General features: G+C 37.5%; 1 protein-coding gene across 1 annotated transcript; it reads right to left on the bottom strand.

Moving 5' to 3' along the window:
* Nucleotides 1-20,868: 20,868 nt before the first annotated feature.
* Nucleotides 20,869-69,313, bottom strand: LOC139730041 (partner of bursicon-like). The gene is made up of 3 exons (XM_071640954.1): nucleotides 69,182-69,313; nucleotides 31,708-31,980; nucleotides 20,869-21,024 (listed from the first exon to the last, which is right to left on the bottom strand). The coding sequence occupies exons 1-3, from the start codon at nucleotides 69,185-69,187 to the stop codon at nucleotides 20,869-20,871; spliced, it is 435 nt and encodes a 144-aa protein (XP_071497055.1). The 5' UTR covers nucleotides 69,188-69,313.
* Between the last annotated feature and the right edge of the window lie 2,776 nt (nucleotides 69,314-72,089).

Genomic DNA, 72,089 nt, shown 5'->3' with positions numbered 1-72,089 from the left:
CTAGAATTTTATTTCTGTGAGTGTTTTCAGGCAATTACTTTTAGTGTCATAGGAGTAGGCCGGTGCCTACATACCCCACAGTGGGATAAAGAAAATGTGCCTCGGAAAAAAAAAAAAAACGAGTCTTCACTGAATTCAAAGAATTTACAGTTTTAGGGATTTTGAAGATTTAGTAGCACCTTTGAATCCAAAACTTTCCGCACGATGATGTTAAACATGAATATTATGTTTAAGTTACACATTTCATGGCTTTGTGTATTTTTTTTTTTTTTGGGGGGGGGGATGATTTGGTATCTCTACATAATTATGCTCCTCATGTTCTCTTCATATATCTCCAAGGAAATTATATCCTTAGGAAATTAGATACTCTTACATCAGCTAACAATCACGTGACATACATGCAGGTCTGGGGTCAAAGTGCAGTCAAGCATGCACACTGATTTCTGATTGGCTCCCTCTGACTTGGGCATCTTTTAAAACAAAACAGAAATGGATTCAGCACCTTTTGAAACAAAATTCACTGTCATTGCCTGATTTCAACAGTTTCTCACAAGAAATTGAATATTTTGAAGACTTTACGCTGTGGGATTACTAAAAATTAAAACATTTTCTGTAAAAAGTCCAGTTTGATGAAAAATGAATTTAGCAAACTTTGGGAAGGAACTCTATAAAGACGAATTTGAGGTAGTGATATGAAAAGGGTCAATCTTCAGTCCAGTTTTCCTAACAGAAAAACACTATTTCGCATTTCCGTGTTTTTCCGTAAGTGAGCGTTATAATCATCATTATGTTACACTCAACGTATTAGAAGGGAAATGAAGACTATTCTACGGAGGAACACTCCTTCCTCATCTTTTTACAGAGGATATATCATTATGGATGTACTCATAGTATCACTGTTCTACTCTATCACATTTATTCGGGCAGGATGGAGCTTGGAGCTTGGAGCTTGGAGCTTCAAACTGTTCTCAAAGGGAGGTTGCGGAGTTCAAGGTCAATGTGTACCAATATTTACTGTCCTTGCAATGCGTAGGGTCATTACCGACACGTGCAAGACAGGTGTTTTAACATTTCTTCTTCACCAACACCGTATGCAGGTATGATAATGAACATTTTGCTAAGTGCGCTAGAAAGTTAGAGGATTCAAAAGATTAAAGGTCTTCAGATGCACAAGCCTTTGACATCTTTACGTGGTTTGTGTGAGCATTCATTAATCGATTTTTGACCACATGGCGTTTAAGATGGCGTAAAACTTTCTGAAGTTCTGAATACCCTAAGAAATCGATTGTTTTGAATAGACATTTCCTCAATGTTTTATCAGAAATATAAAAAAAAAATATTGTATTAACGTTGTATTAAACATTGAATCCTCCCGAGCGGTGAAGCTTCATTTTACATCAAACTGACGTTGACTCTGCATCGTCATCTGCAATGTTTTATGAACCTAACGAAAGACCTGATAGTTTTCATTTAAATTTTGTATCAATGCCATCTCCTTGCCGACGGATGCGCAAGGATATTGCTTCGCAGGAAACCGAACATGCAGGAGAGGGAATAGTATGTGGACCGGCGGGCCATTCAAAAGCAACTTCCATTCAAGTAGGCATCTGCGGGTCAAACACAACTCGACGTTTGACATCCAAGGGAACGGAAGTGAATTCTCAAAGCGCCCCCAGTCTCCTTGTACATTGTATTACAACCCGTGTAAGCCCGATAACAGCAAGTAGGCGGCGCAAAAACAAGCACCTTAGCCCCAATAGCGCCGGGGGACGTGCACCTTTTCTGCAAGTCGCGCTGCATAAATTGAACAAATAGTGATGACGTAGGGTGGATGGTGGGGGAAGGTAATAGGCGATGACATTAGGAATGGGGTGGATTCGCACATGTGTTTTTTTTTTCTCTCCGGCCTGGCCGTGTCATCAGCGCAAAAGACCCAATATGCCGCCATCTCCATGGCTTTCAAGACCACCCCCTATATCTCTTCTCGACCCCACCCCCTTCTCCCTCCCCCCCCCCCTTCTCCGCCTCTCTTCCAGAAAGCTCAACGCATCCTTCAACTCGACGTTGTCAAAAAGGCAGAGGAAGAGTTCATGGAAAGAAGGTGAAGGAACCCCGGTTTTTCGTGGTCCCGACATGGACAAGGGATGTCTGCTAGAGCCATCAGGAATTGACATTCACATTCCCATTATTGTCCTTCACCGCTGCCAGGCAGCTCTACTCCTATCTGTTTCTCATAATGATCGACTTCTTTCTTCTTCTTTTTTTCCAAACCTGTCTGAGCTTTCTTCTAGTCTTATCGATGAGGGAATTTGCTACCCGAGAGAGGACATTATGAGAGTATACAACAGTTTGATTACAAATGAATTGAACTTTATTGAATTGAATTGAATTGAATTGAACTGAATTGAATTGAACTGAATTGGAATGAAATGAATTGAATTAAGATGAATTGATTTGGTATATTTATTAGCAGCCCGGTGGCTGAATTGTGTCTGATTTACATGCAATGATTAAAATGCATAGAGAGAATATACTACACAAAAGGAACGAATCAGCAACTGCATAATCATGTACGGATAAAAACAAAATCATATATACTTCTAATCAAAAAGATAATTGCATTATGTGAAGAAAAAAATAGACACAAAATAATAACAACCTGATTATACAACCGGATGCGTAACATTAGTTGTAATATTACAGTTCTCTCAGTTGATTGTAAGATGCGTAAAAGATGAAGAAAAGGGAGAGAAGCATTGAAAAAAAAAAATCAAGAGAGTGAAAATGGAGGCGGAGAGCTAGGGGAGGGTAAAAAGATGGAGAGATTGGTGAGGAGAGAGAAAGTAGAAGTAGAATTGATCAAGGAGTGAAGAAACAAAAACATAAGAATTCAAAAGATTATGAGGTGAAGTAAAAGACAACGAAAAAGTGTAATATAGCATAAGAGCTTCATCATAATATTGGTTGTAATGGCCAGTCCTTTTCTTCTCGAACAACCTCCTCCCATGACTTTGAAAAATCACTTCTCACTTTAGAATGGTCGGTAGTGGATGCCATCACTCGTGTAAATCAATGCCAGTATCCATGGACGGAGCTACTAAACAGTAATTCCAATGTCAGTCCATCCCCTCCCGTATCCATGCAGTATCATCTCGTAAGTTCGCCACGACGGACAACGAAAAACATCAGAAAATTGATCGCTGGTATGGGAAAGAACAACCAGGTGCTTAGGTAGAGTTCATGTCACCAAGTAGGTCCCTAATAAAGAGTTTTGCATGAGCCAACTTGCTGGTGTGAAATAGAGAGAGCGCATGAATTATATACCACCATCATTTTCTTCGTTTCTTTGAAATGAAGCGGGGTTTAACCGACAAGTCCCTGTCCTTTTGGTCCTTTTGATACAAATGATTTGCCGAGAACGAATGAGTGTGGCGGTGCTAATATACGATGATCAGGAATATATTGAGTATCGTTATAACGTCACCTCTTCAAAAATTTGACACCATTTACCCCTTACTGCATCGCAGCGATCGTTATCATGATCATAATCATGAATAACACAAATGCATGGATTAGTTATAAGTCGATTGTCGATTGTACATGCTGTACGGTCATTGATCTCGTGTAGACTTGATTACGGCGTTGGATATCTTCCTTCCTAAATTAAGTCTTTTGTATTATAGCTTGGGCGGGGGAAATCAGATTATCATTTATAAGCGGTATAACTATAGTAAGCATGGTAAGGCAACCCTGCTGGAAAGAAGACAATATCCCACAGTGTGTTCACAGTGTGTCCACCTAGCCGTCTATGTGAAAACGCTCGAATTTAACAGTGTGAACACAATTTCACAATGTGGTGTGTTTTTTTTTACAGAGTATTCCCATAGTTATGTTCTGTTTCACACTGTGAATGATGGTTCACAATGTGTTCACAGTGTTAAAACGCTCGAATTCAACAATGTGAAGAGATTTTACACTGTATTCACACTGTGTTTCATAGTGTTTCACACTGTGTTTCATAGTGTTTCACACTGTGTTTCATATAGTGTTTCACACTGTGTTCTTTCCAGCAAGGAAAGACGTTAACATGGGAAGTGTTTGTTTCAGTTGTAAATATGTATGGCTTTAATGTTTTACTATTGATAGTGTACGTTGTACACTTGTCTTTCTGTGTACTTGAGTGTAATTTCATGTAGGCCTACTTTTGTTGTAATATCAAATTTACATTTTTTTCAATTGCATTTGAATTACCGAATCTAAATTGTGGACAACCAAGTAAATCAATCAGTCAATCATCAGTCAATAGAAACTGTCTTAAGCGCTTACAAGACTGGGCTGTGTGTCTCATCATGTTTGAGGAATTGAGTTGCCTGGCTCACTTTCTTCATATCATTTTTCTTGACTTTTCATATAAAATTCTTTAACAATTTAGGAGGTCCACATTTGATGATTTTGTGCATCAAAGAGCATAATTACATTAGGTATGAGGGGTGAATTTTGAGAATATTACTTTCTAAAAATAAGGCAGGTCACCGTGACTACCTCTCATGGATATTAATCAGCTCTTGAGTTATTGGTGTCTGATCAAGATAGATTCTGGCTATACTTCTCTATACAAGTATTTCGTAACTTTTCGTCGATTCAGTACCAATATTATTTTTCAATCTATCTGTTTTATTTTGTACATAAGCCTTGCAAGTTTATTCAAATTAATAAGGTTGGTGTTTCAATTAAGCAATCATCAATAATAAGCCCTTAGAATTCCGTTGTGTGTGAGATTGACTAGATACTATTTGACTAGCAAGGTGTCTAAATGAATACAAAGTAGCAGAACTTTTTTCTTCTTTTTATTCTATATTTACGGATGGCTTATAAGCTTGAATCCAGTTATTCAAAGGAATTAGTGCGGAAACGAAAGTTTCAAGTTTCACCTCGTCACGTACAGTATATGCATATTAAACAGAAATCCTTGCCACCAAATTAACAAATTCTAATCCCGTATAAATTAAAGAGCTGCTGCAGTCACGAAGAGGTTTATCTTCTCTTGCCCTTTAATAGAAAATCCTCATATTCAAGCTTTATTAATTAGCAGCTTTAATCAAAATATCTCAAATTAACAAAGATGAAGTCAACTCGTTTTGTGATCACACTCTTCAGATGTCATTGTTATAAAGCTATTATAAAATGGCGATGTGGATCATAATCAATTAAGTATCTGATAGTTTTCACTTGTCACGATATCTTCTTTACATATATTTCGCCCAAATGCTCAAATGTACTTCTCATCAGGCGTGTTAGGGCGTTAGGATACAGTACCAACGAGCGGCACAGCAATCGCTTGTTTGCGCTCGGCAGCATCGCCTGTATGTGTATCATAATTGTTTGCGTTCAGTTACCTTGGAGCTTGTGCTGACCTGGGAATCATTGTGATAATTGCTACCGGGGAATTTGAAACATTTCAACATTGCATAAAACAAATAATGCACATAAGTTGGTCGGGAGTTAACAAAATTTTCCACCCTGAGTTACTATGATTAATCCAAAAGATAAGGCACAACAGTACTGAAGTAAAGTCCTTGATTAGTTTACAATTCGTGGAAAAAATATATGAGTTTTCTTATCGTAATTGCGCGAAAGTTATAAAATCGTAACATTATTTTTTACCCAATCAACAAGAAGATGGCAATAATGAGACACCTTTTCTTTCCTAATGTTATTTGCAAAGGCAAATAAAATCATCTTGAGAAACTCGAGAACGCCAAACGTCTAAGCGCGTCTTGTAATGTGTCTCGATTGTTCTTCCTTATTCTCTGATGTTGCGCAACTTGCACTCATTAAAATGTGATAATCACCACCACCACTATCACCACCCTCAAGGTTGGCGGGAAATTTCATCAATGGCTCCACAATCACTACACTAGCATCACTACCATCATTATATCATTTTTCATTCATTTCATTCATTGTATTCATTTTTTCATTTTATTTTATTTAAATTCTGACGAAAGTATACAATATGAACATTGCATATAAGCAAAGTAAAGTACAATGCAACTTTTACATAATCAAATGAGATTTAAATGCACGTCATTTGTTTACAATGAGACAATAAACATATTTTAGATGAAGAAATACATGGACAAAATGTGACTGAATCATAACAAAGAAAAAGTCGGAAATGGGGGGGGGGGGATTGCTAAAAAGCCAACCTCGTATAGAATGCAGTCCCTTCGTGAGTAGAAAATTATAGTAATAATGAAACGAACAATTAGACATATTCCTCGGGAAGCAGAACATACAACAAGTACGAACACAAACGCACACACAGACAGAAAAAAAACACCTCTCTTACGCGTGGAAAGAATAAACAGGAGGTCAAAGGCCAGAAAGGGACAGGAGGAGGACAGAGGAAGGAGCAAAGGAGGAAGAGTTCAAGGGTCGATTCCAAGGCACATGAGACTCTGGTCTTACCGAGAAGTGGACTATACATAAATAATATATTATGACGGTAATGAAATAAATGAAACAAAGTTAAAGACGTTAGCAGCATCAGCTTTTAAATGCAAATCCCCGGTGAAATAAGAATTAATAAAAGTTTCCTTTAATTTAAGAGTAAAGGTTTTGTAACTTAGAGATTCTTTTATGATGCTGTCCAGGGAATTCCAGAAATTAGGTCCAGCGAAAGAGAATAATAGATTTTGCAAAAATCGTCCTAAACAGTGTGGTAAATGAAATTCATTAGTTTGTCTAATGAGGTATGAATGTGCAGTTTTATTTTGAATAAACATGGAGTCAAACACAAAAGGAAGGGAATGACTTATTAATTTGTACATAAACTGTCCTAAATTCAAGCAATACAAATCCTTCATTTTTTTAAATATTATTTTTATGAAACAAGTCGTTAGTATGACATCTCCACGATTCTCTACAAATAATACGAAGAGCTTTTTTCTGCAATAATGATATTCTTTCTAGATATGAGGAATAAGTAGCACCCCAGACGAAAGTGCCATAATTCAGATAGGGTAAAAGTAAAGATGAATATAACATTAATAAAACATTTTTGGGAAAACAGAATTTAACCTTATTGATTACACCAATATTTCGAGAGATTATACGGCAAATTAAATCGATATGCACATTCCAGGTGAGTTTATTATCAAGAATCAAACCTAAAAATCTAATTGAGGAAACTTCCTCCGCGGCTATATTATCCCCCCCCAAAAAAAAAAAAGTTCTGAGGTAATTTTTCCAAAGAATAACTGAAAAGCATACATTTATCTTTTTAAAGATTAATTGACAATTTGTTAGCTCTTATCCAGTAAAATAACTTTTTAAACTCAATATTCAAAGTTTCAATCAAAAACTCAGGATCAGAACGAGAAAAAAACACACATTTGAATCATCAGCAAATAAGAAAAAGGAAAGAATTTTCAATATCATTGATATAGAGAACAAATAAAAGTGGACCAAGTATATTTGCTTGCGGTACACCACAAGTGACATCATGCATAACAGATGTATGACCATTAACATAAACAAATTGTTTGCGATTAGTAACGTAATTTCTGAACCACTCCAAGGCCGTGCCTCGAATACCATAATGGGATAATTTGTAAAGAAGTATTTTCATTTTTGTGGTCGATCGTATCGAAGGTCTTGGAAAAGTCCAGGAATACACCTATAGTATGATGAAATTTATCAATGGATTTAGAGACTTTATCAAGAAAAGTAAGGACTGCATGAGATGTGTTGTGTTCTTGCCGAAAACCAAACTGATTATCACAAATGATATTATGCTTATTAAGAAAATCTAAAAGTCTAAAGTAAACATCTTTTTCAAAATTAGAGATAGGGGATAACAAAGATATTGGTCTATGATTACAGACGTCTTCCCTATCCCCTTATTTAAAAATTGGAATAACCTTAGATACTTTCATAGCCTTGGAGACAATACCATTACTTAGAGACAAATTGTGACCGTGCACCACAAAACGAACAAAAAGTCGCCCCCCCCCTTGATTTTAAGTGAGGACTCAAAAAAGGTCAAACGGGTCAACCAAGTCAATATTAAGTTTTTCATATTTTCTGGAAGACCTACCATTATTCTTTATTATTCTTAAGTTTGGGATCACAAATGGATTTGGAAAGTGCATTTTCAGCAGTTTTTGTACAACCCTTTTTTGTAGAGTAGTGAGATAAGGGATGTCTTTATTTAGAGGTCCCTTTTCATTTCTTGATAATCATTTGCATAGTCTTCACTTTCAAGTCTGATAACTTTTGAAGGGATACCGCTACTGCTTTGATAGTTAGCATTAATCATGGACAGAATTTGTTAATAGAGCATGCTCAATTTCAACTTAATCTGATAATCCCTTCATTGTTGTTGCTCCAGTGGTTTACATCTTATTTTTTGTCCCATTCATCGCACAGCTAGCACCGTTTGTTAAAGATTAAGCGCTTGAATAGACAGATAGACCCTGTACTTCAGAGTCTTTTTTCTCGGTTCAAACTTTTCCAGAGTGTTTGCTTACTTTCCAATATTTAGATAGGTTAGGAGAGTCCATTTCAACTGAGCTATACACCATTGTAAAGCTTAATATATATATATATATATATATATATATATATATATATATATATGTTTATATTTTGAAACAAGGAAGGAAAAACTGACCAGAAACAATTGTTTCTGGTCAGTTTTTCCTTCCTTGTTTCAAAATATATTACAAAAAGCTGCATCGCTTCGGCGATCCCTCACATTTATTCCAAAGTTGATTTACATCATTTGGGTTTATGTCAGGTTAATGTGTGTGTGTGTGGCACACATACACACACTATAGCTTCTGACCACACGAGCAAAGATAGTTAAGGGTTTGGGACGAACACCGATCTAGGGCTTTCAATAGCTCAGTCGGTAGAGCACCGGTCTAGTAATCCGGAGGTCTCGGGTGCGAATCCCGATGAAAACCCATTTTCTTTGCTCAAAGTTTTCGCTATATATATATATATATATATATATATATATATATATATATAAATATATATATATATATCAACCTAGCTACATTATCAGGTGTAATTTTTCGAAAATACACTGCAGAAGAACTCAAATTACGTTTGCGATTAAAAAGAATATGGGTAAATATGGGATGATGGTCGGACAAATCCGATGAACAATTCAACAAAAAAGTGAAGGGTTAACATTGCAGAACATATTGTCGATAAGAGTTGCTGAATGATTAGTTACTCGAGGTGGCTTGGTTATAAGGGGTAGAAAAAAGATGAGGACATCATAATATCTAATAAATTCTGAGCGGTATTTAATGTCTGAAACTTAGATAAATCTACATTAAAATCCCCCATAATGCAACAATCTTTATTGTTGAAAATAGGATTTTACAATAACGATTGCAAAATAAAATCAGAAAAATCCGAATTTGGAGGTTGGTAGATGACTAATACAAGTATATTCCTATCACCAATAGAACCATCATGATCATGCAATATCTGCATCCTAATACAGCTGCCATCTTCACAATAATCAGCAGCACAATGTGATCATATAATATTATGATCACAGCACACCACATTATGTCTATGCCTATGAATATTCTCAGCATCCAGGTAAAGTAATTTAGATCACGTAGGCTATGTCTTCCGTTTTGATTGACAACCGTCCCGTGTAGATGGCAGTGGATAATAAGCTGATAAGTTTTAACATATCTACAGATGTAATGAGCGTTTCCCCCGTAAAGAATGTCTTGGCGACACAAAGAAACAAGTAGAAGTGCTAACATCATGAACATGTTTGTTTGTTTTTTATGCCACATTTACGATAATGACTAATTTTTTGTTTTTCTTTGCTTTTCCGTGACCTGAATGAGAAGACAATGAATACAATCTGCCATAGCTGTGCTGTGTTGTTAGTACAACGCCATCGAATGCGTACTGGCGTATGGCGATACAAATTTTGTTTCATCAGTCATCAGATATAAGCCCTGTCAACACTAATGATTCAACTCTTCATCGCTAAAAGACAGTCGATGCCACGAAAATAACGAGTGCACTTCGATTATACTGTCCAGGATTCGTTTGGGGATATTCTTTTGCTTGAGAGGGAAACCCAGTGACGACATGGTCATATACGACATGGTCATAACGACATAAAGTACTAAACCAGTTGAATCATATAACCATGATAACATACCACACGAGAATGTCCGTAAAGGCAGGAATTATTATGATATAATATTTCTCGGAATCCACAAGCACACAGTCTCTCAAGCTTTTAAATGCAGACGGTCTTCCTTTTTCTTTTTCTTTTTATTACGTTCTTGTTCTGGCGACCAACTCCGCCTCCTCGGTTTTTTCTTTTCTCTCTCTTTCCCCTGAAAGACGTGCTTGACAGCATGCGTTCCTGTGGACATCGTTGTGTGGGCAACTTCAGGTCGCTGCTCCGCGGTTACGTTATGTTTCCCTTCCTTGCCCACGCTACTCCTTAGGGCCGATGTCAGTTATCACTGTTGATAACGACACCATTATTTCGGAAGTGTCTGTCAAAAGGAGAACATTAATTCAAAAATCTAAATCGTAACACATACAACTGTCGCCTTTGGGAAAGAAATACGGGTTTTCTGCATTTCCCCATTAGATTTTGCATATTCTTTCCAATAAACTGCCTGCTTTCATCATGTCATGTGGATTATGCGTCATACAAAAATATGATAAACATTCTTGGAATAACTACAGCTTTAATTTGGGTGCCCAAAGCCGAACCGCAACTGATTTTTTTTTTGTTTTGTTTTTGTGTTTGTTACAACATCGCAACTTAAAGGGGACTCTCAGGTTAGGAAAGAATTGTGTTTATTTGTTTTTGTTTCAAAAACACATGTCATGGAAATATTTAGCTTTATTTCATGGCTATGATATTGCTGTGATGCAAAAAAAAAAGGAGAAATTAGTGGCTTTTATGGAAGAAAAAATTCCTCAAGTTTCGTATGTTTGTGCACTTTAATAATACGCAAACGTCAATTGCGTATTGCCTCTGAATCATCAGGGCACTGCATCGATAACACTATAACCTCGGCGGCACGCACACGCACGCACGTACATCATGCACACAGATGAGAGTTTTGCGATTGGGTGCAGGTGGGGACCAGCGATACATGGCTCTATGTTACTTTGATCACGGAGTTAATAAAGCATGTCGCTCCATTCTTTGATCGCATCGATTGATATATCGTTACAGAGCGTCAACCTAGCAAACGATCTCATTATTATCGTTTCCAAAAGAGAGCAACACGAATCATAGCATCAAATTTTGATTATCAAACCTTTCAGTATGGGAATGACCAAATAAAATATCTTCTTTTTACAAGCATTTGAGAATAGTTAAGGAAATAATTTTTTGTAGACGTCTGCATGCAGCCATGTGCTTAATGCCCCCACCCGAATGTGCAATAATATCGAAATAACTCTTGACAGGCATGGTTTCGATACAAGAGTAGCTAATTCTGATTCTTTGAATGTAGTACCACCTAAACCAAGTGTTGAATAGCTGCTCTTTAGATATGCATGAGGAGAGGTATGGAACTTGTGTAAGGAAATGTACTTTTACTGATTTCACTCAAAGGGATCGTACAGTTTTGGTTGAGACCTAATTTCAGGTTTCTAACATTTTTTGGTGAGATAATGAGAAACCTCTTATGAAATATAAAAGAGTATGTAATTTTATGAGGAATTCAACGTTTATTTGATGAAAATTGGTTTTGAAATGGCTCAGATATCCAAGAAAGAGCGACTCTAATAAAGTGTGGGACCCACACTTTATTACGATCGCTTTGTTTTTACTTTGTTTTTGGATGTTTCAGTCATTCCAAACCCAATTTTCATCAAAAACAAAAACTTTGAATTCCTCTTAAAATGGTATGCTCGGTACTATATCATAAGTGTTTTCTTGGTATCTCGCAAAAAGTTAAAAGCCCAATTCTCATCTCCACCAATACTGTACCATCCCTTTAACGCCCCCTGTGGCAGTGGTACATCTATTATATTTTCTTCTACACTGTGTAGGTTCTAAAAGCACTATACTTTTTACGGCTCTTTTCTTTTCTCATAATGTGCCTTCAGGTACGAACCTGAATTATGTGCATGAGGGATCACTTTAGCTTCTCGTCTTATGTCATGCATCTAGAAATTTGATGCTGCTTGCGCGCATGAGTGCTGGAATGGGTGGTATGGTATCTTTATATAGTTGATTTTGGACATGTTGGATAGGCGTGATTGTGTATGATCTATATATTCTTGACTTTACTGCCTAAATATAACTGTTGACTCTAATGTACCTTCATTTTTCTGTTATGAAGGGTTTGTGAATTCGAGTTCTTGCCGCGGAAGAGTTTGTAAGCTTACATTGCAATGGCTTTGGTTGTATATGTGCCATGTTTTAAAAGCTATTTTAACCATAATTGTTTTAACTTATAGTAGATTATTCTAAGCTGTTATTTTCAGTACTTGGTTTAACAATGTATCACTAGTATCAGCTTTACGTTTGTCTCTTCAACTATTATTTCCTGTTTATACTTATGACATACGTTTTATACTTATGCTACTTCGATTGTACAGGACATTGGTGTGAAACAACATTCACGTAGCTGATCTTGCTAGCCTGTCAAGATAATATGTTGAAAGAAATAGATAGATACGTTAATTATCAATATCTTTGGAGTTTTGACAGTTATATAAAACTTAGTTCACATTTAGTTGAATAAGATACACATATTGTATTTTGTACGTTCTTACATTTCAACCAAACCCACTGATTATATCTTTCAATAGTGGCATTCCATATTATGTTCAATTTGAGTTTTTTTTTTTCTGAAATCAAATAAACAAAATGATTAAAGCTTCGTGAAAACTTAACCGAATTAAGACGGTTACGAAATGCAAAGTGTCATGTTTTCACGAAACATCGGGCTTTTTTACCACCCACTATTTATTACGATGTCATGTCATTACAAATTCCACACTGATCTATGTACAAGTCTTTAATTATATATTTATTTATTCATTTATTTATTGTGCAACCATGAACTGGTGAAGTCGACATTTTTCGGGTTGTCTGTCCACTCACCTTACCTTTGCAAAAAGCAGGATTCAGTTTTTCTTGATAGCTAGCCATGTATGATGCATGAGGTGGCAACGCACTGATAATATTTTTGGAAAAAAGACCCCACCATAGTGGTAAAACGTGAAAGTCGCTGAATTTGGCTTCATATGACATTAACTGTAAATCCATGTAGGTTTGGCCATTAATCAAAGAATTTTGTAAAAAAACAACAACAACAAACAGTTATTTACATGAAATCTGAATGATGGTAGTGAGAAGTCAAAGGTCAAATAGAAAAGTCACTGTAAATGTTAAAGATTCATTACGTTTAAGGTTCAATCCCCGGTGAGTGGTGAAGATGAGTGAACTTTGAAATGTTGATTGCATGATAAACCTAGGTTACAATAATGATTCGTTATTCAGAAGGTCCGTTATTCAAGAGGTTTGTTATTTCTAAGGTTCGTAATTTCGAAAATAATAAAAAAAGGTTTGTAATTCCAAAGGTACGTTTATCCGAAACGAAATTAGACTCCCTATTCTGAACGTTGCCCCCCAAAAGAAAAAAAAAACATTCGTAATTCTGAAGTTTCATTTAGTGCTTACCTTCTTTTCATTTACGGATGAGCAAACGTTTTGAATAACAAACTTTATTTCATTTTCGTGCTGACGAACCTTGTTTCATTTTTGGATTGACGAACCTTGTTTCTTTTTTGGATTAATGAACCTTAGGAATAAAGAACAGTATTTTATTTTCGAACTAACAAACCTTCGGAAAAACGCCACAACTGTTCGGATTAAGAAGCTCTATTTCATTTCCGGATTGAAAAACATTTATGAATACGGAACCTGCGTGTTTTGGAATGATAAGCCTTCGGAATAACGAACCGTGTTTCATTTTTATAATTTGTTTTAATGAACCTTCGGAATAACGACCATCACCCACGGGTGATGGTCGTTATTCCGAATGTTTAGGAAAAATCTAACTAAGTTCTTATTTCGAAGGTTCGTTTTTCCGAAACACACAAATCTTATACCTAGATATTTGTTGATTCGAAAATGAAAAAGGGTTCGTTTTTTAAAATCCGAACACTGGTGGCGATATTTTGAAGGTTCGCTATTCCGAAGGTTCGTAAATGTTAAATTCATAATGTTAAATAAGGTTCATTTATCCGGAAACCTTCGGAATTACGAATCACGTTTTGTTTTTGGATTTACGAACCTTCTGAATAACAAACCTTATTTCATTTTCGGATAAACTCATCTATGGAATAATAGAATTTATTTCACTGTCGGATTCATGAACCTTTGGAATATGAAGAAACTTTCAGAATAACGAATCTTCGGAATGTCAAACTGTAACCGCAATCTCGGCAAATTTGCACACACTTTGTTGTGACCACAATGTGACATTTGATAAAAGGACGGAAGACTTGAATACCTCAGAATTTCGTTACCTATAAAGGCCGATTCCGATGAAACGTCTGTCACGCAGTTCCTTTTAATTGCATTTTAACTTATTAACAAATGTCATTTATTCAGAGGAAAGGAGTCACATCTTTTGGTAACCATTTCTCTGTTCAGTCTGCTTAGCCCGTTCCAGTTTCATGACATTGGAAGTAACAAGTCGGGAGATATTATATTTGTATTTTCTTCCTTTCATGTTTGTGTTTTGTAAGTGTATGTGCTGCTTTTTGTTTCATTTGTTTTTATTTCTCTTTCTTTCTGAGAAATTTCCAGGACATTAGAAAATCCCCCGTTTCAACCAAATTAATTCAAGATTTAGAATGTAGTGGGCTATGTAAGGTCTGCTCATGTCTTAACTTCACCTGTGGTTGAACCCGGCCTGGTGGTCGGGTGGGCCAGTGAGTCGCAAGATTAGAAACGTTAATATATTCATCCTTCGCGGCTAACTTGATCGAGCTGGCTGACCGGCTTTCCCCAGCGAAAATGTCGCCGTAGAGATCAGGGGAGTAATTGCCTGACTGGAGTCCTCAATGACGTGTCATGTTATCACTTCTCGATTATGGTGATGCGGAGTCCATTGAACTAGCCGAAAATATAATAAGTGGCTTCCTCGTAATACCATCTCGAATAGCTGAGTCTCGTCAAGCTGAAGTTATCGGCAAAGATATGGCGACTGGTGGACATGACCGTTGAACATTAACATGACTGTACGTTTCATTCGAAGAAAATAAAATCTCTGAAAACAGAGTTGGGATTGAAATCTATTACGGCTTTAGTGTTCACTGACCGGACCAATTCTTTTCATTGAAATCGATTATTCAACAGGGTATTTTTTTTCCTCACATTTTTTTCTCTGTCTTCTAGTATATTAGTAGCTCCATGTTAAGCCTCAAGAAAAATCTCCTGTGAAAGTGGCCTGTTCTCCTCGGAATCATTCTGGAGGAACGGTCAGGTCTGATGAAATTAGCCTCTGACACAAAAGTGACTTCAATTCGAAGAGATATGTGATCCTCTCTATGAATGTGCGTCAATGTTCATGAAGTATTACAGGATATGTGCAGAAATAAACACTGTGCAATGAAAGAAGAAAAAAAAAACACCGAAGAGTAATGAAAAGGCCTCTTCCTGCTCTCCTCTTTAAAATGTACAGATATAATTTGCATTATAAACGGTACAGGTGCAGAGATCCTTTGATTAAAAGGGATTCCCAGAAGGGATTCTACCATATGTCCACCCCCCCCCCCTCATATGGTACCCTCCGCCACGATAACTTTAGAAATAGTGAATCAATCCAAATACAATTAAAGGGTGTGAAACTATAACTCATTGCCCACATCTTACAGAAAACCCTACTCGATTTGCTTCAGTGTTGAAAGAGAAATGAGGGATTTTGTAGAGCATGTCAGGAATCTCTTCCGTCCAAGTTCTGTCTACTGTGTTCACACATTAATAATTATGCATTTCCAGGAGCATTCAAGCGCTAAACTTAGAAGAATCAGACTCATGACATGCATTACAACAATCCACATTTCTCTGTGACCGCTTAACCAAATTGAATGGGGTTTTCTGAAAAATCGAGGTATGATGTTTATTGTTTAAGACCTTGAAGTAGCATTTAGGCGGTTTAATCATATTGGGTGTTATCAATGCGAAAATGCAATTTTTTTTTGATTTTTTTTTTGATTTTTTTTGATTTTTTTTTTTTTTTTTTTTTTTGGTGGGGGGACATACTGTATAGTTTCGGTTGAAATCTAACTTCAGGTATTCTAACATTTTGGGTGAGATAATGAGAAACATATTATGAAATATAAAAGAGCATGTAATTCCAACTGGAATTCAACATTTATTTGATGAAAAATGGTTTTGAAATGGCTGAGATATCCAAAACAGAACGATCCGAATAAAAGGTGGGACTGACCTTTTATTACGATCTCTTTGTTTTACTTTGTTTTTGGACGTCAAAACAGAATTTCATCAAATAAACTCTGAATTCCCCTTAGAATGGTATGCTCTGTACTATTTCATAGTGGTTTCTTGGTATTTCGAAAAAGTTAAATGCCCAATCCTCATCTCCACCAATACTATACCATCCCTTTAAAGACATAGTTCAAGAAAATTGGGAGTCAAATAAAAAACATCTATGACGACCTACTACTCGTAATATTTTCATGACAAACTCGAATAAACAAGCCATCTGCGTGATTCACCCGTAAAGTTATTCAATGTCTGTCAAAGTAAAATGCTAGTAGCAATGCGACTTCAAGTTGTCTTTTCGGAAAAAAAAATCACTGAAATTGGATCTGAAATGTAACAGGAAAAGGGGGTTGATTATGCAGTTTTACTTGTGCTCATGATATCAGAAGCAAAGCAAAGATGATATCATGTATCATGTATTTTGATGATTTTTTTTAAAGATAATGAAAACCTCTTATATGAAATAGTGTAAGAGCATATAATTCTAAGAGGAATACAAAATTTATTAAGAAGAAAACTGGTTTTGAAACGGAAATGGCTGAGATATCCAAAACAAAGCGATCCTAATGAAAGGTGGGAGCCACCTTTAATTAGGATGGCTTTGCTTTACTTTGTTTTTGGATATCTAAGCCTTTTGAAAACTGATTTTCTTTAATCAAATAAACATCGAAATCCTATTAGAATTGTGTGCTCTTTAACATTTCATAACCTATAATTATGGCCGCGTAATGTTGTAATAATATATATGAATAAGTGTGTGTGTGTGTGTGTGTGTGTGTGTGTGTGTGTAATGAAATACATATACGCATGCCTTTTTGCCGGTATATGTGCGCTTGTGCATGCACGATTGCTGAAGTGAGAAATAAACTTCTCATCAGGTATAAACAGGTGATCTTTATTAATTTTATTCAACCAAAGAAAGGACAAATTTTGCATTAATGATGTATTGTTAAAATTATCAAACTCGGTGTCATAATATCTATCGTATCTGCCTGCTTCGACTAACCAAACAGAATCTTCGTCCCAACGTTTTATGCTTGATTTCTCCCCATTCCCATTGTGCTTCTTATTCTAATACATTGAGTGGAAGTAGGTCACATCTATGCGAGTCCGTTCCACTTTATCATCTTGTTGTCTTTTTATTTCTCTCTCTCTATCTCTCCTCTCTCCCTCTTCCCTTCTCTTTTCTTTCGCCGAGTCATTTATACACACAACCAATCTTCATTTACCTCCCATGCCGGTTCTCATCCAACAAAAATTACTGAAAGCGGTATGGTTTTTTTTTTCAATCTTTTTTTTTTTTCGTCAAGATCTTACTAAACTATGCAAGAGGAAACAGTATATGTTTTCATTTTTCAGTTCTCTGGTGGAAAATAAAACAAAAAAAGATAGATAGAAGGATGGAAAGAGAGACAGAGAAAACGCATCAGTGAATCTCAGTATACACCCTGCGGCCCTGCGCTGAAATGATATCATATTAGTGGTACGTTTCTCAATGAAAACATTATGATCTTTACTTATTCAGAAAATGACATATAGCTACTCTCTGAGGGATAACAGAAAAAAAAAAAAACAGAACAATGAATACAGTATCAATATGTTTCCTTTTTTTGCATTCGACTTCCAGTAACTCAAAACGCCTGGTGTATGCATAACCTTCAATGCGTACAAGGGGAAAAAAACAGTAAAAGAAACAGAAATGAAAAAGAAACAAGAGCAACCATAACGTGCATCGCCATGATCACTATAATTATTGTAAATCATAAGCAGTCTCGCTGAGTATTGCAGGCGGATTCTATGCTCGAAATGGGTCTATAATGTTCGTTATGCCGAAGGTTTGTTAATAAGAGAATGGAATAAGATTTGTTATCCCCAAATGTATAAATCCCGTTTGCATAGATGTTCGTTAATCGGTAAATTATATCGGCTTCATTAATCCGAATATTTGTGCCGCTACTCCGAAGGTCCTTTATTCCAAAGGATTTCGAAAGTGAAGTAAGGTTCGTTAAGTGCGTTCTAAGTAACTTTCGGAATTACGATTCTTACTTTATTTACGGCATAATGGACCTTCGGAATAACGTACTCCCGGAATAACAAACTGTAACCATACGAAACGTCTTAAGTAGAATTTGGGTTATCGATGCGATAAATGATTTTTTTTTTTCATGTCAGGCATTATCCCTCTGACACACACACAAACACACACACACGCATACCGCACACACATACACACACAATATGGTTATAGATTAATGACCAATAGGTAATACAGCACTGCACAAAACGGTTACAGTTCTTTATTCTGACGGTGTTTTAAGTCGGAGGTTAGTTACTCCGAAGGTATGTTATTCCGAAGGTTCGTTGATCCGAATATAAAGTAAGGTTCGTAATTCCAAACATTTGTTAGTACGCACCTTCTTTCCATTTTCGGATTAACGAACCCTGGGAATAACGAACCTTACTTCATTTTCTAATTAACGAACCTTCGGAATAATGAACCTTGTTCCATTTTTGTATTAATGAACCTTCGAAACAACGAATCGTTATTCATTTTCGGATTAACAACCCGTCGGAATGACGAACCTTCGGAAGAAGGCCACAAATGTTCGAATTAACGAAACCTTATTTCATCTTTGGATTAACGAATATCTAGGTATAAAGAGTTTGTGTGTTTCGGAATGACGAACCTTCGGAATAACGAACCTTATATCATTTTCGGATTAACGAATGTTCAGAATAACGAACATTACCCCATAAAACGTTATAACCATTCAAACACACACACACACACACACACACACACACACACGCACACACACACACACACACAAACATACCGTCTTTACATAGTTTGCTTGTGGAAACTTTGATCAAAGAGTTCTTGATATGGCATCAATATATATATATATAGGTGATGTTTGGGGCAAAAGGGCAATAATTCAAAAAGATTAATTTCACATGTATTGTTTCCCTTATATGCTTGGAAGTGGGCCAGTTAGTAAGCTGGAGCTCAAACGAAGCACGTTAAACACAATTAACGAGAGACAGATCAAAATATCGTTGTATTTAAATGAAGCACGTGTGCTAATTTTATTTACACTCAAGTTGGAAATCCAGAAAATGCTACGTTAAAAAGAAAGAATACCTGGGCTCTGGCAAACCAAATATTATAATATCTTTAATGATATGTTTAAACAGACTCATTAAAATGCTAGAAGAATTAAAATGCTAGAAGAGTCCGTAAAGCAACAGCATCTGTCGACAAAAGTTAACTAAGGACGTCATTCATTTACAAAATTTGTATTTTTCTTTTTCCTCTGGGATAACCTTGTCATTATACAGAGCAGTGTAAAATTGGCGAAGAAATATTCAAAGATATTCTTAGGTAAAGATTTTTTTTTTTTTGGAAATCTCTGTGATACAGGGTTAACAGGCAAAGCAGAAAGCATTAAAGAGGGCTATATTTACACTCATTTTCATATGTTTTAATGCAGCAGTGATATCATTCGCAATTATTCGTCAAGAAAATTATATCAGGCAATGATACCTTCAATTGTTTTGTGTAAAAATAAACGTTTATAGCAATTATGGCATTCTCCTGTAACACTCCTCTACTACCATTAATCACATATCAGAACAATATAATCGTATGCAAGCAAATTCTAATTTGATTTTTTTTTAAAATTTTGAATAGAGACGATATGTGTTAAATCATTTAAAGAGTCTTGACTAAGCAAACGAAATATTTGGCGGTTGTAATTATCTCTCTTTACTTAAGCTTTTGTACAAAGTCAAATTCTGCTTCAATGAAAAATGTTATGCATCTGAAAAATAACAAAGATAACAAACTGTCAACCACTATACTAGAAATAGCTTGTTTGTTTATTTTTTGAAGTAATGAAAGGTACAATGATGTAAAATTCTCCCTAAGAAATACAGGAGCGATCTTTAGTCAGTGTATGAAAATAATCTATTAAACTTAAAAAGTTCAAATGTGGAATTTGCATTGATATAATACAAAAGAAAAACGTACATTACTAAACAATATCTAGTTTCTTCTCACAGCGTCATAATGCACTGAAAATTTGACTAAAAAATAAAACAAAAAATAAAATGAAATAAAACACGCCACGAAGAACTTTCAGTAAATCATGTCAAGTTTATATCTACCAGGGCTTTCTGAAAGAAAAAAAAGACCGGGAAGAAACAAACCCCAAAGCGCAGCAACCCCCCTCCTCCCCCTCCCCCCCCCCCAAAAAAAAAGAGGAAAAAAAAGAAAAAAATGTGTTCATGTTATTTACAATCCAAACAATAAGTTCTCAAAAGGAACATATTTGGCACAGGCAGTTTGCAGGCTCCTTGACAGTCACTTCATGGGAGAATCCCGGGACCTTGGCCTGGCGTATGTGGTCTCGGCAGTTCGTCACCACCACTCTCCGAACTACCATCTCATGCTCCCGACAACAGCGGCACTTCTGCAGAATCATGGCAAGGGACAGAGAGACAGAGAGACAGACAGACAGAAACACCGTCAGATAGACAAACAGACAGCTATAATATGTATTCGCCAGCTGCTATAGCCAGTCAGACGGTACTTCATTAAAATTCACGCGTATTTTGCTCAAAGGAAGCAACGCGTGGGAAAATCTTTTCTGGCCCTTAGTTATGTACGCGGGACACCATCTCACTCCAATTCAAAATATTGATATGGCATCTCAAATCGCAAACATTTCAAATTACTTGTCCTTTCTTTTGCCAGTGGAAAGACATTTTCTCTATTATCATCAAGAAAATAGAGAATCTTGAATCTTGAAACCGAATTAGGTACTGATAAATTTCATTCTATCAAAGCCCGATGACAGTGATAAAAAGAAGATTAAACGATGTTTCTGTCATGCATACATTTTTTGTTTAAGTTTCAAATCCTGGCTTCCGTTTCATCAAGGACTTTTCTCATAAGACAAAGTTATGAGAGACTTCATTAAATGGATTTTACTTTTCTTTGAAAGTCTCTCATAGCTATATACATATTAGTGACTTTGGCCATTCTGAGATTTATGTAGAGACTTTTATGTGATAACTTCATGAAACGGATCCCTGGAGAGTATTGTAAGTGAAACATATATTTCGCGGAAAAAAAAAGAATGTTAAAGACTTTCATTGGATTTATGTATCACCCATCTAACATAAATTGACTGATATTTTCAACGTATATCTCAAAACTGAGAGAGGAAACAAAAATATGGTTGATATGTGGTTTCACTATTGGCATGCATGTTTATGATTACATAGAAATGGCACAGTACAGGCACGTAGAAATGCACATTCGCAAGTATCCGTCAATCACCCAGTCACATACCGTGAATTGTTCTTGCTGTTTTTGCTTTCGCGTTGTTTTCAGAATGGACGCTAACCAGTCTTAGCTCATTTCAAAAAATGGAGATGGAGAGAGAAGTAGGGGGAAAAAATGCCGCCCTTTAGCAGGTGATTTCTGCTTGGATTTTCCGCGACGACGATTCAGTTATCGACTCTTGAGGAAGGCAGTCACGACACGGCTAGGCGCAAGGGTTGTCTTTCTCCAAGATACGTTTCCTTATTGAAAGGTCTACTGGTGAACATACTCCTTTTCTCCCTCCTTTTGTTTTTGTTTTTTTTTTTCTGTCTTGATTCATTCCTAATCTCTTACTCTTTCTCCTGTCTCGCTGTCTCTCGCCTCTCTTCCCTCTCTTTCTTTTAACCTCCAGTCTGTCTTTTTTGCAGTTCCTCTGCTTGTTGATTTACTCTTTAGAGTTGATATTTTTTTCCTATTCATCGACTGCATTGCGACGCAGAGGGGAAAAAGAAATACATCGTGGCTTAACATTGCTTAACCCTGTCATTGCCGAAGGCAAGTGCAGTGAGTATGATATCAGTGGGTGTTCCAAAGTGGTGTTCGTAAGCGGGTTCATGGTTAGACGAACGCACCTGTGTCGCTGACCCCTCCCCTCCCCGTTTGTCTGTCAAAAAGACCTTCAAAGAGTTTTATTTTGAATAGTGCATTGGAAGGATTAGATTAGAATTTTCGGCCTAACCTAACACCATATAGCAGGGACAAGATTTCTCATTTATACGCTTTCAGGTATTTCACCTTTGCTTTTAGTGCCTGGCTAACATAAGTATTATGTTACTCCTGTAAAAGTAGTTAAATGACTGAATACATCTTATTCTTCTTTATCCGACATAGGCCCTAAGTGTAAACTGCTTAATTACTGTGCTCAATGATTTCTTTTTAATCCCAAACATTTGAAGCTGTAACACATCTTTTAAAAGGAAATGTCAATCGACGTAATTGCATTTAGACTTAGATAGGCCTAGTCCGTCACATTTTGTTCAGGGAAAAGGATTTTGCCACAAGACCCATTCATGAATGCGTACAGGGATTCAATTGTCACGAGTATACTGCTTTATTTCATTTTATTTTGCATTCTTTTGCGATCTTTTGTTTTCCCTCTCCCAATGTCCATCGATCTTCTTCCTTTCTGTTGTGACAGTCACCTAGAGTAAGTCAATCTTTGGTCAGTCAAGATCGCTACTAAACAGTATACTCTCCATGAATTGAAGTTAAAAACGAGAAAAAAATATCTCCGTATGAATATAAGAATAGAACTTTAAGACAAAGAGTGCTTGTCATTTCCAAATCGTTTTCCTCTTCGTGGAACAGAATTGATATGATAGGCGTTGTTGCTAAGGAGCATGATAGATTAAGAAAATTGAGGTGTGGTGGGAAAAAAGCGGAAGAAATCGCAAGTTGGCTTTTCTCATTCAAAATCTACTTTTAAATGAGAAAAGCCATTTCACGCCATTGCTGGAGCGCGTAAATATAATAAGTAAGAAAAGGATTTCGTATTGTTTGTTCTTATTTCACCAAATCAGCCCATACCATTACTTGTGATTTCAGCCGCCACTTGCCTTTTGTTCATTTACAATCGAAACGTTTGACATGTTTGAAGAAAAAGAAAAGAAAGGGAAGATAACATTGCAATACTTTCAGACAGAAAGGTACCAGAAATTATTAACGAACGACAATTTTAAAAAGTAAAGAGTAAAGATTGCCCTAGTTTTAGTTCTTATAATCAGAATGTCATATACCTATATATCTGCGTATAAAGCGTTGGCAATGCTCTTTGCTAAACCCCTACTTAAAAAAAAGCAAAACAGTCCAGTTATCGACAAATTCAGAAACATTAAAGGTCAATATTGTTGTTTCGCCTTACGCACAAGGGGCAGAGACTGCTATTATTATTCCAAGACAGATTTCCCTTGTGATTGCCCTATGAGCGGCATGCAAAAAGGGAAATTACCTCCGTAGACGAAACGAAATAAAGGCAGTCAAGGGAAGCATATTGAGAGCGCCGATTCTTATTACTTCAAGTTATTTTTTTTTTCAAATAATCGTTTGTGTCTAATACATGCACGCACTCTCTAGGGCATCATACCGGAATCATGTCCATAGTGCATCACCCTTTTGAGTATCTTAGTTTCCAGTGTTTGTCATTTTTTCTTATTCTTTCTGTCAATTATTTGTGTTTTTTATTCTATAAAGAGATAGACGACTTCGTATAAGGACTTATCAGATTGCCTGGCACTTCACCAGCTTATTTTAACGCAATTGTAATCCTTTGCAGATTATTGCTAGTCAAGTTTGCGTGCATTATATGCAACATCTACATAACTTTTTACTCCCTATTGACATTTTGTTTAACACTTAGAAAAACCTCATCAGTAAAGGAGAGGTCGCGTTCCTTGCCCCCTCACCCCCCCCCCCCCCCGTCATGAGGACATTCAGGTTAAATAAAACAAAAACACTATAAAGATGTGACCCTGTATCATAACACCAACAAAAAGTCGCCAGACATGGATTTTCGGTTAAGAACAGATTCTGTATAAAGAGCAGACTTTAAGCTTTAAAATGATGTATAATTCAATTCAAATGGAATTTTCTTAATCTATCCTAATATTGGAAAGAAAGCACACACTCTGGAAGGTGTGAACTGAGAAAAGAGGCTCTGAAGTACAGGATCTATGCAAGTGCTTAATATTTACCAAGCCATGCTAGCTGTGCGATAAATGGAACAAAAACACAAACAAACAGGATGTTAACCTCTGGAGCAACAACAATGAAGGGATTAAGCTGAAATTGAGCATCTTTTATTAACACATTCTGTACATGATTAATGTCAACTTTCAAAGCAGTAGCATCATTCTCTTTTAAAGTTATTGGAGTTGAAAGTGAAGAGTGTGGACTGGGTTTTTAAGAAATGAAAAGAGGACTCTATGAGAAATACCTAATCACACTATTCTACCAAAACATGTTCGAGAAAAGCAGCTAAAAACACAAGTTCCTGCTCGTTTTATATGATCCCAAAGTTTAGTATAGTGTAGAAGAAGACTTGCTCTTTCAGAAAATATGAAAAACTCAATATTGGCTGGGATGACCCATTTCACCTATTTTCAGTCCTAACATAAAATCAGTGCGTGCGATTTTTTGTTACTTTTGTGGTGCACGGTCACATATTTATGATATCCTATCTCCTCTGCTTTGCGTTTGAATGTGTCCCCTATATGTGTTTGCTGTTTGTTAGTCTGTCTGTTTGTTTGTTTTTTCGCATGTGGATTACATGAACAGAACCCAGAAACAAGGCTAAAAGATCAAGGCTATTATGTTTTACTTTGCGTTGTACAATCAGCTCGACTTCGCCACATTCTGGTTTCGTTTTGCTCCCTTATTTTTACTTATTTGCATCCCCTTCTTAAGTGTAAAACAGCTGATGCAGAGACCACCTCCTAGGAGGTTGAGGAGAGTGAGGTGTGTCAGGCGTGACATTAATGATCACATCTCTACCGAAGCCTCGCGAACCAATCATCAATAGGGTGAACATAAAATAAGGTTAAAGGTTGCCTACCATCTGACCATTACGAGCGCATTCTGGTTTGATGACTGACCTATGGCACTTGCCTACAAAATACTGATCGCGTCGCAACCTTCACCAGCCCATAGTGACAATAACATCTATGATCTGGAGTATTGTATACGCAATAGTTGCCGATGTTGACTGTGCATGACGTAAGCTTTGCGTCAGTTCGTCGGGCTACGAGCGTTGAATAAACGAATCGTATACGAGATGAGACGTCACCTTAAACTCTTTGCAATTGAGAAATTGTAATAGCTAAATGATGTGGTTATCATTAAATGGTAGCAGATACAACAATCACAGGGATGATGATAATAATAATGATGATGATGATGATGATGATAATTATGATGATGACGATGATGATGATGTTGATGATGATGATGGAGCTATACTGATACAAAATATAGGTGTTATAAAAAACATTTCCCACTTTTGATGCTTAATAGTTCGAAAACTATAACATATCAGATAAAACTATCATCGTACATATGTAATAGCTGAATAGTGTACAATTTAGTTGGAGGTGACTTGAATATAATAACCTATAATATAAACTGGGTTCAAGAATGTAGCCAATTGGAAGCGCTGAAATGAGTCACGTGTGCGTGTATCAATTTCTCACTAAACATGCTTGGCCTGACGTCACAATATTTACACTAGCAGTGCGCACTCAATCAGTTGTTACAAGTGCGTCGCGCGCTACTATACGCGCTGTCAATCTTGTAAACAACTTCTAGTTCGGGCTGCCGGCCGGCCTTTCTTGTGTGCATAACATGTGTGGCATACGTATACTCTTATACGTACAGTACTTAATGTGCGGGATTTCCGAGAGCGACGTGCGTAAATGTTTGGGACGAACATCGACGAGTGCTACATGTAGCTGACTGGTATTGACCCACAAAAGTACGTGAAATTGCTGTTAGTTTTCGACCCATTTTATCAAACAAATGATGCACAGGATTATTTCGTGGCGTTAGTGGAGATGCAGCTCACTCTCGGGTATTTACAATGTAGTGCATGTTTCACAATTGTAAATACCCTCGAGTGCGCTACATCTCCACTAACGCACTCTATCCTGTGCATCATTTGTATATTAGTTTCATGAAATCCATGATTAACTTTAAAGTTAGGTTCCAGATATTTCAACCCTCTGTACAAAACCTGAACTTTACACAGGAACTAATGATGTGTGTGTGAGTGTGTACTTACAATGACCCTGAAGAATGGACATGGATACCACCTATGTTCAGAGCTCTGCTCTAAGGCACATGAATGCTTAATTATTTATGATGGATTGCCCTGGCCACTGCTAGTCTGAATTCTTGGCAAAGGGTGAAATGCATACACATGAAAAAAGTAAGCACATGTTTCCATGTGCTTGCGTACACCACATTTCAGATCGAAAAAAGACTAGCTGTGATAGTGGAATTCCTCATGAATAGATAATGAACATTCCAATCCTGGTCATTGTTCAGGACCATTTTCTGGATATCAACTACACACTCCAATACACACCAATTGACTTCTGTGCAAAGTTAAAGTTTTGTACAAACTGTTGAAAATAGAGTAAAATCTGAAACCTAACTGAAAAATTAATGTTTAATTCAATGAAAGTGAATCATGCTGTCATTGTAAAATTACCTGCAACAAAATTGCACACTATTCAACTATTACTCATACCAATGCCAGTGTTATCTGATATATAGTTTTTGAACTATTAAGAATCAAAAGTGGGAAATGTTTTTTTTTTGTAACACCTGTACAACAGATAAGATGATCACAATAATGTTAATACTTCTACTACTGCTGCTACAGGTATATATACATAATTGTATATATACCTCTGTGTGTGTATGTGTGTGTATATGTATGGAGTGAGCCAATGTATGAAGGATGAATGCATTCTCATACTGAATGAATGCAACTATCGTACATCCCTCTGAATATGCTTTCAGATGACCGATTTCTTAGACTGCATAGCACCTGCAAGATTTAGGTTGTCTTTGTACAATTTCGGCTATGGTTAGGTTTGACAAACTTGTCAACACAAGATACAATGTATCATGACAAAAGCGAGGAACCTATCATGAAAATATATTCGCTTACTAAGAGTGATGTTCTGACCTTTTCACCTTAACCTGATAAGTCATTGCTTCCGACAACTGATAACTCCCTTCAAAAGAAGTATTTGACTTTTTATTGTATACTGAGTATATTTTTATACATTCCATTCCTAAACCGAATTTAAAGGTTCTTAAACTTTCTTTGAGGGCCAAGCATCCCCCGTCTTGTCCCTAAGCCATCATGTATATGCACCTGGTAATTTAAAAAGAGTAGATATAGATTAGATTTGTTTTTTCAGGGATGTCACGTTTTCAACCTTTGCTTTTTTGTTTCAGTCCCTGTAACCCAATCGAACCTTAAGTAATAGAAAATTAGAGTTATATTACTGCCTGATATTATACTGATTTGTTTCACGAGTTCAAAATGAACACTTAGTTTCATCCCAATAGTTTATGTAATTTATATATTTTCTTAGTAAAATTTTGTTCATGAAAAAGTTGCAGAACCAATGAATGAAATGTTATGAAATTTTTCACAGACAGTGCCAGAAGTATGATGCAAGCCATATTGCAAGGCATATCCGCTAGTCGCTGGCATCTAAATTCTGTTCCATAAAATAATCAAAAGGTGTTCTGATGTTGGAGCAGATCAGCTAAGGAATGACCGGCTTACGTATATTTCAAGTAATGTTTATGCTATTATCTACCAAGTGGAGATTTCATGGTATTCACAAATAGAAGGTTATGTGATGTAAGGTCACGTTGGAAAAAAAAGAAAGAATATGAAGGAGATTTTGATACAAGCTTCCAAAATATTCTATCAAGGATAATCTTGTGTATGGAAATAGAAAACACGTAAAATGATATTCACGATTTTTTCTTCATTCAATCGACATTCCGGCCAGTTCATTTTCAGGGTAAAGGAATCTTTTGTGACGGACTGGCTCGCGGGAGGCAAAAGAGCATGCACTCAGCTTCCTTATTAGCCAGACCTTCACCCACAAAAGGAACAACACCCTTTTGGTCGGAGCGCGGCGCTTTCGCGGTTTTGTTATCGTCGGATATGTTGGCTCGGTAGCTGATCATTCTTTCACGCCCTGCCGGAATTTCGACGCGAAGTCTGCAAGAGAATAACACCGTTTATGTCACGTTGTCGCCAACCGTGTGTCAAACCATAATACTCGGTGTGACTGGAGTTTCCTTGGCGCTGGTCTAGGGTGAACGACCAGGGCTTGAAAGCTAGCTGCCCCTCTCTTCCCTTCCATGAAACAACAACAACAACATCAACAACAACAAGAAACAAAACAAAACAAAACAAAACATCCCCCCAAAAACCCAAACAAATTAAACGTCAAATATAACAACAACAATAACAACTATCAAATAAAAGCGAAACAACAAAAACAACGATAACAAGAGAATACAAACGAACATGCCTGTGCGGGAGATGCGTTATTGAAATATTGCTCGTCTAAGCGACATACTCCTACTCTGTGTTAGCAATTCATATATTATTTTCTTTCCACTGCTATTGCGATACTCTGTTATTGCCATGGTCTCAGATTTCTCGAGTAGTGGCGTTTTGGAAGATGGGTTTCCTTTTTGTCCGATTATTTCCGGGATATATTTCAAGGCACAGCGAAATCTCAGTTATTGATGTAGCACATAAATATGGAACAATTTGTCGCTAAAATTGAGTGTCGATTTCATTTACTTTTTTTTTTAATCTGATTCTATAAGTTGGCGAGAAAGCCGAGTCTAATAAATCGGGGCATGAATATTGTGAAGACGAAATTTATCGATATGAAATTGTAAAATCTTGGTTACAAAGTTTATCAGATTTCGATCAATAGGGCTTGGCAATGCTGTTTGGGCGAGAACGTCATTGTTGCATCTATTCAATAATGTTAGCATAATAATTTCGTTCAATGGCCTCGACTACAGAAAAAGAAAACATCTAAACATTGTTTTTTATTTCGTAATGCGTAAACACGCATGTGTATGCCTGGGCATGCGTGAAAAACCGAAGTGAGATAACACATTTTCAAAGATATTGATGCAATTACGCCACATGCCTCAATACGTCTGACGGTTTGCATGAACCCAAAGCGATTTGTTACATTATTCATTCAGTTCTTTATCATAGATCCATCCATGAAAAATTCCGAACATGAAGGGAGCCGTGACGTCATCTATGACCTTCCTAATTCTTACCTATTCGTCCGTTGATTTCCCTAATACATATCCCCAGGGAAATTAATGAGATCCAAATAACACTGGGCGCTGACGAAAATTGGCAATGGTTTGTCTGCCACTACCACCATTACAATGATACCAGCAGTGATGGCTTTGTCTAACACAATATGTGTGGTTGATTACACTGATTTTTATCATTACAATCTTTTTAATTGTATCGGAAAACTGTGTAATATAAAAATAATATGATTTGATTTGAAATGAATTAAATTCGAACCAGTCCCTGTCACATAAGATCGCTTTGTTTTATTTTGTTTCGTTCTTTTTTAGTTTTCTATATATATTATTTTCTTTCTGGATATATTAAATATCCAATTAGGGTAACAAATATAGAAATAAAGTATACAAACAAAGTGCAAGATGCCAGTCAATATTGGGGGTCGACAATTCGGTATTGTTAGTTGCTTGTATTATCATTGGGGCAAGTATCTTGACGTGTTTTTAAGGCAGCAGTCTTATAAGATAACATATTCACAAAGACACGGATGATAAAGAAACTGCATTACGGATAACTGGATACCGTCAGCATACGGTCAATATTTTCCAATCCTTTTGAATGCATATACAATATTTCAAATAGATGCAATAAGCATTCACGCATGTAAATCATTTCATTCCTTGATTAGTTGTTGTTGTTGCTGCTGTTATTAGGAAAAACTTTGACTCCAACTCTGACATAAAATTGATCGGGGAATTTACTCTGATTTAATGTAAGGACGACAAACACAAAAAAGGTGTTAGCAGAGTTGTAGGGGATTTTTTTTTTAATCTTATTCATGTGATCGATGTGATATCCATTAAAACTCATATAGGGGCCTATTCATATAGAAGACGTTGCAAGTATTGATTGATTTTGTTCGCGTTTATTTCACTGGCAGAGTTATAAGTGGATTTTTTTTTTTGGTACTGTCTTTCTTTTCTTTTTTTTTTCACTCCTGAGCTGGCATCTGTCTCAGCTTGTCTCTATTTTTCGCATTTCTCACATTTTCCTTTTAGTCTCTGCCATATTTACCTTGCGGACCGGCGGAACGTATATTCACAACGTCTTCACGTCGATTCGGGAGATGGGAGACAGGTGGAAACTGTAGCCACTCCACTAATTGATCCTCCTTTATGCGCGCAGACAAAAGAAGGTGCCTTTTTGAGGAACGTTCATGATAACAAAAAGCTCGCCGCTCGTGGTACTATAGAGCATTCCTCTGCAGACCCCGCCAACTTCATTGCACACACTCGCGCGCGTTCGAAAGGTCTCCATGATGGCGTTCAAACAATGTTCTTCGGTGAATCGTATCCTTCGACTTCATACAATTTGAGGTTTAGAATAGGCAAGCGCCTATTTCATCTCCGGTTTGGTCGCAGTTGGTGCTTTCGTTGCTGTTCATGTTACGGGTTGTTTTGCGGAAGGAATTACGTGGGATGATGCTATTTACGTCGGGGCATCCTTTCTTTCTTTCTTTCTCTTGTTTTTTCACACCACAATCTCTTCCTCCTTTCATGCTTCATTTTCTTTCACCCCTCCTATTCTTGGATGTTTTAAACCCATATTTCCCATTTCAGGTGTTTGATGTTCTGTTGTTTGTCACAGACATAACCTCTATGGACAGTCGAGACATGCTTTTTTACGACTCGATGACGTAAAAAGAGTGAGATATCAGGATTTTCGACTGTGCACCCAAGAGTTAAAGGCTAAAAAACATCTGTCCAGGTGAGAGAAAAACCAAAAGTATCAATAATGACGATTTTGTTTTGTTACTTTTTTTATTTATTCATTTTCTTTTGTCCAAACGATAAGCAATACACTGCTCGAGATGTAGAATGTGTAATTCCAACACCTGCAAGAAGAACTTTGTTAGAAAATATGCAAGGAACTTTTTAGCCGACGCACCTTGTCGAAGCCGTGCTGTAAGACCGTTGGCGAAATCTGAGACCGACATCGCCCCTCGCACTGGTTGACTTGGATCTGTTCCCGACACCGCAGCGTCCGCTGCATGGTCTCGTCGAAGACCTCGACGTCCACCGTCGTGACCCCGTGCGAGAGTTCGCACACCTCTCCGTTGGCCAGGGAGCTGACCTTTGAGATGCGACCGGCTCCGCACATGAGGACAAGAAGGAGAACCAACATGGCGGCTAGCCACAGCTCCGCAACCCTCCGCTCGACCTATAGCCAATGACAGTTTATGATTATGATTATATACTTTCTGTTCTAAAACATAAAAATCAGTACGATCAAGAATCTTAAAAGCTGAACGAAACCAAGAAAGTAAAATATACTGGTAATGCAAGGGGAGTTCCTAACACGCTTTATTTTCTGAGGGAATAGCCAACCGAGATCTCCACTGATATCTGGTGAAAGAAGAATACAACTAGAGATAAATAAGAATTATACATTTCAAGACGTCAAGAAAGAGAAACTGTTATCAAACGCTGAACATCACAATAACCGATAACACACACAGACACACATACATACACATATCAAACACACACACACACACACACACACACACACACATTTTTCCTCAGGAATGCATTGAAACACAAGCTAAACGTTTTTTTCTGTCCGTTTTCCAATTATCCGTTACGATCTCAATACAGTATACCGCACGAACACATTATGTCAAACCGAATTTCCATACACTTGTTCCGATTTGTAAATTTAAAGACATTTGTAAGAATCTCAATTGCAATCGTCTTAAGTGGTTTATCAATCATAGCCGCAGGAGTTGTGAGGGTTGGCTGTGGTGACCTCAAACAGCATCCAATTAGTCAAAAACCCTAGAATGAATCTCTGTATTGAACTCTCTTAAACAGTACTCTTAAGTACACAGAACGATGAAGCAACTATCAGAAATAAAAAACAAACCCACATAATCATCATGAACATAATATAGCCTACATAATTCCCGGGGTATACAAGTATTACCCAATACCCACCGAGCAGCGAGTGATCAAATCCACAACAACAGCAAACACACAAATGACAAAAACTGTAAAAGGTAAGATACGGTGAAAGTGGAGGAAGATAAGCAGAGTAAATATATATATATATATATATATATATATATATATATATATATATATATATATATTATGTAGGTGAAATATAGGTGAATAAGTAATCAATTATGATAATTGTTGACGTGACATGAAACTGAATAAGTATCTTTCCTCGAAAATATGATAAAGTAATACATAGTTTTTTTTCCTTCAGGAAAAACAAGACTGAAGACTTGTTTATCGTTTTTTTTTTCTTCCTGTAGGTCTGTAAGAGTAAGTACGCATACGGTTATTGTCTAGTGTCGTCACACTCACACACTTCATCATAGACAAGCTGATAAAATGTAAACCGATTTTCACATTACACATGGAACAACCACCATACATCATTCTCCGTGGGGCGCCAAGTATAAATGTAGAGGGAACTTTTTGACTCGTCAGAGTGGGAGGCTCTTTAACAGGTCGGGAGCTTCCTAAACTCCATACTACATTACACGTTATTAACGAGCGAGATCAGTTACCAATCGCTGCATCTAATGTGTTTTCTGTCGAATACCATCGCAAATATCTTCAGAACCTTCCGGGCGAAATGTGTGCATTATATCCAAGTAGTCGGTGAACATATACTTATAATAATATAATACATTAAGATGACCATACAATTTGGAAAAAAATAAATAAATGGAAAATTTGAGGTTGACATGCATTATTTACTGAGTTGGTACAGAATTTGCCTGGTGAATCTCAAAATGTATTGACGCAACCAATTCAAAGAATAAGTCATACTCAGAGTCAATTCAGTGATTACGCTAAGCATCTGATAAGGAAGCGAGAATACCAAACTTTGTCATTAAACTCTTAAAAAAAGTAACGATGTGTTGATTTATTGAAAATAAACATAAAAATAATTATGTATACATGTAGCAATAAAAAGTTCCAAACTGCCATGATAATAAACGTTGCCCAATTCTCGCCACCCAACTCATCGACTCCCCACTTAAGCCTTGCCAAAAATGCATGCATACTCATGCATTCATAAACATATGAACACGAACACACACACACACACACACGCACACACACACGCACATACACACACACATTATTCGTACAATAGATTAGGAGAGTCCCACCTCCCTGGACAAATGTGCATGTTCAAATATGTATGTACATGTGTGTGCGTGTGTGTGTGTGTGCGTGTGTGTGTGTGTGTGTAAATGTAAGTGCGGTGAAGGATGTTAGTTTGTAATTGCATCAGCGAAAAGGTTCAGTTCAGTTCAAATTTATTTCATATTTCCATTTTGTCAATGATGAGATTACAAAATTATTGACAGCAAAACAAGAATACAAAATATATACAATCATGTCTTTTGATTGTAGAAGAAAAAGAAAAAGAAATATACTTGACACAAATGTACATGGTCATATCGTGTGAAAATGTCACTAGTAAGTAAAAGAAATATGATGGGGCCTACATAAAAGCTTTAAAGCTTGTAAAACTGTAGGTTCCCGAGTTCATAGGCATATAATTTTACACGGAGAACGGCTATGTTTGTCTTGACCAACTAAAATTACACCAGTACAAAAAATCGAAAGGTAATAGTCATAACAAGAATTCTTGGCTCTGTTACGAAAAGACTAAATGCATAAAATTTTCACATGAAAAAAAAATACCCTGGAAATATGGATTTGAAATCATAGAAAAGTCGCTGCTAGGTCTGTGGCCTTGTATACATCTGTATCCTATTCATTCGTGATCTTCGCATGGATAGGAAAATGCGATTATATACGATGAAAAACTTCGAAGCATATTTGTCACTAAGAAAAAAAAAACGTGTCCAGTATTAGACCGGGCTCCCGTAGGCTTCACAAGTGCAAAATATAACAAGAGAAGTATAGAGAGACAAAGAGACAGAGAGAGAGATATAGACATGTATTGATAGATAAGCTAGGAGAGAAAAAAAAACAGATGAGAGAAGGAAGGAAAGAGAAAGGTGGACTGATGATATGGGAAGGAAGAAATATATCTTATTAATTTTCTATATGAACCCTTAATAATAAAGGTGTCTGCAGTCGCTTCTGAATGAAAAACCTAAATGTCTTTTTAACTTCGAATATATATATATATATATATATATATATGCTCGAAATACTAATATATTATGCTTGTTTGTGCCATATCAAGTATAAAACTATCTTTTAAAAATACATTGAAACTAATTTCTTTTCTTTCTCCCATCCGGACGATTGCTAATCATGTCATCAATCATTAGCAGCACCCACGTATCAATATGTATATGCATGGACATACATACACTCGTACGTACACACACACACACACACACACACACACACACACGTGTATATATATATATATATATATGTAAATATATATATAAATATATATATATATATATATAACCATTTCATGTTAATCCTTTTTAACCGTTGCTGTGAGGAAAACGGAAAATGAAAAAAGAACACACAAACAAATCTCTTACTTTGTTGCACTCAGATCGACGACTGAAATGACCAAATTATGCAAGGAGACTGACTAAATTTTCCTTGGCTGACTCTCGATGAGTTAATCTGGCCTCCTCGTCCAATGTGATGCAATAACACGCCTATATCTAACGCATCAGATGTTCGACCGTATTTCGTCGGCTACGCACATAGTCTCTATATCCACCACCATGTAGATGAAGACGAAATGCTAGACGACGTCAATTACTATCGGGTTTAAGGTCGGATATACTTCTCATCTTCTTTAGCTCAATCGGAGACTCTCATGCAGTAACACCAATAATCCTTATCTGATTATGAGATCTTGCATCAACGGTCAGTTAACACAATCGGTCGCTTTACCAAGGCGTGGAGTCAATCGGACAAATTCCGCAGGAGGCGCCAATACCTCTATGTCACCTCCTTGGATCCTTGAATAAACATCGGGCAAATTGTGCGGGATGGTTACCTTCCCCGCGCCAACGTGATTTGCCCTATTTGCAGAATTATGACAGGTGTATGCATACCAATGTGCCCCGTGGGCCAACGCTAAAAGAGGAAACAAACACTCACAAACAAACAAACAGCAGACGAAGTCGAATCATTCACGGGATTACAACACTCTTATAAACAACGGTAGACTCTCCTTCAGCGTTTAGTTGGGGCCTCTAGCCTATTAGCCATGCAGCGCCCCGCCGATCTTCGAAGGTGGAAGTCACGTGTCGCTTGTCAGTCCTCATTGATGATCCTCTATCTACCGGCAAGAAAAGATCGCAAGACTCGTTTCCAGATCTGTTCCCGTCACTAGACGAATGATGGCACTAGTTAAGAGCGCCCTACCCCACTACCCACGCGAAAGCGAGACCTGGCACTCCGCTCCTCCCGTTCACTAAAAGGTAAAGGCACAGCGACACAATGAATGAATCTCCTTAAACATTCCGTAATCCGACATTTCTCGAGGAACGCGCCCGAAACACAAATTACATGAATCATGTAATTGTCACGGTCGTACGTGAGTTAGGACGAACCTAAAGTACGGTCTTATTTTATCCTGCTCTCTCCCTTTTCTTCTTGTCCCGTTCTTTTTTTTTTCTTTTCCTTTTTCGAGAAACTCACTGTGTTTGCTTCATGCCCAAGGTTTGACCTCAATTTTCTGTTTCGTTCCACGGTCTTCCTGGCATCGATCGACCTTCTTAATTTCTGCTCCGCTGCGTTCAAAGGAATAGTCTGGGACAATTAAAAGCCGCAACAAAAAAAAAAAGGAAAAAAAAATCGGGCTGTTTGTTTTTGTTCGAGGGAGTTCAATGACTAACCCTTCATTCAGGCGTTATGATTCATAATGCGTCCCTTTAAAAGAAAAATTACCATCTGGTTTGGTATCGTTTTTCCCTGTACCTCTCTTCGTTGGGTTTTCTGTCTGTCTCTCTGTCTTTACTTTCCGTTGTTGTTAGGGTTTTTTGTTTACTTCTTTATCTGCTGTTTAAAAAGTCCCAGTTTATTCCAGTTTGTCGTCACACCGATCTATCTCTTCTTTCTCATTCTTGTAAATTCTGATTCTTGTCATACTCGCCGATGTTTTGCATCACTTTCAGCCTTTTTCATTCTTTAAATGATATTATTCTTTGTGCCATTTATTCTCGCTCGGTTTTTCCTTCTTCTTTTTTTTTTCCATCCTCTCTCCGTCTGCCACTGTTCGTGTCACCGGAACATTCTTCCACGGCCAGCTCCCTTTCCTGCTACCAAGTCGGATGTAGACATTTCTCATTAGCAACCAGGGATCATTAACCAGAAGCTGGCAAGTTTCCAGAGGTCACGGCCAAAACTTAGCGAGGACCTACAAGGTTGATTTGTCTCGACTGTGAAACATAATCTTTCTATGTAGAATGCTACAGAGATTCAGTTCGTCTACTTTCAGAGTACCTCTAATGCCCCCCCCCCCCCGTACGAATAAGCGCGACAAGAAGCAGCCACGCCACAATATCAGAGTTCTAAACACACACACACACACACACACACACACACACACACACACACACACGCACACACACAACGGAACAATAAAAACAGAACCAACTCAAGTAAATAAAGAAAATCAACGAACAACGAGAAGTGATAATGTTGTAAGACCTCTCATCACGGGAAAGGATAGTCACATTTTATAGCCTTGCGAACTGATATTGATAAAGATGTGCATGAATTGATATTTGCAATACAGTCAACCTAGCCTAGGTCGAATCCGAAGCGCACAACCGACTTGCACCACTGAATTTACACGTTTATATTTCATCCCGGTAGAATATTTCTTCGAGTTTGCCAATTTTTCGACTTGTGCCACTTCGACTTCGCTCAGGCGACTTTGGAGATGTTGATTGTATTGCATACAAATTAAGAATAAATCAAACGTAAGGATACAAAGATAATGTATATATTCATATAGTGGTACATATTTAAAACGTATATATATATATATAATATATATATTACATATATCATAATATGCATCTCACTGAATATTTTCCTTTTCCTACACAGTAATTCAATGTGTCGTTGACTGAACAGGTAAATAAGACATTTTCGATAGTAAGAAAGGGACTGTGCTTGAATAATCATGATTATGCGGCCTTTTTATTACGCTCTGTGAAAAATATTTACCAATCAGCTAAATTAATCTTTTGATAAACAAATTATTGAAAGTTTAGTGATGGTTTTAGAAAGAAATAAAAAAGAAAATAGGCAGTAATTGTCATAAAAAATAATCAGTGAAATCAGCTTTGCCCCTTATTATAGATAACATTGAAGTCTGCACTAATTTCAGTGAAGATGAACAGGGTAAAATAGGTAGTGATGTATCAGCCATCGCGTATTTCCATATCAAACTCGCCGAGAAAAGAAACCTCATTTTTGTCTACTTTTTCGCCACGGCATGGTAAACAACTATATCGAGATATCTCATATCAGATTTATATCAAGATATGATAAATCAGAGTTGGCGCAACTTGACATTATGAAGAGCGTGTCTGCATTTATTGTGATGTCAAAATGTATGCCCAAAAGGAAAAGGACCCTTTTAATGGTAGTATCAATTATATTTGCGAAGTTCAAGGTTGCCCCGATCGGTTTCCGTCGACGAAGCTTCACCTCGTGGACATTTCCTCCAAGTCCTAACATCAAAATTATATTCCCAAGTCTTTTAACTACATAGTTTAGGCTCGCTTTAATTGTGTAGGTTCGTAGTAGCGAGTGTTTCAATCAAAACGGTATCTGAGAAGCGACCAGAATATACGTAGTGAGTCTTTAATGGATATCATCAGTTATCCAAAACGGTCACACACGTAAAGACCGTATGGCTTTTGATGCCACCGCGCTCTATGCCTTTGTGTGAGATCCGCCTGAACTTTTGCGGTATCAATTATTGGTTAAATAGGGAATATGGCAATATTTAGAATTATAGTGCTTGCAGTTCGAATCTAGCCGGCTGTGTGTCGGTTTTGTGTATCATTATCATGATGACACATATTACCTTTTATTCCTTCATCTCAATTGTTTCCAACGAGTGAAATATACAAACCTTTCATGTGCTGTTTTATTTTTTCCCGGTTTTTCATGCCTTTCCCTTGCCTTTTTTATCTACATAATTCTATTCCTCAAAGACGCGAGAGTAAATTAAAATATCTGTGTTTATTCACACATCCCTTCAAATTTCATAATCTCACATTTACCTAACGAACACGACCACTTTGTCTTCAGGTGAGTGTTAAAAAAGGAAACTTTTTTTTTTTTTACTTGTCGTTATAACAAAAAAGTTTGATATTTTGAACTAAGGTAAAACGAAATCGCAAAAATCTTTGGATTCATCCCAGTCGATAACGATAACGCATGGGTGCTTTGGACTGAAATCCTGCGCAGGCAAAACTATACCTTGCAACGAAATAAAAAATACGAAACTTTGGTGAGGCCTAGAAAAGCAAGACAACAAAATATTATAAAACAAAACAATACAAAAACTGACAACATGGGTCACTCTCCCTGTTGATTTGAGCATCAGGCATATTCAAAATAAGCGCTTGTACTACTTCTACAAGGCTTTCCATGATATGGGGCAATTTCCAATATATTGATGTAGGAACTCATGCTACTTGAATTGAAACTTATGACGGTCCTTGCTGAGAAATCAACATTCATTTATCAATTTATGTATCGATATAGTCATTTATTTATGTACTCTTCTGTACATTTGCCTTGTTGGTTTGTAAGTTGTGTTCCTTGGCACTCTTTTCTTTTCGAAAGCACACTTGAGTGTCAGCGACTCAGAGTGCAAAGGGTCATAAGTGTCAATGAACCTCACAGAATGTGTTTTTTAATGTCGTATGCGTCACAAACAGTCCACAGACAGACAGACACACAACCACAGACACATGCAAATGCACATTGATAATACTAAAGAGTTTGGACCGCCAACCATGACTGGATGCTACATTCAGGTCCATCCTAAAGTTGGTGCTGCAGTACTAGCTCACCCTGCCAGCATTTCGTAGCCAATAATCACGCCATGTGTAATGGTGTTGAAACGGGATCCAACACAGCTTTTTCCCGCGCATACTAGTAGTTCAGATCGAATTATTAAATCAGCGCGCTCGAGTCAGCCACATTGGATCCCAATGAAGCGCTAACGTGAGTCAGTCGTGTACTTGTTCTCAGATCTTTTTTTTTCTGTAATGCCAGTTTCTGTTGGTGTTTGCCTGTGATGTTGTGTGTGCGCATGTGTGTGTTTTAAAGTCGAAACAAAGTTACGAACAGATCTTTACCTAAACAACACAAGGGCAAACAGTATCGATGAATTCTCAATTTTCGATCGCTGAATATCTTTCCCCCAAATTGCAACACATAAGGAGCTATAGAAAACTCGATTAATTAAAAACAGAAGAAAATTATTTGAATTATGTTTCAGATTGCTCAGTGCACAACAGTTTAATAAGTCATGCAATCAAACTGAATATAGATCCAAGAGTGTCCACGCGAATCCGCTTGTACTTTTGGACAATGTGTCAAAGTTTGGTTATCCGGTGGTGCTGAGCAAGATAAATCAATGCAAATTATCAGCGCTGTCATATGCAACTAGTTATTCTATATTCATACGACATGTGGAAATACAACGCATTCATATATGACCATTCACATTCCAATACTAATGATATACATGCATGCGATAGAATCGCGCTAATCCTAACTCCTTGCTAGTAAGTTCCGCCTATTTACACGACGTATCGATATAAGAGCAGTCACGCACGAATATTCGTCGTATATCGAAACGACGCTCAGTTCACCGTTTCCATGTATGGTGTATACGCATGCGACGTATCAATATACGGGCATTCAGAGACAACAAAATGTCCTATATCCATACGTCCTTATCCTTACGAGAACGCTCTAGTCCGAAAGGTACTGATTCAGGACAATGGTAATTTACCACATGCAGCACGAGCTAGGACAGTATAATGTCAATATGTCGGACTCGTCTCGCAACGGTATGGACATTTACTTCCGTCTAATTCAACGTTTTCTAGTATACTTCAACAAATACATAGATTCAGTTTTCATGTGTCTATTAAAATGTTCGTTTATTGAAACGTCGTATGGATAGACGTCGTATATCAAAATGATGTTCTGAGCATTGTTTAGATGTACGACGTGTATTCATACGTTGTTTTCCGTGTCGTATGTGTGGGCGGGTCTTATTCGCGGCGCTCGCCAGGGTTAGCGCGAACTACTAGATGAATGCACCACTGATACTGCCATACGACTAGCGTTTATCGGGATGTTGTGTCTAAATAATTCCATGTATCAATATACAAATGATGCACGAGACAAGAGTAGATCGGTGAGAACTGGATGCATGAGGTTAACTTTGGAACTGTTTAAGTGGGTTTCAGACCAAAGTTAAACGAGAGCATCCAGTTCTCATTGTGCATCATTCGTGTTATATAATGGGCCCGCAAATCTATGAAATACAACCCGTTTTTCCCCATGATGCGTTAGGCACACCAACAACACTATACAAGGCTTAAGCCATGCATTTGGATTTTACCGGACTCATGGCCATGCGTTCGGATTTTACCGGACGCATGGCTCATTGAGAATCAGTACAAATCCATGCATGACAATTGACCAATCAGATTACAGAGATTCTAAAGCCCATTTCATGATATACGTTGTAGCCTACATCCATACGTCATGTGAATAAACGATAGCTCGGTGTGAATTGTATTTTATTCATAAGTTGTATCCATAAACGACTTATGGATATACCATAACTGGGTGTGTCTGAACGCGGCCTTAGAATACAAACTAAAACTTGTTATTTCAAAAAGATATAAAAGTCAGCGTGATATGGGAAAACACAAGGACCCACCTAAAATTGAAGCATGTAAACTGAATTTAACCGTCCATAATTTCATTGTTTCATACATATCGTATTGGATTGATCTCACATCGGTATGCTAAACCACCCAATTATCTTCTTTTGTGGATTACCCGTCGGATCGTGTCACAATAATTGCAATCACCGTTTCTATCTTACTTCATAAAGCATCATTGCGGTTTGGATCCTATTTGATTGTATTGGAAATTTCCATTAAAAAAAACCCAACAACCAACAAAACAAAACAGTTGAGGGTTGCATGGCGGCAATACGGAATGTAACGGGTTACTAGTACTTTGTTCTTAGCAGCAGGTACGTAATCTGGACTACTTTGCAATCTACAACTTGTGAAATTATCGTTTATCATTTTCAGATCTGTAGGGGTGTGGTTACGATATAGAAACTCCACGGTAAAAACCGTGTTTATTGATATTCGTTACTGTTTCATTTGATGTAAAATGAAAACCAATCCCTGTCTACAGGAACTCAGTCACGTCAGTGGGAAAATACAAATGCAAAGGCATGAGATATAGTCGGATTCAGAGATTACCAGATCTGTCGCAGTGTCGATCTCTGGCCTTTTAGAAGATGAAAAGCTTTGTAAGAGCTTAGGACACATGGAAAATAGGACAAATGTCTGCAAAAATGGATAAAAGACTCTGCAAACTTTTACGCGCGAAATTTTCCATCACCCTGTCTCCATGTCGGCAGCGCCATGGTGCGTGTCGAGTGATGGGGCCGCAACGCACACCCTTGCCTACGTGGGAACCAAAACATTGTAGTAAAACGCGCGCTCCTTCTGCAGACGACAACGCGACCTTTGGCCGTCCATTGACGCAATCGGAATTGTGGCGAGCGACTTTTCCAGATGTCTTTACACACGTTAGGAATGCCTAACCCTGTGCCTGCTTTTTAGGTGAGCGGACGAGAGGAACTCGTAACCAACGCCCCATTGCCTGAGTTTCTGGACTTTTTATTATCATTATTAAAGGAACATGGATGGAGCTTCACGTTCCTTTCGGGTAAATCATTTCTAGCTGCCTATGGTTCATTCCCTACGATTCTCACACAAGTCTTTAGACGAGTGTTCCACGATTGTTAAAGGGGTGCCGTTTGCTGCTTGACCGAGGACGTCCCTGCTTTGAAAACTACAACCACACCAAGAACAGCAACTTCCCCGTTCTCTACGATTGACAGAGACCAGGGAGGTGAGACGAACATCTCACCTCCCTGCAGAGACCAAAGCTGAAATGCAAAGTGACTGGCACACCCCCTTTTTTTTGGGGGGGGGGGGGGGGAAACGTCAAGTCTCTTTCGAAACAGCACGAACATCAAAACCATAATGTTACAAGTGGAACTTGCGGGCGGACGCGAAAGAGGGTTATTTCATGTCATGCGCAAATCGCTTGAATCAGACATAATCGATAGTGATCAGTCAAGCAGTGACGAACGATTCAATTAATTGATTTCTGTCGGAAGATTTACAGACACTTCTGACAATGACTGAGAGAGTTGGGACGTAGTGCAAAACACCAAAGCAATATCAAACAAAGCAAGCAAAGAGGAAAATGTCTTTTACGTTTCAGTTCTGACATTTTGCCAGCAAAACATTCTTACTGTGCCTTTCACGTGCTGGTACGTGTATTTGGGACAGTGCCATATTTATCGAAGGCAAATGGGTCGGACATGAAAGACACATTAAAGGCGAAATGTGTGGATTAACCTTCACGCCAGACGATACTATTTTGGCACCAAGCCAATGAACCGGCGAAGTAGCGGCTGTAAAATCGTTTAACATCTCATTCAGACGATAGTATCTTAGCGGGCTGGAGTGGCGTACAGGTACATACACTACAGGGTCAAGGTTGTAACGTGTCTAACCCTCAGGTACAAGTATGTCTGGACTCTGGTACCGTTCCAAACTGTCTGGGAAGTGCTTATGCAAGATGGCATTTTTTCCCTATCGGTGTGTGGTCCAAAAGGAACAGGAAATAAGTTAAACACATTTAATGGCGCGTAGAAAGCCATTCCTTGCCGTCGTTAGGAGCATCATTCATTACGCATGCTAAAGGCTTACACGCAAGAATCATTCTTAACGAACATAATTCACTATTGATCGGCCATCGTTTAGACGGCCCAGAGGCTGCATTAACGTGTCATTTCACTCAGTTATTTCATTAAAGGGGATAACGGCTGCAAACTGATCGTGAGAAAGTTGTGACATTTACAAACGCGATTGCCGCATGTCACGACATCAGGGGCGTAATTCACTATTTCAAAAAACAGCTAAATGCCTGTTTTGTGTAGACGTCGACGTGAATGTTGTCTGGCATTCAGACAGTACGTTTCTTCTTTACGAAATGATTCCATCCTCCCCCCCCCCCCCCCCAAAGAAAAAAGAGAGAAAATAGCTTAAATAAAAAAAAAAGAACTTTGATTGCCAACTTGAGTATCGCACGCTGTTGATTAAATCGCCTCCGGGCAGCTTGTAGACAACGAGATGAATTCCTAAAGCTGAACAGATTACAGCGGAAAACTTTGTATGAGTTTTCCTTGCTTCCTTGCAGGGTTATTTTTTTCGTCACTTTGTTTTTGTTTCTTTTGGCATTGAAGTCACACTGCTGCCAATGCGAAAGACATGTTGCTGAGAGTGTCCTTAACGCAAGGCAGATTCTAGTAACACACAAGGCATGCAGGTATCAAATACATGAACATGATTGGCCGAGGCTCTCAACCAATCGTGGCACAACTAACCGCCCACACGAACAAATCTTCACATGAGTGTACAAACACACATCAATCACGTGTTTATTTACGTGACGTATCAACATACCCTCATCACTTTCCAAACGATTGCGTATGTATGTTTGTATGCATGTTTACATCATAATAAAGATAACGTGTATACAAAAAGATGACTAACGGTTCATCAGTACTTTAATGCTATGCCAAGTTTCACGCACCGCACGGCAGATAGCCGCACCAAAATGTATTACGTGTATAAGTGTGCGGGTGTGTGTGTGTGTTTGTGTGTGTGTATACGTGTGTGCGTTTATATGTGTTTGTAGACAAGTAAAGAAAAAACTAAACATGCAAAGAAAAGCAAAAATCTATCAGCTGACCCGTAACAAAGTAGCGAGGGGATGGCCTCTACCACCAGTCTACCAGTCTCGAGATTTGATGGCGTCATGCCTGAAAGATTCGCGTCACTTGCGTCACACTTTGTATTTCGTGCAAGGCTTCTTATTGGCAAGGCCGCGGCCATCGAAATCAACATTCTCTACAATGCAGACCTTTGACGGAGGTAGATGACGTCACACACGAGCCGAGCACTCTCAACATGGCGCCACCACGTTTACATTTACTCATGTGGGGACACTCGTGTAGAGCGAACTTTTGTTGGGAGAAACATGGTTTTGAAACCGTGTTTTGTGATTTAGATTTTGCAGTAAACGGTAATCGTGATTACAAATACGGTTTGGAAAATGCAAGCGTGATTTAAAACACGGTTTATATGACGTCATAGTTGCGCGCGCCCTGTTTGAGCAATCTAATTGCTAACGGACAAGCTGTACATAATGAGATGCACAATGGCACAGTCCGAGCGAGCCAGAAACACGCGAGGTATAAATTCTTATAAACCCTACTCTGTCAAACCATGTTTCAAAACCGTATTTCAAAACCTTGTTTTAAAAATCGTGTTTCTCTGTGCGTAGATTATTCTAAACGCAGCCTTACTACTGTAGTGCTTAGTACTGCGCGTCCCACAGTAGACAGTCATTCAGTGAAAATGACATGAAAGAGAATATCCAGCAGCGTATAACATCATCGGTGCAGGAGCCTCAGATTCTTCTGAGAGTCAAGATTAGTTGCTCAAGACAACAAAAACCACAAAATAGTATCAAAGGTTGACGTTGTATTTTTCATTAATATTACCTTATCTTAATTATGGAATTTTAGCATGGGGTAGTGCCCATCAAACTTTAATAGATAAATTGTGACCCTGCACCTCAAAACAAACAAAAAGTCGCCAGAGATGAATTTTCAGTTAAGACCATATTCTGAAAGAGCAGACTTTAAGCTTTAAAATGATGTATAACTCAAATCAAATGGATTCTCCTAACCTATCTAAATATTGGAAAGAAAGCACAAACTGAGGAAAAGTGTGAACTGAGAAAAGAGGCTCTGAAATACAGTGTCTATTCAAGCGCTTAATCTTAACCAAATCGTGCTGGCTGTGCGATGAATGGGACAAAAAACAGGAAGTAAACCACCAGAGTAACAACAATGAAGAGATTATCAGATTAAACTGAAATTAAACATGTCTCATTAACACATTCTGTCCATAATTAATGCCAACTTTCAAAGCAGTAGCACTATCCTTTCAAGAGTTATTAGAGTTGAAAGTGAAGAGTGTGGACAAGGTTTTTCAGAAATGAAAAAGGGATTCTAAAGACACACCTAATCACACTATTCTACCAAAAAAGTTCGAGATAAACTGCTAAAAAACACACTTTCCTGCCCGTTTTATGAAACCAAATTTTAGCATAATATAAAAGAAGACCCGCTCTTTCAGAAAATATGAAAAAGTCAAGTTCGGCTAGGTTGACCCATTTCACTTATTTTCAGTCCTCACGCAAAATCAGTGTGTGCGACTTTATGTTCGTTTTGAGGTGCACGGTCACAATTATTGTCCCCGCCGAACGAGTTCGAGCAGGGGACTATGAAACGGGCTCCGTACGTGTGTGTGTCCGTGTGTGTGTCCGTCCGTGTGTCCGTCCGTGTGTCCGTGTGTCCGTATGTCCGTGTGTGCGTCCGTGTGTGATCAAAATCTTCAATTTGCTACTTCTCTGTCATTTATGAGCCAATTTTGATTCTGTTTGCTTTATATGATAGCACTATGTGGGAGCTTTGAAACTGCTACACAGAATTTCAGTCGTGACCTTTGATCTTAACCTTTGACCTATATTGTACATTTTGCTACAAAATGCTACTCCTTCGCCATTTCTAACCCGATTTCGATTCCGTTTGCTTTATGTGATGGCACTTGTTGAGGGCTTCAAAACTTCTACACAGAATTTTGACCTTTGACTTCTTTGACCTTTGACCTTGATTTTTTGACCTGTATTGTACATTTTGCTACAAAATGCTACTCCTTCGCCATTTCTAACCCGAATTCGATTCCGTTTGCTTTATGTGATGGCACTAGGTAAGGGCTTCAAAACTTGTACACAGAATTTTGACCTTTGACTTCTTTGATCTTTGACCTTGATTTTTGACCTATATTGTACATTGGCTACAAAATGCTACTCCTTCACCATTTCTAACCCGATTTCGATTCTGTTTGCTTTATGTGATGGCAATAGGTAAGGGCTTCAAAACTTCTTCACAGAATTTTGACCTTTGACTTCTTTGACCTTTGACCTTGATTTTTGACCTGTATTGTACATTTTGCTACAAAATGCCACTCCTTCGACATTTCTAACCCGATTTCCATTCCGTTTGCTTTATGTGATGGCACTAGGTGAGGGCTTCAAAACTTGTACACAGAATTTTGACCTTTGACTTCTTTGACCTTTGACCTTGATTTTTGACCTTTATTGTACAATGGCTACAAAATGCTACTCCTTCGCCATTTCTTAACCGATTTCGATTCCGTTTGCTTTATGTGATGGCAGCAGGTGAGGGCTTCAAAACTTCTACACAGAATTTTGACCTTTGATTTCTTTGACCTTTGACCTTGATTTTTGACCTGTATTTTACATTTTGCTACAAAATGCTACTTCCGGCGTCGACATATATTACGCAACGCGTAAATTCTACTTTTCCTTGTTGTTATTACAAAAAAGGCACTTTGTATTATTTGTGGCGTTTCACCACGTTCCCATGCAGATCCATTATTTGTTAAATAATATAAAATTTTGAAAATCAAAGATTTGGTTTTTTTTTCAGCTGGGTCAGTTTATGTTTAATTATAACACAAATGCACTTCCCAGCATTTTTAATTCAATGTTTGCAGGAGATCAATCTTTTCATAATTATCCCACCAGGCGATCTATAGTGAGTTTCATTTACCCCTTCTGAGAAATTTATTGGCTCAAAATACATTTATATACACTGGCCCTAGATTCTGGAATTTTTAAAGCTGTGATATAAAATATTTCTTTATCTTTGAATTCGTTTAAGCGTAAGTTGGAACTTTTTTGTTTAATTCATACTAAGATATATACTCTTCATTACTTAGCTGGTCTCTACAACCTAAGGGTTCATCATCAATCATTGAATTCATCATTGTGTATTGTTTACATTATCTTACTTGTACAAACTTTGCTCAGCTGCTCGAGCTCTGAAGCAATTCCCTCTTCCGATCCCGATGTTCAGCGTGTTGGCTTTTCATTTTATTTCCTTTTTTTTTCTTTCCTTTCTTTCCATTATTATTTTGTGCTTTATAACTTTCATTGGTTTACCCTTCTGTCAAGTCATGTAATGTCGTTGTGTTTCTCCTGTCTTGCTCTATCCTGTCTTTGTAAACAAATATGTTCACAAGAATCCTTTGAGTGATTCACAATTTACAAGCATGCTTTTTAGTGGACCTCTCAATTCTTTCTTTCTTTTTTTTGTCCAGACATAAATTTGTATTTTTGCCGGTATGCAGGTATAATTTTGTATTTGTTAACCATTATCTACCATATAAAATCGAATACATGCCTATGTTATATTTTCTGATTCATTTTGTGTCATGTTTGCCGAAAAGAAAGAAAGAAAGAAAGAAGTGAAATGAAAACGTGTAACACAAACATACACACACACACACACACACACACACACACACACAAAGACAGAAGCAGCGAATGAAAAATAGGCGGTGCGGAGTCGAAATAGACGCGATGCACGATAGATAGGGCTAACACAAGGTTTTTTTTTTGGTGGTTTACCATACCAAGGGGTACAACAAAAGCAAATTTTGTGAACGAAATGTACTTCGTTCACATGATTTGCTTTTATTGTCTTTTCCTCTTAGTGAATGTGTAATACCTAAAATACCGCCAACTCATGCTTGTTGTATTTTATTTTCTTTTCTTTATTATTCACATGAAGAAACACACATTATTTGGATAAATCGCTTTCGATCCTTCCTTCGGTATCTCGACCCCATTTTGCTTGCCCGGAGAGGATGCTGACATAGTTCCTTGACCTTCCTTCCACCTTGCTGGTTTCCGCTGTTCGCTTCTTCAAGAACATTGTAATCCGCCTGGCAAACCTTCTAGCACCGCGCCTTGCGATTGATTCTGTGAAGAGGATCGTTTGTGATGAGATACCTGCGTATCCACCTACGCTTGAAATAACCAGCTTATGTCGGTCTATTTCGAAACAGCAGCCTCATGCTCGATGTTGCTCTTTTGCGGGAATGTGGACGATGTTCACTATCCAGGCTTGAAAATAAATCGAGAAAATGATTATATTGAACACATTCACTGCACAATTTACAACGGGACGAACCTTACAACATTCAGTCCTTGTTTTTGTTTAAAGTTGATCAGCTCATGCTTCACCGGTATTCAGGAATTTAGGCAAGTTGGGTACAAACGGGAGCACAACTCTTGAAAAATCTGTTACACGCAATGCCACTCGAATGTTCTACCTGCCAACGACGATGTACATACGAGTAATCCTCGCAGAGTTGCAATTATCTTTAACTCGTAACAGTTCTTGCTTTACGCAATTAGTGTGAAAAAGAAATCCTCAAACTGTAAAAGATCTATACATTCATGTGTGCGCGAGCTGGAGCATGCTTTTCACGTCATTCAATGCACTCTGCTATATGCGTCGGCGATGTTGCATCGCGGCACAGCAACTGCTAATCCCTGATCACGGTTGTAACGCCTAGAACATCATAAAAAAGATGAAAATATAGGTTTTTGTTTGTTTGTTTCCAGATCCAGAGGGCAGGATGTATAATTTGCATTTTCAGCAGCTACATGTATATATTCAGGTCGCAAGAAATGTCAACTGTAAGCATAAAGTGGGTGAGAAAATCCAATGTGTGGGATCTGGTATAGGGTAACAGTAATGATAGGGTAAAATCAACAGAGCATTACGCCAAGCACACGCCAAACAAAATCTGGGTTGAAATGTGAAGAAGTGGAATAAATGAAGCAAAATGTGTGATCTTACAACTGGTATTTGCATTTCCATATAAGATGTACTTTTTTTATTACGACTAAGACTTTTGCTTTCTATCATGAGACATTCACCAGTTGACTTTCTCATCTTACAGACTCTGATCAGTGACGGTTAATAATACATTAGCATTTCAAAAGAATCTCATTCACATCCAGATGGGGGATTATCAACGACCATTTTGAAAGTCAAGGAAAACAGAAATGTACATAGAAATAGAATATATATATATATTTTGAAAATATCAGATAATATATGTCATTCATCTTTTCTTACATTAATAATGTATTTTGTGACATAGCATTTATAATGTTGTTATGATTAATACTTCGATGTTTCATTGTCAAAATGCTTTACAGTCTTTTTGACACTTATCCAATCAACCAGTGTCTTTATATAGGTAGGACACACAATTCAGGCAACATATACGTAACTCCTTTTTAAAAAGATGGTATTTTATTTTCGACTGATTCGAAATTCATAGTTTAGTTTAGGATTGTATACATAACATACAGAAGATTCGAAGAGGCAGTTGGAGTGTTATTTTGAAGATATGCACAAATACATGCTATCTGAGACCCAGAGAATCGTGGAGGAGCTGTCTATTTGATCGCATGCAGTTACCTGAGTAGACCTCCGCTTCAGTCCTTAAGTTAATATTTTTGTAATTTCGAAATTCTGAAATCGATCATGATTACCTAATCATATGTGGTCAACCTTTGTTATGGCAATATTCAAATGCATGATTCAAAATGAAAAGGAGTCCAACCCATCTGATTGGTTGTTCGTGAGGGGAAAGGGTGTGTCCTTATTAACTCGTACAAAGCGAATGATAAGTACGGAGTATCGTCACAGGACTAACATCGTCTTTTTTTTTTTTTGATGGTGTGATGCTCGCAACCTGGAATTCACATATTATACACGACGTGTCGGCGTATTGAGAAATCTGATTCTAATTCCCGCTCTACTTCAGGTGTCATTAGGTTACATAACACCCATGCTTTCATGAGCTTCCCTGCAGCTTCAAACGTTGAATCTGTGGCTATAAGCCTCACTTGACACTGTTGGAAGTGGCAGTTACTGAGCTTGCAAAAAAAAAAGAAGGAAAAAGGAAAATAATTGGGACAAAATAGAGACGTGCTTCTACTTTTCTTTTTTCTCTCTTAAAGTGAGTTTTTAAGAAGCTACATCCATGTTGCCCCGGGCGACGCACAGAGCATGTCGTTTGGTAGTCCAATCGTTTGGTGGCAACCGCTGAGACGCCATTAACTCCTGAAGTGACTGGACAAAGTACGTGTTGTGCAAGGACAATTGTCATTTCGCGTCTTTACCTCGATCGTATTTCTATCTGATTACTAAGGTCCAAGGACCTGCTCGCTACTTAAATAAATAAATAGATAAATAAATAAATAAGTAAATAAATAAATAAATAAATAAATAAATAGATAAAGGGCCCTTCCTACATAGATGGAAGGAGCATGAAAACAGGTTGTGTGTATTTGCTTGTTTGTTTACTAATAACTAAGCAGCACTCATGGCGGTAACAAGTTTGGATTTAAAGTGTCGAATGCCGATTCGACGTTTTAGCTGTATACACTAATCTAATTTTGATGAATTTCGTTGGATGGATACGTGTAAGTGCTTGAGACGGCATGTTATTGTTATCATATTTTATTTTTGGAAGACATAGTTTAAAGAGACTGTACAGTACTGGTTGAGGTGGGGATTCAAGTTTTGAACATTCCCAAGTGAGATAATGAGAAACCTCTTATGAAATATGGAAATGCGTGTAATTGTAAGAAGGATTCAACGTTTATTTGATGAAAATTGGTTTTTAAATGGGTGAGATATCCAAAAAAGTGATAATAATAAAAGGCGACAGACCACGCCTTTTATTAGGATCTCTTTGTTTCACCTTGTTTCTGGATATCTCCGCCATTTCAAAACCAATTTTCATCAAATGAACTTTTGATACCCCCTTAGAATTGCATGCTCTTGACATGTCATAGAGTGGTTTCTGAATATCTCGCAAAACGTTAAAGCTAAATCCTCACCTCAACCAGAACTGTACACACCCTTTAAATCAAGGACTCATTATTTAAGCATTCTGCGCTAAACGTAACTAGGGGGTTACCGGACACATTTGTACTCCCCCTCCCCCTTTCTCTCTGTCAACAACCTCCTCTATTGTGTAGTAAATGAGGGAGTTGTACAATTCAAATCACGCTTATAACCGAGACATGCATAACCTCACAATACCTCAAGGTTGGGGAAGTACAGTCTGGGAGTTATTACTTTAGCAGAATCGCTGGAACTAGTGGAAGGAACTCTGTCGAAGCAATTTATTTCCCCCGGACCCCGTTCACAGTCACTGACACTGCTGACGTGACGTCACGGTAGGTCGCGGGTTCGCCGCGCGCTGAACCGTGACTTCACTGACTTTCAAATTATACGTCGAATCGCGAGGCGCGGGAGGTGGTGAGAGATTCGTGTCACGGCGCCCTCACTTAGGTCAGACGGTGCTTTCATCAGGAAAGGCCGCGGAGAAGTTTCGTTTTGTGTGTGTACAGTCGTGTGTGATTGTGTGTGATTCAACCCTTTAACGTCATGAATAGATTAGATGAGGTAAGATGAGATAACATAAACTAAACAAGACCCATGAATTTGCTGGACTACCCATTGAATTTTATTTAGTTTTTTTTGGCCAGATATTTGTGATTTGTTAATGAATTCTTTTAACTTTCCGTACAAAATGGTACAATGTCGATATCACAGAGAAATGGTGTTATTACACTTCATTAAAAAAAAAGACAAAGACCATTTGTTGATTAAGAACTAAGGTCCTATTGCATTATTAACTGTGGATTACAAGATCTTGGTAAAGTATTTAGCTAACCGTATAAAATGTGTTATATATGGTCTTGTCCACCCGATCAATCTGGATTTTTAAAAGGTAGAAGTATTGGTATCTGGTGGCCTGTGTATTAAGTCTATGGGAATTTCAGAATTCAGTACGGAACGGGTTAACTGAGCGTATCTCTATCCAAAGAGGCATCTTTCAGCGGTGTCCGATTTCACCTTACTTGTTTTTATTGGTTATTGAGGTTATGGCCCTGTCAATTAGGCAGAACAAACAGGTGAAGGGGATAGTTATTAAAGATCAAGAGCTTAAAATGTCTTTATTTGCGGATGATTCAGTTTGTTTTATAGATGGGTCAATAAATTCCTTCAAACATTTATTTGATATTTTGAACATATTTGGTAAATATTCCGGATATAAGATTAGCTTAACTAAAACAGAAGCAATTTGGATTGGAGCTAACAGAGGTTGCCAAAGATTTCCTTTTATGAATCAGGGTATTACTTGGAAAAATTCTACATTTAAAAGTCTGGGAATCAATTTTTCACTCAATTTGGGCTTGATATTTGATTTAAATTATAAGGAAAAATCAAAAAGCATTTCCCAGACTATCAACTGCTGGAGAATGAGATCCCTCTCTTTAATTGGTAAAATTTGTGTAATAACGTCTCTTGCTCTCCCACAGTTATTATATCTCTTTTCTGTTTTAAGTATCAAGATACCACAAAAAAAATTTCAATGAGTTAAATAAGCTGTTTTTAGGTTTATTTGGAGTGGTGGCCAAGATAGGGTCAAAAGGACATTTATGAACAATGATTATGCTCAATGTGGTCTCAAGATTACCGACCCTTACGCTTTTGCTCTTGCTCAAAAAATGACATGGGTGAAATGTTTACTTGATGATAGCTTTGAATCTGTTTGGAAATCGATTGAATTATCAGCCTTGAAAAAATATCATATGGACCCTAATATTCTTTGGAAATCATACGCACCTGAAAAATCAATCTTAAATTCTTTAGGTAATACACAGCAGATTCCTTGCGTACTTGGTACGTGTACAGGGAGTATGCAACTGTAGAGTAATTGCAATGCAAATTCTCAGAAATTAGTGCATGTCAGTCATTATGGTTTAATCGATTGATACATTCAAAATCTAAGAAGTATTTTTTATTATGAGTTGTGGAATATAAACAATGTATCTGTAATCTCTGACTTGCTAAATCCTCCCTTTCCTGGCCGTAAATTATTTGAAGAATTAGTCCTTGATTTTGATATCCCTCAGTCACACAGAAGAAAGTATGATTTTTTAATAAAGAATATTCCAAATGACGGGCTGGAAAAACCCAATATGCAAGATGTTGATGTACATGAAGCTCTCATTGTTAAGTTGAAGTGTTCAAAGAAAATACCCAGTCTTGCATACAATTTGCTGAACTCCACACAAGTTCCCAACAAGCGTTATGAATATTGGGATAACAAGGTTTTAGTACCGGTCAATCTGGATTGGCAAAAAGTACAAGTTACAAATTTTACATGCACTATTGATACTAAACTACGTTCGTTTTGTTTTAAGATTTTTTATAAAACAATAGCCCTAGATGAATTTTTGTATAAGATTAAAAGAAAAGATTCTCCAAATTGTTCTTTTTGTGACAAATCTGAAGAGACAATAATTAATTTATTTTGTGAATGTGAGAAGGTCACTCCAATTTGGGAACTTTTACGAGGTATATTAGTGCAAAGCATGATTCTAAATTTAATTTTACTAATTTCATAAGTTGTTTGGTGTATTATCTGACAAATTCGTAACGTATCTAATCCTGGTGGTAAAATATTTTACATTTATTTGTAAATTTAGAAACACTATTCCAAATATAAATGCATTTAAATCATTTGTTCAAAAACAAAAAGAAATAGAATACCATTTGGCTAAGAAAAGGAATAAGCTCCCCATTCATTTTAAAAAACGGAGGTTTGATTTTTGATATATGTATATAAATTCTATTGGTGGCCAGTGTAATTATCAAGATTCATGCTGCTAGTGACAGTACCTTGATACATGTACTACATGTACATGTAATGTACATGTACATTATCTCACCTAAAAAAAAGGTTAGAAACATGAAATTAAACCATAAAATCCCTTTAAAGATTATTGTCCTATGAATGTATTTTGTTTTATTTTGTTGCCAGATACACTTATTGTTATTTTCATGTATGATTTACGTGAAAAAATGCAGAAATAAAATCAAACTGAACTAAACTGAACTGAACTGAATTGAAGTGTACTCATTACTGATTCTGCTTTCTTCAAAGCAAAGTCAAAAAAAAACCCTACTTCTAAAACAACAAAAGTATAGAAAATCACAGCAAAGAAGAAATTTTAAGCAAACATGAACGTCATAATCCACATAAACGCATTTTTCATTTCATCCGAGCTAATCAATTAACGGTAGCGTATCAGCTCAATGAACTTTATGAAGAATTTAGTCCCCAAACAAGTCATTTCCATTCGTGCTAATTTGAGATCCTTGCGATTAAAGCTAGTTAAAATCAAACAAAAATAATAGGAAAATACGAAATATCTTTAATTTTAACTTCAAGAATTTTCCTTGCGATGTAATAAGTGACGCATCACCGGCTGTTCACTGTATCTAATAATGAACTTAGTTTAAAATATTTGAAAATGGCGCTCAACCCATTTTGCCATTAAACTCTTCATTCCTAGAAGACCACATGACATACTGTCAGTGGAGGCGCCAATTCTAGACTTGCTTTATGCGTTGCCAAAATATTATTGTCACATGTCACATTTCCAGGAACTGGGCGAGAACAAGTTGTCCATTGTCTGTAACAGTTTCTTTCTGCTGTTGTTATCGTAATGGTGTATGTATACATATTTTATGTACACATATTTTATGTACAGAGAGGTCGAGAGAAAGAGAGAGAGAGGCAGTAAAATCAGACGCTCTGAAAAGCCGAGGATTTATCAAATTCTGGTCAAAGGTGACGGAAACAACATTAAGGAACTTAGGGTTTTACATCTCACATCTTTCAAGTAACATAGGGTGTATAGAAAAGAATGGACCCATTTCAGGGGCTGATGATCTTTCGCGTGTTGCGTCATGCAGTTTTGCCCTCAAATAACGCTTATGTCTTTATAATATTGTCTCATTAGCATGCAGTATCATCTAATGTCTATCTGCAAACCGAATTTTACAGCGACATGAGTAATGTGACATGGGACAATTCGCCCATCCTGTTGACGTTCAGCATAAGCGGGCAGTTAATGTCGATTCTCTCAATTACCCCCTGTGGTCAACACTACCACCCCCTCCCCTCTGCTCAGCCCCACTTATAGGGAAATGACCTTAGCCATTATCAGTTTGAGGCTTTTTTTCGGCGGCCTTTTATCAAAGTTTATTAGTAGATGCCAGATCATATAATCCAGTGCGTCAAAACATAAAAAGTCAATTTGAGGTCTAGCTGGCCTATAGACAGATAGGGGTGTGGTGAACGATGTATGAGAGAGTTCCTTGAAAATCGTGGTAATATACGTGGGAGTTGAGGACATGATATTCTGGCCATAAGATGAAAATAACTAGCAGCATCTCCTCATCTTGAACACTGTCGGAGCCAATACTGGTCTCTACTTTGTGTGATAATTATGCCAGTGTCATCAGTAAGAAGTGGTCCCGAAAGGGTTATTTACCTATTAGGAGTGATGGGGTTTGGAGAATTCACGTGGTCTTGGTCGTGGCGCACTCTCGACTCTGCATTTCTTTTCTGCTCCGTGTATGCGTTTGTGCGTTTGTGCGTGTGTGTGTGTGTGTGTGTGTGTGCGTGTGTGTGTGTGTGTGTGTGTGTTAATTTCTTTCCAACGAATGAGTGGCAGCCACTGAATATTTCCACTAAAATGTAGGGCTTGAGCATGTGCCTGCCCTTTACAGCAACCGTTAATGTGGTATAGCCCTCCTTCCTTGATGCAATGTAGATCCTTCTGTGCCTTAACTCTAACAGCCTCTTCTTCGTTTTACGAATAATGTCAGCAACAAATCCCATTTGATACATGAAAGGGGTGTCCTTTGCGCACAATGCAGAACATGCTCAAACCTGAAAATAAAAAAGTATCTAATTTTAGCAGAAAGGAACAGAAGAAAAGCTCAGCATATTATGATCTCATAAAACACAACCAGTCGTGGAGATGAAATAAGGTTAGGTATAGGTTCTACTGCTTAAATTAGTCGCAGTTTTCCCGATGATTAATTCGCGGAGTTGAGCATTCTTAGTCTGAAAAAAATATATATACTAAACTTTAAAAATGGTAAACATTTTATTTGACAGTGCTGGAATCGTGATATGATGACCCAACATTTTTACACTCCCCATTTTGGAAAATAGGAAAACAAAAGGATTGTTGAATTGCCAGCTGATGACGGCTGAAAAGATTAAGGTGACTTTGATTTTATATTGGTTTTTTCTTCTGCCTAAAAAGCAAAAAGGTCTGCTAAAGTTGGTGTCATATTGCTACTTGAGATCTAAGTTTGCATATCACTTGCTTACAGTGTACTACTTTGTTTCCTGTGATCCTATGGTCATAATTCTTAAGTACGCTTCGGAGAAAAACAAACAAACAAACAACAGTTAGAAATGGAAAATAAAATGCAATGGAAATAAAACCAGGCTAAATTTATATTCAGGGCCGTGAATCAACTTTCGATGTCTTGAATTTGTTTTGTTATTGTAAATTTGGCGGGTATACTATTCAAACAATTAGGTGTAGGCCTACACACACATTGTCGGATTTTACAGGGACAGCATGTTGTAGTATGCATAAAAATGCGTATGCGTAAAACCAAGACCGAACTGGAAGTGAAGTCTGAATCACTGGAGATGTTCAGTTGGTTTGTCTGTTTGTTTGTTTGTCTGATTGCTTGCTTGTTTTTCAGTTGATTTTGCAAAAGAAATATGACTGATGAAAAGATATTACCAGTCATGTGTATCCGTCTTCGGCTGCCTTGGCGTCATCGCTCTCAACCTTGACTTCCTTGATAGGTTAAGTGATTTCTATTTTTCTTAATCTTTTCTTTCTTCCACTCTATACATATATCTTTCTTTTTTGACCTTTTCTTTCTCTCATCTTCTGAACTGTGCTTGGAAATGTGATTGTCACTTTTATATATATGATTTAGTGCAAAAAATATGGGACGTTATTGATGATTGGTTCTTAGTAAATGCTGCTGCCTCGCCCAAAGACTACCTCGGTGGGTCGATGTAATTTGCGGAGACCCTCCCACGACACATTCTCCTCCGCCAGCTAATCAGTGATGTCAAACAAATTGGCGCGTTCGCGCACGGACCGTCCCGCGGGAGTTACCGGATAGTCCCGCGCACGGCGTCATTATTTAAGGAGAGCTAAAAGAGCGAGAAACGTTCACCCCTATCTACAAAAATAACGGGGCAAAGTGTCGGCGGTGGATGAGAAGTGAGGAGAGAGTGGAGTGACGGAGATGTCAACAAAAGGTTTGCAAAATGACGGCACTAGAACATGGGGACGGGGGAAAGGTGAAAGTCGTCACTGCGTCCATTACTCTCACTAGCCAAACATCACGAATTTATGGAAAAAAAGAACAAGGAAAAGGAAAAGAACAAGAGCAAGAAAAAGAACACATTAACCTGCCCTTGTCATTAGCATTAATGAATTTCTTGCTCCTGAACTATCATTCAGATTATTCAAAGCAAAGGCTTGTAGAAAATGCAGAGTGGAAGGAATGGAGGCAGCATTGTAATCATCATTAATCATCATCATCATCATCATCATCATCATCATCATCAGTAGTAGTAGTAGTAGTAGTAGCAGCAGTGGTAGTCGCAGTAGAAGTAATAACTTATCATCATTATTATTAGCAGGTGACACGACATTCGCTCCTGAGACAATTGCTACAGTATTATTTTCTTAGGGCTGATCCTAACTTAGGGTTAGGTTTAGGGTTGTTATAGAGTTTTAGGTTTAATTTGATGTAAGGATTAGAATTAGGGTTAAGGTTATGTTTGTGGGTAGAAATGTATGTTTGGTTCAGCGTGCAGATAATCATTTCATGGGAGCAATGTCGTCGTAAGAGCAAATGTCATGGAACATTATCACCATCAGAATCTGCATGCCACCTAAACAGCTAACTGCGTATATCATAGAACAACCACAAGTAATTCATAGTATTTCTCCTCAACCATTGAAATATTGCACTTAATGTCTTTTTTAAAACTGTTTTATCTTCTGTTTCTGTGGATGGCAGACGGTTATCAGGTTTCGTGTTCACAGATCTATTTTCGTCTCAATGCTGATCGCGTTTACAGAGAGATTTGGCGGTTTTGTCTTGTCTAGGAATCAAATTCGTGCTGGCCATTTTGAAAAAAAAAGAGAGTAAAACTATGCATCGCCCTTCATTGAGAGCATTTTGACCCCGTTCTGGTTGGCGCCATTTTGTATTTGCTTACGTAGACAATCGAAAATGTGGGCACGTGTTTCGTTACACCGTTCTCGACCATGAATTGGGATTAACTGACAGCAACCAGGTAAGTACGCGGTGGGATGTAAACACCGCACCTTTAACGGAAGCGTGGCCTCCGTTCAAAGTCTACTTTTCAGGAATTAATTCTACACGATTTTAGGTCGATTCCATTAAACTTAGCTCTTGCTTTCAATCGCGTTTCTATCCGCTTTTTTTATAAAGAAGAAACATTTCTGGCAACTACTCCAACATGCCTCCCCTGACGTCCTCGCGTCCCCGTTCAAACCAACTTACACGGAAAAATGCAAACAAGGAGGCTTTCAGTGAACAGTGACCCGAAGGAGAACCACCTTGTTTACGTCACACTATAGGTTTCTCGTCAACTGTGGATCTAAAGAACATCGGTAGCGCGAGGCTTTGGATCTTTAAGCTCCTGCCACATTTTGTCGATCTTCAAAAGGAAAATGCAAAGGGATAGAGGGATGCATCTTGGTTGGACGATCGAGGCTAGGGCGAAATTGTATTTTGAGACAAGAGTCCATGACATCCCAGAAGGTATTGGCAATTCTAGGAGGATTGATCTTCTTTTCTTGTTGTTGTTCTTCTTCTCTCTTTTATTTCCCCAGGAAGGGGGAAGGGGTGGGTAGTATGGCACGTAACGCACATCTTCGATCGATGTTGCATCAATGAGTGATACCAAGCGAGCAATATGTGAAAAGCTGCGGAAATGAGCATAGAATAAAAGTGGTAGTCCTCGTGCAATGTCATGCACAGGACATAATAAGCCAACCTTCGAATCTTCAAAGAGAATTCCCTCATGTTATTCAAATAAGAGATTTTTGTGAATAAAAGTTTAAAAAACAAAAACAAAAAGAGAGAAGAAGATGATAGAGCTCTCTCGCATACAGGGTCGGTGACACTAGGAGAGAAGAATCTGAAAGAATACATGTATACTAAGCTTGAATGCTGGTAGTTCAGATAGCATGGCGTCTTACGAAATGATCAGACCACGTGACTGTGTCGTACTCAGAAATTCTCATTAGGCACTGTTAGGTGATACGCTATCAGATAAGTCATATTATCTATTGTTCGAATCTTTTCTCCTTTTTCCTTTTGCTTTTTATTACTCTTTTTTTTCTGGACACGTTTGTTAGGATATCGCTCAAAAGTTCTATGCATAATCCACATGAAATTTTCCAAGTTCTTGTCACAAGGCCACAATGTCTATAGCCGATATAACTTACGTGGGCCTCTCTTGAGATCCTATAATACAATAATTTTACGCCTGCAACTCTTTTCCAATAATGCGATTATGTTAAAAAAAAAAAGCTTCATATAATATATGTTTACAAAATTATATTTTTGTAATACAGTATGCGTTATTTGCTTCCCTGAGTTTGTATCAACAACAAAAATGTGATATTGGAGATAAAATTTGATTTGAATTAAATTGATTATGCCATCTAGGCGCCATTTTTGCGATTTTGCAAGCTAGTGCAAAATGATCGATCATAATATTATTTTCATAGCTAAACGTCAGTTCTATACCATTTTTGGTAGGCATAATGTCAAGTCATGAGTGATAGTATAGGTTTTCCCGTTCATTTTCAAACCTTTTCCATTCAATTTGATAGATAATTTTGTAGATAAATTTCGTCCCGAGAAATCTGGAATATGCCAAACCTACTTTCAAATTCGTCTTTTGTCGATCATTTTCAAATAAAATCTATTCAATTTGGTCGTTTGTCACACATTTTCGTCTTTTTACCATACTAATTCGTCTGTCATACTCGCTGCACACATAACAGCAAAAGCAATTTCGTCTTTTAGCGATCATTTTCGTCAAATTTTCCTTCAAATTCGTCTCATATCTTTTCCGTTGTGATTTCTTGGTTATTTCCTTGGTGGAGAGGAGAAAAATCTCTTTGCTTTATGTACTCTATTACGTACCGCACTAACGTGCACGCACACGCGCGTCAAATGTTATTCAGCTGAAAAATGTCATCCTGACCAATGTTACGAGTACGTTTCATTTACATTGGGTTTTCGGAAAAATCGTAATAAATTATGATCAACTTGTTAGCAAAACAGAACAAAATACACTCTATGTCTTCTCGCCTTCAATCGTGAGCGTTAGTCTTCGGCAGTTTGACAGTATAGTGCCAATAAAGAGGTATCGAGCAATATTCATGAAAGGTACAAGTACGTGGACGAAGATATGACGATCTGAAATTTCGCTATATGCCGCAAGTAGTACAGACACCCCAACGCACAGTCTAACGTCACGTGACTCTGCCGAAACTTTGGATGAGTTTTCCCCAAGATTTTTTCCCTAAAACGATATTAATTTCTTGTTTCTTCTGAAGATGAATTAATAACATGTTTGATCGTTGCTTCTTAGGAAACAAAAAGAAGTGAAGTATAATGTACCAAAGTTGGCACTGGGTGCGAAAATAACTGTTATAGTTTATGCGAGTATGCGTGTGTAGACATTTCTTGTTTGTGTGTACATCACAAGGAATACTTACAAGTGATGCAAGCAGATCTACTCATACAAACCCAAAATTGTCAAATTATGATTTTTATCTAATTCTGCTATATGGCAATTTAGTTTTTCTTGATAACTTGCGTGTGTGTATTATAATTAGGCCCTATATATGCCTTATTCAGACCTGTATCTTGCACCCGAGTTGTTCTTTGCGATCAGTCGCCTTTACCTGTGTTTATTCGCACAAGGTAGTATTCACTTTACCTGAAATCAATCGTCAAAATCTAGAAGGCTGGCTGGCATAAGTGTCTGCGTGTTCGATCAGTTACATGATGGAAGATCCGGATATACGCCCCCATTCCTCCCCTCTCATTTACTTCGCGCTCCGCTCTAAAGCGCTTTATTGAGAACACATCAGGTGTTTTCTTTCCGTGGTATTTGCACCCGAGAGGGAGCGCGCACACCGCTGTACAAGTGGTTCACTTATTTTGTCAATCATGAGGATGTACCTGTAGCCCAGATATGTCATAGTTATTGTCATCATTAGGGAAACTTCAAATTTCCGGTGAGCAAATATGATGATAGTCATAAAACAAATTTACCAGATTGAGCGAAAAGAATCGATGACATTTACAATGTAAACTCACGGCTGTAATCATGGCAAAACACGTTCTATTAAAGTAAATTGACTGTCACTGCGAGGTAAGTTTCACTCGGAGCTCGGATATTAAGTCGACTTTCGGGGAAAGAGAATGATATAGATGTTTTAAATACCCAGACGGCAACCAAAATGTCACGACCTAACCCCTTTCTTGATAACGTTGATGAAAGAAAAAAGATATTGTACGGCGATTGAGTGAAAAACACCGACATATCAGAAGTGGCGACACGACATTTGCTCCTGTTGATCCGGTCTTACTTTCTCCAAGGACTTAGGTTTAGGATCACGGTTGTGATAGGGTTTAAGGTTTAGTTTCATGTGAGGATTAGGATCAGGGTTAGGATCACCGTTATGTTTGTGTTTGTTGCTCAGTGTGCAGATAAATTTTCATGGGAGCAATTGTCACAGGAGCAAATGTCATGGAACCATCAGAAGCAAAGTGGAACAAAACTAGATACAGGTGTAATCTCTTTGACACACACAAACACACGCACGCGTGCGCGCGAGCCCACACATACATACACGCACCCACACACACACACACACACACACACCCTGGCACACTCAAGATTATCCCTTCCTTGGTATATGGTTAAATGTAGCATGAATATAAAATTTAGTGTATGCAAGAAGAGTTGCAAGGTCTGTGTCCCTCTAAAGACATATTAACAAACTAGAGCCCCCCCCCAAAAAAAAGAAAAGAATAACCGTGAAGCACACACACATAATATATATATATATATATATATATATATATATATATATATATATATATATATATATATATATATATATAAAACTACATATATATATATATATATATATATATATATATATGTATATATATTTATATATATATACATACTTTTTTATTAAGAATAGGCATGTATGAAAATGATACTGAGGAGTCCAAGGAGCGTTAACATTTAGTGTGCTATAGGCGAGAGAAGGTATAATATCAGGCGAAAAATACTAACAGAAAAAATAATTTATGACCTTCAAGATTCGAAACCTTGCGTCCTCAATGAACCTTAAAATCTATACAGATCTTAAGAGCAAAATAGATTTTGCACTCATTGTATGATTGAATTCAATGTATGTATTTTCTCTATTTCATTTATGGTAAGAGCGCTGTTCTCATTTATCAGAAATGTTTCTGTTATTCAATTTCTGCTGATTTCAATTCAATTCAAATGAGATTTTCAATTGAATATAATTGAATTGAATTTCCGCTGGAATTCCATTGAAACTTATAACTGGAAGAAACCGGTAAACGTGTCAAGATACCATCCATATTTACAATAAGGCAGTTTTTATGTTTTTATTCTTTGTACTCAAATGAAGAGTTTGTTCGCAAAAAACCGATAAGTCCATATTTGCCAAATGGAGATATTTGCGATTAAAGGTCAAGAAAAATTAACAGAATAATAAGAAAATTTTTGCTTCTTTTGACCATAACTTCAAAAATATACCTTTATATGTAGTGACCAATATATCACTTAAGAGGTATTATTTTGTACTTTATGACAGAGACCGTACTTCAAAATCTTGAAAAATGGACTTATCGGTTTTTTCTAACAAACTCTTCAAATACTCTACACGATCATACACAGAAACAGAGAGACAGATAACGCACATACACACACACACACACACACACACACACGCACCTTTGCAAGCGGCCCATATAACACACACCCACGACTGCCCATACTAAAGACGAACGAAAAGAAAAGAAACAAAGTCGAAAAATCAAAATTGGGATTCAACGCGACCTCCTTTCTGAGATCGGGTATATCATGGATACGTCCTTCGCTGCAACTACAAGGTTGAAAAATAGCACAATGAAGATCTGAAAAGAAGAATAATAGTACAATTATGTGAGACTTATCAGAGTTGGTCAATTAGTCAATGGGCCCTCATAATGTCGTTCTTCAATGCCAAATTCTAATAGCATACTTATGTTATCTCTTTTTGTCGTCATTGTTGGGATGCGTGACACGTAACAATCGTGTCGAGGGCAAGGCAAATTTGTCGTCCGAAGACAATGCCCGTAAATGAGCAGAGCACAAAATTACCTACCTGTCAAAAAAGGGAGAAAGAATAGAATCCCCCGCGTATGATTACTGTACAAACGAGTTAAACAGAGCTCGCTCATTTCATTCGCTCGTTGGAATAGTGAGGCAAACACGAATAATAAATCAAGACGATATAAAAAATAACGGGCATTTTGTTCTGTCAATGTAAAGATGCAATGTAATATTCAGAACTTGAGTGTGCCAAAACTCTTGAGCTCTTTGAGAAAACTAGGCTACGTCTACATACCAAGTCGGAATATATTTCTCAAGATATGTTTGACTTCTTGAAATTTTACACTCACTGTAGTTCATCTTAAAATTGTTTAATTCTAGGAGACAGGTGTCCAATATTTAACAAGATTTCAGGGTAATATAAGCAAGTTTCTTTCTTTCTCTACCCCCCCCCCTCTCTCTCTCTCTCTCTCTAACTTCGATGATCATAGCCTTAAGCTACGGTCACACCATTAAATCGAAATATAAAATTATATGAAAAAGAAAAGTGAATCATGTATGCATGCATGACCAAAACTGGCTCTTCATAGCAACAGACAACAAGTTGAAATTGATGAAAGTTTCAATTTAAATCATACACACAGTTCTATACCACGAGTATTCTCATAAGATCCAAGTTGAGATTCCATGAAAATGCTCTGCATGTGAGGTAGTTTGGTGCATAATTTCACATAATTACAAGCACCACTTATACACCTATGCTTTTATGTGATATGTATATATATATCAGGGTCCCTGTATATATATACATGCATAGTTGTATATAAAATATCTATACATGTATGCATATGAATGTGGATGATTATGTAAATGTACAGGTTGAAGAGTTTGCTGCCTTTGAAATGGACCATAGCATCACTCTACAGGGGGAGCGGAGAGTTCTTGTTTTTTCCGTTAATTTTGTTTCTCTGTTATTTTTTTGTTTTGTTTTTTATTTGTTTTTTGTTTGTTGTTATTTTTTTGTGGGTTTTTTTCTGGGGGGGGGGGGGAGGGGGCAAAATGTGTGGTTTGGATCTGCAGCCCCATCCCCCCCCCCCCCCGTTTCCAGTTCTGCTTCCGCAACTGCCAGAATTGTTGCCTCTCCGCTTAATAGGAACATGTACTGTCTTACTTTCTGAACAGCATACTGAAATGCCAATAGCGCCCTCGAGCGTTGAACTCGCAAAATAATGAAAGTCGGTGAGATCATCAAGTCGTTCCTCGGTAAAATAATGAGACTCTTGTGAGTACTGTGAGCTTGAGCGGGCTCCATTCATGTCTGAATCAGCAAACAAGAGGTAGTCTGCTCAGAGAACGGCATAGTTTGTGTGTAATGACCAAAGTCTTCCAACGACATTACTTTCAAACTCACTTCCAAGAAAAATCTGGAAAACACAACCATTTTTTTTTCTGCTCACATGGGGCAATGATTGCCCGTCATAGATGCAAACATTCTCTGTAATCAATAAGCAACCCTCATTCCTGAACACGCCAGTGAATCCGCCAAAACCAACCTGTCAGAGCGTAGACAGAATGAACTGATGGAAACCCTGCTGTCTGGAGATTCATATAGATTGATATGTAGTACAGTGGACTCCCGCTATAACAAAGTCATCGTGACCGGCAGTCTTCTGTCGTTATACTGTACTGAAATTTCGTTGTTAACCGAACAAATAAACAATAAAGAGCAAAGAGCGAATAATTTTGCGGCCTGAATTTTTACTTCGTTGTAACCGGAATTTCGGTATAACCGTGCTCGTTATAAAGGGAGTGCACTGAACTGGAAACATGTTCATAATGACGGGCATGATAACGGCGACCTCCGACCACACAGAGAACACACACACACCCACACATTGATGAATGCAGAGAGAACTCGAGAAACATGTATGAAGAATAAGAAGAGAAGGATGTTGGGGGAGTGGGGTGATGGGGAAGCACCCTCTTTTACGGTCTTCTCCTTCCGCAATTCGCGCTGCCACTTCATTTCTGCACGGTCTGTGCTGTTTTGTTTCGTTTTTTAATTCGTGACAACCGCATCCTCCTTTAAAGTTAGTAGGCATTTGAATCATCAAAACAACAACGCCAACAAAACAACAACACAGAACAGAACAAAAAAATCATCGACAAACAAGGTAACAATTTTGCCTTACCACGCTGGCATACTTCATTCTGTAATCACACCGTTGTTGCTTCATAATTGCACACACAACAACCTTTAAAAAAACACCCTGTGAAAAGAACTGATTTTCTAATTGTCGGGCAATTCATTGCTTGTCACAATATTTTCGTCTGGTAATCTCTGTTGAAGCATTGTCAGTGCCACCGTCCTGAAATCTGATGACCCCTTATGAAGTGTGGGTGTTAGAAGACAAACGGATAACAAATTTCTTTAAAAGAGCCTATTTATTCCAAAGAAGTCATTTATAGATTGTTGGGGAGGGTTTTTTTTTACATCTTCTTCTTTTTTTTTTCAGGAAAATTAGTGGTTTAGTGTTGTGCTGAGTATTCAAATGTTTGCCACATTAAAGAAGTTATCTGGAAACATGTTAGTGTCGACCAATCTGATGTATACATACAAACTTGACTTTGTGTAAATGTATAGCTTATCACATTACATAAACTTATGTTTCAAATTCTCTTTAGGTTTGTGACGTAATATTACTGATAAGGCCTGCAAAGGAGCCATATAAATGTCATAAAAATGATATTGCAGCCACAATTTATGCCATGCTCAAAGAAATCAAGGAATCTGGAAAATTATTGTATTGTTAATATGTATATAATAGACAAATATATGGATGAATATGATATGAATGAATAGAGACATACACAGCTAGATACATAAATATATTTATAAACCAATAAATTGATAAACAATTGAGAAAAACAAGTTAACCGATGAAGTATTACACTCATAAAAAATTTCTCAATATTTCTCTCTGGACAGTATAAGTAACGCAACTACGTTACAACTGATTGACGAATTGCCTTTCATTGACGTAAACAAACGCAGATCATTCATCGTCTTAGTCGAGGCCATGATAAATATTCAGGGGCATACATTCTCGGGCTAGACTCGAACCAACGACTTCCTGATACCCACTAGACTACCGAGCTTCCACCCTATAATAGCCAGTTGGAGTTCTGATTTTACAAAGTAACATGTAATCCGTATTTATTCAAATTAGTGATTCTTGAAAGAATAATTGATTTGAATGCAACTTCATGTTTTGATCTCGAATTGTCAGGAAGGAGATCGGCGTTTTCGGCGGAATGAGTGCAAGCAAAAACTTTATGGAGTCTATCTGGCTATTATGTCATGGCGGAAGTTTGAGTGGCCGAATATGGATGGTATTTCTAACCACGAGGAGCTTGGCCTGCATTATCTTATATTGCCGCGTGTTCCGAAAAGTTAATTGTGAAAGAATAAGGTAAGAGAAAGAGAAGGGGGGAAGGGGAGGTGATGGAGGAAGTTGTGAATTAGGGAGAGGAAAAATGAATAAGGTATATAGAGGACATCAAAGTGACAAAAAAAGAATTAAGAAAACAAAATAGAAAACCAATGTGCAAAGGCAGAAAAACAACATCAGGAACAATTATGGAAGGATAAAAACATTACAAGCAATCATTGTTCTTGCCACAATCCCCCCCCCCCCCACTTCACAAACAAATGACACACAATTACCATAAAAACAGCAAGCAAGAGCTTTTGAAAAAGAACAACAAAAACAAAGACAAGTGTCTGTGCGCTATAAGTGTCTGATGCACACAGATAGGAAAGAAGAAGGAAAGAAAAAAATCATCACACACACAGACAGATACACAGACAGACACACACACAAGCATACACACCGTAAACACACACAAAAGATCGTCTACAAAAAAAAAAAAAAAAAAAACTTTGGGCGGAGCCACGATCTCTGATGCTCTGAATATTCATGAGCATTAGGCATTAATAAGAGCCACATCACTCGTGTCATAATAAACTGCCTAATGCCGATTATATAGTTATCTTTTCAAGAACAAAGACTACGTGGAAAAGCATATTCGTTTCATGCACCTGACAATGCCACAATCCAATGCCAGTGGTATGTCATTTCCGATAACTGATTTGTATGCCTTCTGTCATTCCCGTTGACGATCTACTATGTTCTTACTTAATTCGGAAAGGAGAGGAATTTCGAGCAGTTCTTTGTGAAATTATGACAATATTTCTCGATTCTTGCGATTGATATCTTGAGACGAGCTGCATTTCCCTAAATCTCCTCCTTCTTTCCTGATAGTAGATTATTCAGGCAAAGGATTTGAACGAAAAGCAGCATAATGTTTCGTCTACTCGCTGATGAGAAAAACATTTTTGTCCCCCAATTATTTCTCAGGAACTGGTTTGTCATTCACGTCATTATGCATAATGCCAGCGGCTAATCTGAGTGGCATCTCATCCGCGACCACACGCACTTTTCCAGTCATATTTTCTCCCAAGGATAACAACATCCCCACATCAATAACATTTCGCTCAAAAACGCTGATGGGCTTATAAAAGCGCTGTTACACAATATACTAGTACATGAATCGATAGAGCAAAATGAAAAATTATTACAGCAGCCAATTAATAAAGCATGATTTCCATTATTGGTTTTTGTTTTTTTCTCCCCAGAATGAAATACTCACAGCCATTCTTGCTTCCCTCAGTCACGTCGCCTCAATGGAAGAAGAACAACGTCAACTCACTTTAGTCAGTATCACTGCTCCTCACGATTTTTACTTTGGTGTAACATTCAATTAGGAAGGTGACTTTACCCCCTGCGCCTTTTTTTCCCCTCGATACAACCTGTCGAGAATGAACCACCCGGTGTTCGAAATCCCACCCTCGTTCGTAGCCGTAGGTTGCGGCGTCGGATGACGGTCGATTTACGCTCCCCTCTTTAGACAGGAGAAACAAATGCAACTAACCGATCGCTAGAAAAGCAGAGCTCTCGCTGCGACGAGAGCAACGACCTTTAGGATTGGCTAATTCTGAGATGAGAACGACATAGCGCCTATGTAAAGCTCATGGCAATTGGCTGCTGAGGTTTCTACCGCTGGATATGCTTGTGTGATATTACGTTCACGTGTGTGCCTGTGTGTGTCTATGTATGTACAATGTATGTGTACAAGGAGGGTGTGTGTGTGTGTGTGTGTGTGTGTGTGTGTGTGTGTGTGTGTGTGTGTGTGTGTGTGTGTGTGTGTGTGTGTGTGTGTGTGTGTACGTATACGTGCTTTCCGGTTCATAAAAAAAAAATGATGAAATCATAAGATTATTAAATTTCCAGAACAAGCAGAGCTTCAAATGTATCGAAGAGGAAAGGACGTACATTTTACCACCGAAGGAGGCGGCGGCTTTCCACAGAAAGCCGAAGTGATGACGAAAAATACCAACAAATCTAACTTTACACATATATGAAGAATACGATTTACAGTGAAGCAATGCCACTTTTTTTTCGATGAGAGGGTGTAATGTGTATGGCTGTCTTTACGTCACTTGAAGATATGATTAAGCTTGTAAGGTTTTGGCTTGATAGAAAATTGAATCTTCTCGGAAAAATTATGTTATCAGAGGGGAAATTATCATAATGTTGATTCAATGAAATGTTGATTCAATGAATACGGAAATACTAGTAGTACAGAACAGTATATAAATTTGTCAAATTTGGGCTAAATCCGTGTGCAGTTATCACTGGATAAGAACCGTTTATGATGTCACAGTATAAAGCAACGATAAAACAATTATAAACACATTTCAATATATTCTCATTTTTCTAGCATAATGAATAATAGGACTAAACGTACCTCTTTTAGAAGGTGGGGATGATGACAGTATCCTACAACTATACTAACAAGTCGAAGGAATTCGTACTTTGCATAAAAATTGATATTTTGTCGAATTCTCTTTCTCTTTCTGCATTTAATGAATCCATGTATGTATTTGAGGTGATCGAATTCCCCTGAACAGCTGAAAGTAGAATAAGGCATTGATTTGTTTGCTTCAGTATGCCGTCAGTCACTAGAAAAACGTCCTGGAGCTTTTGTGCATGGAGATGCTTTATCGTGGACTTGAGCGAGTTCCCATTGAGATACCTCTTGAAAGAAAGATTAAAAAAGATGATAAGTAAGAGAATGATAAATGAAATAAAGCTAGGGGACGAAAAAGAAGAAAACAAACAGATAAATTATTATTTATTATTTCTGCATAATATTATGCAGCTGTTACAAGGGAAACAGCGTTTTCTTTGTACAAGGATTATCGAGTGAGTGACATTATTATTATTCTGAATCACTGCTGATGGCAGCCATTTTTCATAACCTACTAGCCTACACACTAAGAAAGACGGGTTCAAATTTGAACCCGCAAATTGTCGCTATACAACCACCCTATAGGGTGCAACTTTGCACCCCAATAAGCAATTTGCACACTTAGAGGTGCAATACGCTGAATTTTGAACCTGCAGGGGTGCGAATTTGCACCCTCAGTTTTGTGCTAATCATGGGTGCAAACATGCACCATAAACATTAATACATTGTGAATTGAAAATTTGGACCACGAGTACCAAGGTTTTACTCGTAAGATCAAACTTCACTCTGATGGATATGTCTGCATCTTCGTAGGTACGAATATAAATAATAAAAGGTGCAATTGTGCACCCCAGGGTGCTGCTATATAGACAAATAGGGTGCAAATTTGAACCTTCATTTTTTAGTGTGTACCATCACAAGAGATTAAACTCAAAATCAGAGAGTAAGATTACATGCGATAAAAAGGAGTCAAGTTTTCAAATTGTTTATTATTGAGGAGATTAATGACGTGTACTGTTTTTGTTCATTCATCTCTATCAATAATATTCTTCGTAAATACATGCACAGCTAGCCTCACGTATTATTCCAAACACACAAAGACTTACAAATAACATTGTTGGGCCTATATATATATATATATATATATATATATATATATATATATAGCAATAATAAAGTCACAACAGAGGAATGCAGGGAATGCATTGATAGCCAATCTTGATTTAATGAATAATCCGAATTTTCGAGGAACCTTCCTCTTCTGCAGGGATGACAGTGCGAATATTCACAATGATTATTAAGAATCTTAATAATCATTGTGAATATTCGCACTGTTATCCCTGAAGAAGAGGAAGGTTCCTCGAAAATTCGGATTATTCATTAAATCAAGATTGGCTATCAATGCATTCCCTGCATTCCTCTGTTGTGACTTTATTATTGCTATTTCTAGTACTGCCAATACGCGGAACAACTACAATATATATATATATATATACATATACATATATATATATATATATATATATATATATATATATATATATATACATATACAAGTAATGAAACATGTTCACGCGGTTGACTGCAGGTTCATCCTTATTTATTGCAACGATGAGTTTCATGCAACCTGCATGAAACTCAGAGTAATAAATACGGATGAACCTGCAGTCAACCGGGTGAACTTGTTTCCTTACTTCTGTCTTCCTTTGAGGACATCGAGCACTCTCCATAGTAGGATAGAATCACC

Source organism: Diadema antillarum, unplaced genomic scaffold (genome assembly GCF_040938485.1).
Source record: "Diadema antillarum isolate AM-2024a unplaced genomic scaffold, OU_Dant_1.0 seq00000288_RagTag, whole genome shotgun sequence".
Taxonomy (NCBI): Eukaryota; Metazoa; Echinodermata; class Echinoidea; order Diadematoida; family Diadematidae; genus Diadema; species Diadema antillarum.
This window is presented reverse-complemented; position numbering and strand designations above follow the sequence as displayed.

Bases quoted from the DNA above. Each gene is read 5' to 3' on its own strand.
- LOC139730041 (XM_071640954.1), bottom strand. The intron at 21,025-31,707 runs GTGCGTCGGCTA...ATGATTCTGCAG, and splicing joins TACAGCACGGCTTCGACAAG to AAGTGCCGCTGTTGTCGGGA.